The sequence below is a fragment of the Ranitomeya imitator genome, chromosome 4, assembly GCF_032444005.1.
Source record: "Ranitomeya imitator isolate aRanImi1 chromosome 4, aRanImi1.pri, whole genome shotgun sequence".
Classification (NCBI taxonomy): Eukaryota; Metazoa; Chordata; class Amphibia; order Anura; family Dendrobatidae; genus Ranitomeya; species Ranitomeya imitator.
This window is the reverse complement of record NC_091285.1, coordinates 629148691-629220779: the sequence shown is the minus strand read 5'-3', so window position 1 is coordinate 629220779 and position 72089 is coordinate 629148691. Positions and strand designations below refer to the sequence as shown.

The window sequence follows — 72089 nt, the reverse complement described above, 5'->3', positions numbered from 1 at the left end:
GCAAAGCTTTGTTTGGCGGGAACATCCATCTCTTCACACCATAAATACACTTCTTGTTCTGTTAAAGTCTCCATAGTAAATACTCCTATGTTAGTTCTAGATCTCAGCAGTGCCTCCACTGTAACACCCCTTTAGGGCTACCACGGTACACTGGGTGTCATGGGGGGGTCTAACCTCTCCAGGGCGCAGTGCCTCCACCCGAATCTTGATTGGAGTTCCCTCTCTGGAACTGCAGAAGGACTATTATCTTCTGCCAGGGGCTGATTCGGGAAGCCCCTGCCACTCTCAGTACACACTCACAGGGATCAGGAGTAAAACAGTTTAACAGGTTTATTGCTATGCAGCATAAATTAGATGGATTTAAAAGAATAACATGAAATACAAATAACTGTGCTCTGTCAAGGTCATATACACATCTCACTCTAATTCTACTTCAACCCTGCAAGTATAACGTAGTAGGGTTTTTTGTTTGTTTCTTCTAGTTTAACTCAGTCCAAACGTTGGGGCCCAGTTGCCGCGGATGCAGGCGCGCAAATTAAAACAGTTGGTGCACTTAGACGAATATAACTGGCAATAGTCTGAGCTGTAATGTAGTCACTGTAAATAACGCTGGTAGGACCACAAGTCTCAGAAAGTCACTCACGGCACGTCTCTAACGGTCGGATGGTTCTCTGGACACCAGCTGGGGTCGGCCGGATTCAGTCCTTTATACAGTGGGAGCGCAGGCAGAAATCTCCAAGTTCTTGATGCAACTTGCTCCAGAGGGTAACACAAAGTCGCACTCTCTCCAGCAACACGAGTATATCCGGGAGGACAGCAACCCTGCAGCATGGGGCCAGGCAAGTCCCCCGTGCTCCGTCTCTCCCAACAAGATACCAAGCTCTTTTCTTCCTGTGTCTTCTTAGTTTCACTTTCTCCCCAGCTCCTGCCTCCAAGTCCCTCCTCCTCCAATCCAAGCTGTGTCATCTGACTCAAACAAGGATCCCTGGGAATTGTAGTCCAGGGGTCCTTGGGAATTGTAGTCCACTGCAGCTCAGAGGAAAATCTGCTAATGTCTGTAGGTCCTGGTATAACAGCAGCTGCAAAGCTCTTCTTAGTGTCTGTAAATCCCAGTATACCAGTAGCTGCCCTAACAGTTCCCAGTGCAGGTGTTACAAGTACAGACACAGAGGGCTAATAACTGCATAAAGTGTATGAGAACATGATACGAGGAACCCGATTATGGTTTAAGTTTTTTGAATGGGCCACACAGGGATAGTTGGGTTAATGTGTAGAGGCGGTAGGCCAGTCTGAACAAATGCGTTTTTAGGGCACACTTAAAGCTATGGGGATTGGGGATTAATCGTATTAACCTGGGTAGTGCATTCCAAAGAATCGGTGCAGCACGTGAAAAGTCTTGGAGATGGGAGTGGGAGGTTCTGATTATTGAGGATGCTAACCTCAGGTCATTAGCAGAATGGAGAGCACGGGTAGGGTGGTAGATTGAGACCAGGGAAGAGATGTAGGGTGGTGCTGAGCCATGGAGCACTTTGTGGATGAGGGTAATAAGTTTGTACTGGATTCTGAAGTGGATGGGTAACCAGTGTAATGACTGGCACAAGGTAGAGGCATCGATGTAACGGTTGGTGAGGAATATGATTCTGGCTGCAGCATTCAGGACAGATTGGAGCGGGGAGAGTTTGGTAAGAGGGAGGACGATTAGTAGAGTTACAATAGTCCAGACAAGAATGAATAAGTGAAACAGTAAGAGTTTTTGCAGAGTGGAAAGTAAGAAAAGGGCGAATTCTAGAAATGTTTTTGAGATGCAGGTAAGAAGAGCGAGCCAGTGATCGGATGTGGGGGATGAATGAAAGCTCGGAATCAAGGATGACCCCCAAGGCAGCGTGCATGTTGCTTGGGAGTAATGGTGGAATCACACATGGAGCTAGCAATGTCGGGCAAAGGTAGGTTAGTAGAGGGAGAGAACACGAGGAGTTCAGTTTTTGACAGGTTCAGTTTCAAATAGAGGGAGGACATGATGTTAGAGACAGCGGTAAGACAATCACTGGTGTTTTCTAAAAAGGCAGGCGTGATATCAGGAGGTGTATAATTGGGTGTCATCAGCATAGAGATGGTACTGGAACCCAAATCTACTGATTGTTTGTCCAATAGGGGCAATATACAAAGAGAAGAGGAGGGCACCTAGGACTGATTCTTGAGGATCAGCTTTAGCTTGGCTGGTTGTGAAAAACGGGAGGACCCACACATTTTTTCAAATTATTCATTTCAATCATTTTAAAAAATTGCGTGGGACCCCTCTATTGTTGATAACCAGGCATGATAAAGCTGACAGCTGAGGGCTGCAGCCCACACAGATTCGATGATGTTGAGATAAGGGCTCTGTGGGAGCGATAGCCTTACTTCTAGGACTCCATGTTCTTCCTTACATTGAAGATAGTTCTTAATGAAACTAGCTATATGTTTGGGGTTGTTGTCCGGCTGCAGAATAAATTTGGAACCTGATGCCTCACTGATTGTATTGCATGATGGATAAGTATCTGCCTTCTATTTCTCAGCATTGAGGATACCATTAATCCTGACCAATTCTCCAACTTCATTTGATGAAATAAAGTCCCAAACCTGCAAGAAGCCTCCACCATGCTTTATTGTTGCCTGTAGACACTCATTTTTGTGCTGCTCTCCAGGACTTTAGCAAACAACTTGTATTTTGTTTTAGCCAAATCTTTCACATTTTGACTCATAAGTACATAGCATTTGCTGCCATTTTTCTCTACCCTCTTCTGTTTTTGTGCATAGTTGAGTCACTTGTCCTTGTTTCCATGTGGAGGGTATGTTTTTTAGTGTCGTTTCTCCATGAAGACTACTTCTAGCCCGAGTTTTCTGCACAATAGATAGGTACACAGGTTGCTGCCAGTTCTCAGCTGATGGCACAGTTGGACATTACCAATTTTGAAGAGAAGTAAGCTTGTGTCTTTCATCATGGCCTCGGCCAACCTCTGTGTTTACAGTCCTCAGTGCTGCCCATTTCTTGATACCCCAGTATTGTTTGAAACCTTTGCGTTGAAGAGACCTTGATGATGCAGTACAACTACCTTCTGTCTTGTTGCTGTGCTCAGTCTTGTCATAGTGTATGACCTGTGACATAAAACTGTCTTCAACAACCTCACCTTTGCAGCATAGTTTGGCTGTCACTCTCCCACCTATATACACCCTACACAGCGTTTTTTTTTTGCAGTTAATAACTTTTTCATCCTACATATGAAAATGATGGACATTATCACGTGTTGTATAATCAGTTACTCATACACCTGACTATAATCCTACAACATCTTTGACTTTGTGAAAGTGTAAGTAAAGGAATTATCGTTGTGATACTATTTTGAAGACAATTATTTTGATCTAGCTTTCTCTTCTATTCATTCACTTTGCATTTTTTAAAATGAAAATACCGGTAGTTTATTTTTTAAAATGGTTTTATTTTTTAAAGTACCGGTAATTCTTACTTTGCAGAATTTTTTCCACACCAGTTTAAAACTTTTCTACAGTACTGTATGTCCAGCAATGTACATGAACTTCACTAGCAAAAGTTAAAAAAAAATCTAAATTATACCAGATATGTTGTATGCTCCCAACACCACCCCAAAGTTTACAATTCATGGGCCTCATTCAGTTTTTGTTAGAATTCTGGTATAAAACCGTTAGAAATTTTGCAAAATATTTGTGCAAAGGGTAGTTGCAGTCCCGCCAACATTTTGGAAAACAAGGAGCACTTAGATGGGAAGGGGCATGGTAAAGTTCGGATAACATATTTTTTTTTAATAAAATGGTGGTGCGTTTTATAGTCCGCTTTTATGGGGGCGGTTTTGGTGGAGCAGACAGGGTCACTGCTGCAGGAAGCTGGTGGTGGCAGGAGTGGGGCGATGCTGCAGGCCACGGGTTTGGAGGAGTGGGTGTTCTGCGATGTGAGGCCCTGTGCTTTTACAAAATGTCGGCGTAGTCCCCAAACTTCCGATTGTTTTCACTGCGGTGGACTTCAGGAAAATGGCCGCATGTGCAAATTCAGATCTCACTGTGAAATCAATGGGAAGTGCGGGGACTCCGCTGGCATTTTCTGATAGCCCCGAGCCCGCTGCAGCCTCGCACCACAGAACACCCCTTGCTCCAAGACCAGGGCAGCAGCATCGCCCCACTCCTGCCGCCACCGTCTGCTTCCTGCAGCACCGACCCTGCCTCCTCGGACCCCTCTCCACCGCCACCACCTCCCAGGTAAGATGCCGTAAAAGCGGACAATAAAACGCACCACCATTTTATTACAAAAAAAAATTTCCTCCCCAAAATTTGTGGTGCATCTTATAACCCACAAAATATGGTATATATAATTTGGCACCTCTTATTTTTCATCATATATATATTTTTAATATTCAGCGGGTGTATCTGTAATGACCATTGCTGCATTAGCTACAATATTGTTATATTAAGTGACCAATTGGTTTATTTCTGCATTTTATGTCCAGTGTACCCTTACTTTGGCAGGCATCAGAGGTTAGATAATAACTAGCTCTATTATGGGTATGCCGTGGTTTGTGTTGTGTATTTAGGCTTTTGGCTGTTTTAATTGTATCTCGTCTGTTTTCTGTCTTGATATTTGTCAATAAAGTGTATTTTTTAGGTGATCCCTTGCTTGGCATGCTTCTTTTTCTCCTACATTATATTTCTTGCAGTGGGGCATGGCTGCTTAAATATGCTCCAAATATATGAAAGGGAATCTGTCAGAAGTTTTTTTTCTATGTAATCTAAGCTCAGCATGATGTAGGGGCTGAGAGTCTGATACCAGTTGTCACTTACTGCGCTGGGTGTTGTTGTTTCAATACAATCAGTGTTTTATCAGCAGGAGATTATCACTACATTACTAGGTGTCTTGTGTTGCCTGATCCATACACACCTCCAGCACTGACTAGCAGCTTTCTGTCAATGTACGGCGCGCACTGTAAGCTGCCAATCAGTGGGGTGGACGGGGTTATACACAGCTCAGCATTCAGAGCTCTGCAGCAGAGAAAACTATTAGTGATGAGCAGGTGTTATCTGAGTATCTCGGGTGTGCTCAAATAATATGTTCGTGTCACTGCGACTGATGATTTGCGCAAACCACATGCTGAGATTCCCTGTTAGGCAATCCCCACATGTGTTGTGGCTGTCGAACAGCAGCGAAGCATGCAGCCGCGGGGACTCGAACACGTTAATCGAGCACACCGAAGACACTCTAACAGTACTCGAGCATGCTTGCTCATCACTACTGACGATCACAACTATTGTACCGAGTAAACTAACTAATTCATCTCTGGAATCAGGGTCTCTGCCCCTACATCATGTTGCTGTCAGATTACATAGCAAAAACCTGCTGATAGATTCCCTTTAAGAGATGCGCCTGGAGTGCACAATGCCAGTCTTCATTAACCTGTTCCTAGTTGTCTGCTCTCACACTAGAGACGGTCACTTGAATTATCAGCAGGTTTTTCTGAATATAGGAGGAAACCAGAGGACCCAGCAGATCCCTAATCAGTAGACTATACAAACGTCTGGCCGATCTTCTTAGATTTGTACCCCAAAACATATTTTTTTATGTTGCTTTACAATGTATGAGATAGCAGTTTTCTTTTTTAAATATTGTGGATAATACGACAGCGTGCTGTGGAATGCTGCCCGTCATGCACAACAGACGTCTGTCAATGTGAAAATGAATTATCACAAATCTTCATATGCAAACTTGTTTATGGACACATACAGGCTCCCTTCTATTGAGCACCCTCTAGTGGAGACGCTAAAGATCTACACTACAGTTTAGGTGAATAAACTGCACTATGTATAATATATCTATATCTATATCTATCTATATATATATATATATATATATATATAAGACCACAGCAGCACATGTACATGAATCGGCCATGTGAAAACACAGACAAATATACATTTCACAAAAATATTTTTTCAGAAACATTTTTTCAAAATTTTTTTTTTCATAAAACTTACAGTTAAAATGGAGATTCTTAGCACATAAATTGGCCAATTCATGTGTGCCCATCAACCATGGCAAGGTGATCTCCCTCTGATGGGTCCTACTCTACTGTACATGCCACTCTTGGGCCACCAGCCTACAACTTCGGACAAACATGTCACTCTGGGCTAGACCTACAATTTATGGGCAGGTAGAGTTGATTACCGCCACCTGCAAGGTCAATGGGGGGAGTGCAAGATAAGTCTGAATGTTGCCACATCCATACAAATAGAGGAAAAAAAACAAATCAGCACTCCCAATGTGAACACGTGCAAGCTGCAAACTGCAACACACGGATTAAAAAGACCACAGCAGCACATGTACATGAATCGGCCATGTGAAAACACAGACAAATATACATTTCACAAAAAAAATTTTCATAAAAAATTTTTCAAAAAATTTGTAGTTTTTTGTGCTGACCGCAAAGTTACCTTTCCTATCCTCTGTCTGTTCAGTAAGTCGGGCCTCACTTTGCTAAATCTATTTCATCTCTGTGTTTGTAATTTTCATCTTAACTCACAGTCATTATATGTGGGGGCTGCCTTTTCCTTTGGGGAATTTCTCTGAGGCAAGGTAGGCTTTATTTTTCTATCTTTAGGGCTAGCTAGTTCCTTAGGCTGTGACGAGGCGCCTAGGGAGTGTCAGGAGCGCTCCACGGCTATTTCTAGTGTGTGTGATAGGATTAGGGATTGCGGTCAGCAGAGTTCCCACGTCTCAGAGCTTGTCCTGTATTATTAGTAACTATCAGGTCATTCCGTGTGCTCTTAACCACCAGGTCCATTATTGTCCTCACCACCAGGTCATAACAGGTGAGATGAGCCATGCACACAGGATGGGGGTAGATGAGCCATGCATAGAGGATGGGAGGGGGGGGAGATGAGCCATGCACACAGGATGGGAGGGGGGAGAGATGAGCCATGCATATGGGATGGTGGGGGGGTGAGATGAGCCATGCATACAGGATGGGAGGGGGTGAGATGAGCCATGCACACAGGATGGAAGGGGGGGTGAGATGAGCCATGCATACAGGAGGGGAGGGGGGTGAGATGAGCCATGTGGGGTCATTATACAGTATTGAGCATCATGCGGGGTCATCATACAGTATTGAGCATCATGTGTGGCCATTATACAGTATGGAGCACTGTGTGGCCATTTTACAGTATGGAGCATCATGTGTGGCCATTATACAGCACTGTGTGGTCATTATATAGTATGGAGCACTGTGGGGCCATTATACAGTATGGAGCATCATGTGTGACCATTATACAGTATTGAGCATCATGTGTGGCCATTATACAGTATAGAGCACTGTGTGGTCATTATATAGTATGGAGCACTGTGGGGCCATTATACAGTATGGAGCATCATGTGTGGCCATTATACAGTATGGAGCATCATGTGCGGTCATTATACAGTATAGAGCACTGTGTGGCCATTATACAGTATTGAGAATCATGTGGGGCCACTATACAATATGGAGCACTGTGTGGCCATTATACTGTACGCAGCATTATGTGGGGCCATTATACAATATTGAGCATCATGTGGGGGCGTTATACAGTATGGAGCACTGTGTGGCCATTTTTTTTGTTCTAATTATTGTTTATGAAACAGTGTGATCAGCAGTACTAAATGGGTGTGGTTGGGGTGTGGATATGGGTGTGACTAGTTGTGAAATGGGTGTGGTCAGAGGCATGGCCTAAAATTTGCCGCTGCACGCTACACACGCCGCAAACTTTGTCCCTCTTTCCCTTCTTCAAAAGTTGGGAGGTATGATACCGCATTTGCTAGATCACGGCAAGTGCCGCAAATGTCCGCAAATCCCATAGGGAATGAATGAGGCCGAACGCAGTGTTGCCGTAAGTGATCCGTTACGCGGCAGATGCGGAAAAACTGCCAGATCTGCTGCAAAATGCTACTTTCACATCAGCGATTTTTGACAAAGTCACTGCCGATCGTGTCATACTCAATAATGGGGGAGGCAGCACTAAAAGAGCCTAGGGCAGCAGAAACTCTAAATACAGCCCTGCTTTGGGTCATTGTTGTGTTGGAAGGTGAACCGCCGTCACAGTCTCAAATCACAAACTGATTTGGCTCAAGAATATCCCCGTATATCGCACCACCCACCTTCCCTGTGACCACCATATTTCACTGTGGGAATGGTGTTCTTGGGGTGATGAGCTTTATTGGTTTGGTGCCAGACAGATCATTTACATTTGTGACCAGAGAGTTCAATTGTGGTCTCTTCTGACCACAGCACCTTCCTCCATACATTTGAGGAGTCTCCCACGTCTTTTCGTAAACTCAACACAAGCCTTACAATTTTTGTAAGTAAAGGCTTTGTTTCTGCCCAATCTTCTATAAAGGTCACCTCTATGGAGTGTACGGCTTATTGTGGTCATGTGTAAGGATACTTCAGTCTCTGCTTTGGAACTCAGTACCTCCTTCAGGTTACCTTTGAGCTATGTGCTGCCTCTCTAATGGCCTCCTTGCCAAGGCTGAAGTTTTGGTGGGCAGCCCTCTCTTGGCAGGTTTGTTGTGGTACCATGTTAATTACAATTGATGATATTGGATTTGATAGTGCTCCGGAGGACCAGAGATTGGGATGTAAACTTGACTTGGACTTCTGAACAACTTTGTCCCTGACAAAGTTTGGAGATCTCCTTGGTCTTCATGGTGTTGTTTGGTTAGTGGTGCATTCTGTTTAATGGTTTTGTAGGCGTGTATATATACTGACAGAATTTGTGACACTTAGATTGCACACAGGTTGACTTTTTGAGGGGCTTCATAGCAAACGGGGTGAATATATATACCAATTTTTAGTTATTTGATTTCAAATTTAAAATGATGCCTATATTTTTCTCACTTCACCAACTTAAAGGGAACCTGTCACCCCGAAAATCGCGGGTGAGGTAAGCCCACCGCCATCAGGGGCTTATCTACAGCATTCTGTAATGCTGTAGATAAGCCCACGATGTTACCTGAAAAAGGAGAAAAAGACGTTAGATTATACTCACCCAGGGGCGGTCCCGCTGCTGGTCAGGTCGGATGGGCGTCTCCGGTCCGCTGCGGCGCCTCCCATCTTCATTACAAGACGTCCTCTGTTCTGATCTTCAGCCACGGCTCCGGCGCAGGTGTACTTTGCTCTGCCCTGTTGAGGGCAAAGTACTGCAGTGCGCAGGCGCCGGGCCTCTGACCTTTCCGGCGCCTGCGCACTGCAGTACTATCCTCTGCCCTCAAGAGGGCAGAGCAAAGTACGCCTGCGCCGGAGCCGTGGCTGAAGATCAGAAGAGGACGTCTTGTAATGAAGATGGGAGGCGCCGCAGCGGACCGGAGACGCCCATCCGACCTGACCAGCAGCGGGACCGCCCCTGGGTGAGTATAATATAACGTCTTTTTCTCCTTTTTCAGGTGACATCGGGGGCTTATCTACAGCATTACAGAATGCTGCAGATAAGCCCCTGATGCCGGTGGGCTTACCTCACCCACGATTTTCGGGGTGACAGGTTCCCTTTAAACTATTTAGTGTTGATGCATCACACACAAATCTGACAAAATAGGTAATTAGCCAAGAGGGATGGGGTGAATATTTTCACAAGCCACTGTATGGCAAACAGTATACTCATATATGGCTTATTCACCCGAATGAGTGTTTCACAAACTCTACAGGCTTCCTTTAGAGACCAAGCAGGAGACGCACAGAGGGGTTGCTGCAGCTTTTTAGTATTTTTTTCCCTTCCCAGGACTGATTCACAGCAGTGCTTAGTCCTGTTGTATATCATCCTCCATGCTACAGCGATCTCCCCCGACCCTTCAGACTGCCAACCCTTTTCTACACCATACACAGATTGTCGGCTAATGTTGATTTCAGATATATGGAGGCCTTACATGTGACTAGTAAGCAGATTTAAAATGCCTCCATCTCTTTCCTCGGTGGGTCTAGTGGTAAGGCTACTGACAAGCGGTGGGATATTATCCCTGTGAACGTGTGAAAAATAGCCTTAAATTCACCTGTGAAGGAGCTATGAGGAAATTAAACACTCGCACAAATTTCCAGTTGCTCACAAGAAGGGATCCACACCTTTTTAATATATCAGGAATAAACGAATATCCGACAAGCCATTTAAGAAAATACCTCATCAGCACTCTGCCAGCACTTTAGGTGCTGGAACTTCATTTCCCTCACTTCCCAGCATGCATTACTCCTACCATTGTTCAAGGGCTTGCCTGTTCTGAACTAGAAACCTGCCAGTTAGGCTTGACACAGTAGACCAGAAGCAAAGAGACAAAGACCCATCCCCACTTTCTGAAAAGACCAAAAAAAAACAACCCTACTTCCTGCAGAGAGCCAAAGGCCTGCCGTCCACATCTCTGCTATAAAAGACTGATTACTCTTGACAACAGGCAGTAGCTCTCAAGTTTGTTAGAAGGGCAATACCTCTTGGCCGTGATTTTCCAGGGGTAGGACATCATCAATTTTAAATAAAGTGATTTACAGATGGTCTGGTTATCACTAGTGATGAGTGAACGTGCCTGGATAAGGTGTTATCGGAGCATGCTCGTTTGCGAAGTCCCTTCTGCGTGCTCTAAAAATATGTTCAAGTCCCTGCAGCTGCATGTCTCACAACTGTTAGATGCAACACTTGCCAGTTTGTTAGGTAATCCCCGCATGTGTTGCAGCTGTCAAACTGCAGACATGCAGGTGCAGGGACTCAAACATTTTCTCCTTTGCCTCATTGGGGGACACAGGACCATGGGTGTATGCTGCTGCCACTAGGAGGCTGATACTAAGTGAATATAACAAAATTAACTCCTCCTTCTGTGCAGCTTACACCTACCACTGGCTCCAGCTGAACCAGTTCATGCTTAGTGTCCGTAGGAGGCACATGGGTCTGCTATTAAGACCACATTTTTTTCTATTTTTTTTTTACCTTTTACTATTTTTTCCAAAGATTACATGGGCAACGCTTCTCTTCAGGGTTCCAATCTCCCCCAACCAACAGCAGGAAGGAACGTGGAGTGTTGCCTCCACGTACCCCCTCCTGCACCTTTCAAGCCATGGCTGAGCTATTTTAGGCCGCTTTCACACGTCAGTGGCTCCGGTACGTAAGGTGACAGTTTCCTCACGTACCGGAGACACTGACTCACGTAGAGACATTATAATCAATGTGTCTCTGCACATGTCAGCTTGTTTTCACGGACCGTGTGTCTGTTTGAAAAACACGGAGACATGTCAGTGTTCGTGGGAGCGCACGTATTACACGGACCCATTAAAGTCAATGGGTCCGTGTAAAATACGTACCGCACACGGATGTTGTCCGTGTGCAGTCCGTGTGCTGTGCAGGAGACAGCGCTACAGTAAGCGCTGTCCCCCCAGCGTGGTGCTGAAGCCGCCATTCATTTCTTCTCTCCAGCAGTGTTCGCTGGAGAGAAGATATGAAAAATCTTTTTTTTTTGGGGGGGTGGGGGTTGGGGGGGGGGTTTAAAAAAAATCCCTGTTCCCAATCCCCTCCCACCCCCTGTGCGCCCCCCCCCCCATCCCCCCCCCCCCCCCCCCCCCGCTGTTAATAAAATACTTACCCGGCTCCCTCGCTGCTTCCTCTCCCGGCCGCAGCTTCTCCTGTATGAGCGGTCACGTGGTGCCCATTACAGTGATGAAATATGCGGCTCCACCTCCCATAGGGGTCCAAGGAGGCTCCTCATCGGCGGCATTCTGCCGCCCCCACAGTCTGAGATAATCCCGTTCTCTGATCCGGCTGTCAATTTGTCGTCGTCGAATCCCAAGGTGTACAGTGACGCTGCGACTCTGACGACAGTGTCGCTCGTACCCTGTTGTGAATCTGTGATCCCTTCTAAGTTTAAGCCCTGATGACCGCTGAGGCGCCGCTGACACTTCTGCATCAGTGAATCGCCAGCAGTGGTGATTAGGGTTGAGCGAAACGGGTCGTTCATTTTCAAAAGTCGCCGACTTTTGGCAAAGTCGGGTTTCATGAAACCCGATCCGACCCCTGTGCGGGGTCGGCCATGCGGTACGCGACTTTCGCGCCAAAGTCGCGTTTCAATGACGTGAAAAGCGCCATTTCTCAGCCAATGAAGGTAAACGCAGAGTGTGGGCAGCGTGATGACATAGGTCCTGGTCCCCACCATCTTAGAGAAGGGCATTGCAGTGATTGGCTTGCTGTCTGCGGCGTCACAGGGGCTATAAAGGGGCGTTCCCGCCGACCGCCATCTTACTGCTGCTGATCTGAGCTTAGGGAGAGGTTGCTGCCGCTTCGTCAGAAGCAGGGATAGCGTTAGGCAGGGTCCATTAACCACAAAACCGCTTGTGCTGTAGCGATTTGCACTGTCCAACACCACCTTCGGTGTGCAGGGATAGTGGAAGCTACATTTTTTTTTTTTTCTCAGCGCTGAAGCTCATTGGGCTGCCCTAGAAGGCTCTCTGATAGCTGCATTGCTGTGTGTACGCCGCTGTGCAAACCAACTGCTTTTTTCAAAGCACAAATCCTCTTGTTCCTTCCTTTCTGCACAGCTATCTTGTTTGTTTGTCCACACTTTTTATTTAATTTGTGCATCAGTCCACTCCTTATTGCTGCCTGCCATACCTGGCTGAGATTACTGCAGGGAGATAGTAATTGAAGGACAGTTCCTTTTTTTTTTTTTTTTTTTTTGTGGGAGATTAAGATTGGCATTTCTGCTAGAGTGCCATCCCTGTCTGTGCCATCTCTCACTCAGTGGGCCATAGAAAGCCTATTTATTTTTTTGCTTGATTTGGGTTCTAAAATCTACCTGAAAAAATCACTACATCAATCAGTGGGAGAAAAATATTGGCCTCAGGGCTTGTGTGCCACTCCTGACTCCTGTGTGCATCATCACTCACTCAGTGGGCCATAGAAAGCCTATTTTTTTTTTTTGCTTTATTTGGGTTCTAAATTCTACCTGAAAAAATCAATAAATCAATCAGTGGGAGATTAATATTGGCCTTTGGGCTTGTGTGCCAGTCCTAAGCGTGCCATCTCTCTCTCTCAGATAGTGGGCCATAGAAAGCCTATTTATTATTTTTTTTATTGGGTTTATAAATTTTCCTTGAAAAAAAAAAAAATAGTGGGAGATTAATATTGGCCTCTGGGCTTGTGTGCCAGTCCTGAGCGTGCCATCTCTCTCACAAATAGTGGGCCATAGAAAGCCTTTTTTTTTTTTTTTTTGGTTTTATAAATTCTCCCTGAAAAAAAAAAGGGAGATTAATATTGGCCTTTGGGCTTGTGTGCCAGTCCTAAGCGTGCCATCTCTCTCTCAGATAGTGGGCCATAGAAAGCCTATTTATTATTTTTTTTATTGAGTTTATAAATTTTCCCTGAAAAAAAGAAAAAAAGTGGGAGATTAATATTGGCCTTTGGGCTTGTGTGCCAGTCCTAAGCGTGCCATCTCTCTCTCTCAGATAGTGAGCCATAGAAAGCCTATTTATTTTTTTGGTTGATTTGGGTTCTAAATTCTACCTGAAAAAATCAATCAATCAATCAGTGGGAGATAAATATTGGCCTCTGGGCTTGTGTGCCACTCCTGACTCCTGTGTGCGTCATCTCTCACTCAGTGGGCCATAGAAAGCCTATTTTTTGTTTTATTTGTTTTCTAAATTCTCCCTGAAAAAATCATTTTATTTTATTTGGTTTCTAAATTCTTCCTGAAAAAATCATTTTATTCTATTATTTTTTTTTCTAAAGTCTCCCTGAAAAAAAAAAAAAAATCAGTGGGAGATTAATATTGCCCTTTCTGCTTGTGTGCCAGTCTTGACTCCTGGGTGTGCCATCTCTCTCTCTCTCTCCAATTGTGGGCCATAGAAAGCCTATTATTTTTGTAGCTTGATTTGGGTTCCAAAATCAACCTGAAAAAATCACTACATCAATCATTGGGAGAAAAATATTGGCCTCTGGGCTTGTGTGCCACTCCTGACTCCTGTGCGCGTCATCTCTCACTCAGTGGGCCATAGAAAGCCTATTTTTTGTTTTTTTTGTTTTCTAAATTCTCCCTGAAGAAATCATTTTATTTTATTTGGTTTCTAAATTCTTCCTGAAAAAATCATTTTATTTTATTTTGTTTCTAAAGTCTCCCTGAAAAAAAAAAATAAAAATAAAAAAAATCAGTGGGAGATTAATATTTACATTTGTGCTTCAGTGACAGTCCTGCGTGTGTGGCATCTCTCTCATTTGGTGCCACCAAAAACAGAGTGTGTAACATTGTGCCTGATTTTCGTTGTGGTCTCACCCACCTGTAAAGGGGTAGCTAAATCATACTGAAGTTATAGCTCACCGTGTAAGTTGTGTGACAGCAACAAATACCGTTAGTTTGGTAACGTTTTTAAAACAATGAGGAAGTCTGGTGGAAGAGGTCGTGGCCGGGGGCGTTCATTGTCAGCTGGTAATGAGGGTAGTGGTAGTGGTGGAGCATCAGGTGGTCGTGGGAAAAAAAATATTGCACCTAAGTCTGGAGCTGTGGAGCCATGTTCGTCGCCTGGCTACACAAGGCCTCAAACGCTCCCTTTTCTGGGAGTAGGAAAACCGCTTTTAAAGCCGGAGCAGCAAGAGCAAGTTTTGGCTTATCTTGCTCACTCAGCCTCTAGCTCTTTTGCCTCCTCTCGTGAAACTGGTAAATGTAAAAGCAGCGCGTCGTTAGTGGATGTTCACGGTCAGGGACAAGTCGCTTCCTTGTCCTCTTCAGCAAAAACAACAACAGAGAAGAATGCAGCAGGCGACACAACGGGTTACTCCATGGAGCTCTTTACACATACCGTCCCTGGCTTAGAAAGTGAAGCAGTTAACAGTCCATGCCCATTACAAGTTGAATCTGACATGGAGTGCACTGATGCACAGCCACAGCCAGACTACTATGCTGGTCCTTTGACTCAGACCACAACATTGCCCTCACAGGGTAATGATCAAGAATCAGACCCTGATGAGACTATGTTGCCCCATCACGAACGCTATACCACCGACCAACACGGTGACACAGACGAAGTTGCACACGAGCTACAAGAAGAGGTAATAGATGACCCAGTTCTTGACCCCGATTGGCAGCCATTGGGGGAACAGGGTGCAGGCGGCAGCAGTTCTGAAGCGGAGGAGGAGGGGCCGCAGCAGGCATCAACATCGCAACAGGTTCCATCTGCCGGGCCCGTATCTTGCCCAAAACGCGTGGCAAAGCCAAAACCTGTTGGAGGACAGCGTGGCCATCCGTTTAAAGCTCAGTCTGCAATGCCTGAAAAGGTATCCGATGCTAGAAAGAGTGCAGTCTGGCATTTTTTTAAACAACATCCAATTGATCAGCGCAAAGTCATCTGTCAAAAATGTTCAACTACCTTAAGCAGAGGGCAGAATCTGAAAAGTCTCAATACAAGTTGCATGCATAGACAGTTAACCACCATGCATTTGCAAGCTTGGACTAACTACCAAACGTCCCTTAAGGTTGTAGCACCCTCGGCCAATGAAGCTAGTCATCAACGCAACATCCCTTCCGGCAGTGTAGGGCCACCATTTTCCGCACCACCTGCAGTATCTGTGCAGGTTTCTTAGCCAGGCCAAAGCAGTCAGGGTCAGGGAATCACCAGTTTCGTAGTAGGAAACACTGCATCTAGGGCACCGGCGGCAACAATACCATCTCCCACCGTCTCTCAGTCTGCCATGTCCACCGGCACCCCCGCTAGTTCCACGATCTCCAGCTCTCCAGTCCAGCTCACCCTACATGAGACTATGGTTAGAAAAAGGAAGTACTTAGCCTCGCATCCGCGTACACAGGGTTTGAACGCCCACATAGCTAGACTAATCTCGTTAGAGATGATGCCCTACCGGTTAGTTGAAAGCGAAGCTTTCAAAGCCCTGATGGACTACGCTGTACCACGCTACGAGCTACCCAGTCGACACTTTTTTTCCAGAAAAGCCATCCCAGCCCTCCACCAGCATGTTAAAGAGCGCATCGTCCATGCACTCAGGCAATCTGTGAGCACAAAGGTGCACCTGACAACAGATGCATGGACCAGTAGGCATGGCCAGGGACGTTACGTGTCCATCACGGCACACTGGGTGAATGTTGTGGATGCAGGGTCCACAGGGGACAGCAATTTTGGGACAGTTCTGCCTAGCCCACGGTCTAGGAAACAGTTGGCTGTAGGCGTTCGCACCCCCTCCTCCTCCTCCTCGTCCTCCTTCAGAAGCGAGAGCTCGTCCACAGACCGCAGTCGCACAACCACTCCATCCGCAGCTGCCACTGTTGCACACCAGGTCTCCCATTATGGGGCAGCTACTGGCAAACGTCAGCAGGCTGTATTGGCTATGAAGTGTTTGGGCGACAACAGACACACCGCAGAAGTTCTGTCCGAGTTCTTGCAGAAAGAAACGCAGTCGTGGCTGGGCGCTGTAGATCTTGAGGCAGGCAAGGTAGTGAGTGATAACGGAAGGAATTTCATGGCTGCCATCTCCCTTTCCCAACTGAAACACATTCCTTGCCTGGCTCACACCTTAAACCTGGTGGTGCAGTGCTTCCTGAAAAGTTATCCGGGGTTATCCGACCTGCTCCTCAAAGTGCGTGGACTTTGCTCACATATCCGCCGTTCGCCCGTACACTCCAGCCGTATGCAGACCTATCAGCGTTCTTTGAACCTTCCCCAGCATCGCCTAATCATAGACGTTGCAACAAGGTGGAACTCAACACTGCACATGCTTCAGAGACTGTGCGAACAGAGGCGGGCTGTTATGTTTTTGTGGGAGGATACACATACACGGGCAGGCAGTAGGATGGCAGACATGGAGTTGTCAGGTGTGCAGTGGTCGAAGATTCAAGACATGTGTCAAGTCCTTCAGTGTTTTGAGGAATGCACACGGCTGGTTAGTGCAGACAACGCCATAATAAGCATGAGCATCCCCCTAATGCGTCTGCTGATGCAAAGTTTGACGCACATAAAGGATCAGGCGTCTGCAGCTGAGGAAGAGGAAAGCCTTGATGACAGTCAGCCATTGTCTGGCCAGGGCAGTGTACAGGACGAGGTAGCGGGCGAAGAGGAGGAGGAGGACGAGGAGGATGATGGGGATGATTATATTTTTAATGAGGAAGCTTTTCCGGGGCCACTGGAAATTGGTGGCGCGGCAAGGCCGGGTTCTGGTTTTTTGAGGGACACAAGTGACGTGGATTTGCCTGAAACTGCCCCTCAACCAAGCACAACCGCAGATTTGAGAACTGGAACTTTGGCCCACATGGCGGATTATGCCTTACGTATCCTCAAAAGGGACACACGCATTACTAAAATGATGAACGATGACGATTACTGGTTGGCCTGCCTCCTTGATCCTCGCTATAAAGGCAAATTGCAAAATATAATGCCACATGAGAACTTGGAACTAATATTAGCAACCAAACAATCAACTCTTGTTGACCATTGCTTCTGGCATTCCCTGCACACAGCGCCCGTGATCGTTCTCACACGAGCTGCAGGGGGCAGCAGACCAGAGGTGTTAGAGGTGCACAAATTAGAAGTGGCATTGGCCAGAGGGGTTTTCTGACCAGGTTGTGGAGTGATTTTGCTATGACCGCAGACAGGACAGGTACTGCAGCATCAATTCAAAGTGACAGGAGACAACATTTGTCCAGTATGGTTACAAACTATTTTTCATCCCTTATCGACGTTCTCCCTCAACCGTCATTCCCATTTGATTACTGGGCATCCAAATTAGACACCTGGCCAGAATTGGCAGAATATGCATTGCAGGAGCTTGCTTGCCCGGCAGCTAGTGTCCTATCAGAAAGAGTATTCAGTGCTGCAGGTTCAATACTAACAGAAAAAAGGACTCGTCTGGCTACCCAAAATGTAGATGATCTAACCTTCATTAAAATGAACCACAACTGGATTTCGAAATCTTTTGCCCCACCTTGCCCGGCTGACACCTAGCCTTCCTATGAAAAGGTCTTGCCTGTGGACTATTATGAATGACTTTTCCAATATCGTAATTTGCTGCACCTGATTGTCCATCATACAACATGTTTACACCTCCCTAAATGGCCAAACTCCCCACACGGGGCCGTGGTATCGCCACTTGGCGCCAGCACCCGTGAGAGTGCTGTTTTTTTTCTGAAGAGGTGGGTGTGCCCGCTTTTGGTCGACGGCACTGCCACTGGGTCCCTCATAGTACAATAAAGTGTCTCTGGCGGTGGTGGTGCGCACCCAACGTCAGACACACCGTTGTAATATGAGGGGCCCTGGGCCTGTACCGCCGGCCACAAGACAGTTCCCCCCCCCCCAGCTCAAACAGTGCTCTACCACTTGCAAAATTATCTCTCACAGCTCCACCAATGTTTAGTCTATGCGCTGACATCCTTCAATGACTGGCACTGACAATACCATTGTATTGACATTTTTGTTATGTTAGGCCTTCGAAGCCTGTCTGCGGTCCCTCCTTCCACTAGGCCTCCACTGACCATTGTACTGCTGCCCGTGTACCCCTGGAACCAATTTTAAATTGCCAACAGCCCAATTTTGTTATGTTAGGCCTTCGAAGCCTGTCTGCAGTCCCTTCTTTCTACTACTACTACACTGACCAGACCACTGCTGCCCGTGTACCCCTGGAACCAATGTTAAATTGCCTGCACCCCTATTTTTGTTATGTTAGGCCTTCGAAGCCTGTCTGCGGTCCCTCCTTCCACTAGTCCTCCACTGACCATTGTACTGCTGCCCGTGTACCCCTGGAACCAATTGTAAATTGCCAACAGCCCAATTTTGTTATGTTAGGCCTTCGAAGCCTGTCTGCAGTCCCTTCTTTCTACTACTACTACACTGACCAGACCACTGCTGCCCGTGTACCCCTGGAACCAATGTTAAATTGTCTGCACCCCTATTTTTGTTATGTTAGGCCTTCGAAGCCTGTCTGCGGTCCCTCCTTCCACTAGTCCTCCACTGACCATTGTACTGCTGCCCGTGTACCCCTGGAACCAATTTTAAATTGCCAACAGCCCAATTTTGTTATGTTAGGCCTTCGAAGCCTGTCTGCAGTCCCTTCTTTTTACTACTACTACACTGGCCAGACCACTGCTGCCCGTGTACCCATGGAACCAATGTTAAATTGCCTGCACCCCTATTTTTGTTATGTTAGGCCTTCGAAGCCTGTCTGCGGTCCCTCCTTCCACTAGGCCTCCACTGACCATTGTACTGCTGCCCGTGTACCCCTGGAACCAATTTTAAATTGCCAACAGCCCAATTTTGTTATGTTAGGCCTTCGAAGCCTGTCTGCAGTCCCTTCTTTCTACTACTACTACACTGACCAGACCACTGCTGCCCGTGTACCCCTGGAACCAATGTTAAATTGCCTGCACCCCTATTTTTGTTATGTTAGGCCTTCGAAGCCTGTCTGCGGTCCCTCCTTCCACTAGTCCTCCACTGACCATTGTACTGCTGCCCGTGTACCCCTGGAACCAATTTTAAATTGCCAACAGCCCAATTTTGTTATGTTAGGCCTTCGAAGCCTGTCTGCAGTCCCTTCTTTCTACTACTACTACACTGACCAGACCACTGCTGCCCGTGTACCCCTGGAACCAATGTTAAATTGCCTGCACCCCTATTTTTGTTATGTTAGGCCTTCGAAGCCTGTCTGCGGTCCCTCCTTCCACTAGTCCTCCACTGGCCATTGTACTGCTGCCCGTGTACCCCTGGAACCAATTGTAAATTGCCAACAGCCCTATTTTTTTATGTTAGGCCTTCGAAGCCTGTCTGCGGTCCCTCCTTCCACTTGGCCTCCACTGACCATTGTACTGCTGCCCGTGTACCCCTGGAACCAATGTAAAAGTGCCTACAGCCTGTCCAATTTGTTATGTTAGGCCTTCGAAGCCTGTCTGCGGTCCCTTCTTTCTACTACAACTACACTGACCAGACCACTGCCGCCCGTGTACCCCTGTAACCTATTTTAAAGTGCATACAGCCAATTTTTATTCTCTATTTTACAATTATAAAGCCCAGATGGACTACGCTGTACCACGGTAAGAGCTACCCAGTCGTCACTTCTTTTGCGAGAAAAGCCATCCCAGCACTACAGCATCATGTAAAAATCTGCATTGTCCATGCTCTCTGGCTATCTAATAGTAGAAAGGTGCACCTGACAACAGATGCATGGACCAGTAGGCATGTCCACGAAAGGTTAGATGTCCATTACGGCGCACTGGGTTAATGTTGTGGATGCATGGTCCACAGGGGACAGCCTACAAAGTCTGTCTGCAGTCCCAAATATAAATTGCCCTCCGCTTACCACACCAATGCTGCCTGTGTACCCCTGGAGCATTTCATAAACTCCATTGACCAAAATTTGGGGTTTACAGCCTACTACCAGTGTCTGCCGCTCCAAGGTGTTCCCCGGGTTGCCTTTTCTGAGCTTTGATCTTCAGGCTCTTCTTAAGTAGTTGTTGAAAACAACACTGCATTCGGCCTACAAGTTGGGTCTGGGGTGTAGAGATGGTGTGTTTCACTCCAAGGTGTTCCCCAGGTTTCCTCGCCATTGCTGCGATCTTAATGCTCTCGTTTAGTAGTTGTTGGAAACTACAGTGCATTAGGCCTACAAATTGGGTATGGGGTGTAGAGAGATGGTGTGTTCCACTCCAAGGTGTTCCCCAGGTTTCCTCGCCATTGCTGCGATCTTAATGCTCTCGTTTAGTAGTTGTTGGAAACTACAGTGCATTAGGCCTACAAATTGGGTATGGGGTGTAGAGAGATGGTGTGTTCCACTCCAAGGTGTTCCCCAGGTTTCCTCGCCATTGCTTCGATCTTCCTGCTCTCGTTTAGTAGTTGTTGGAAACTACAGTGCATTAGGCCTACAAATTGGGTATGGGGTGTAGAGAGACGGTGTGTTACACTCCAAGGTGTTCCCCAGGTTTCCTCTCCATTGCTTCGATCTTCCTGCTCTCGTTTAGTAGTTGTTGGAAACTACAGTGCATTAGGCCTACAAATTGGGTATGGGGTGTAGAGAGATGGTGTGTTCCACTCCAAGGTGTTCCCCAGGTTTCCTCGCCATTGCTGCGATCTTAATGCTCTCGTTTAGTAGTTGTTGGAAACTACACTGCATTAGGCCTACAAATTGAGTATGGGGTGTAGAGAGACGGTGTGTTACACTCCAAGGTGTTGCCCAGGTTTCCTCTCCATTGCTTCGATCTTCCTGCTCTCGTTTAGTAGTTGTTGGAAACTACAGTGCATTAGGCCTACAAATTGGGTATGGGGTGTAGAGAGATGGTGTGTTCCACTCCAAGGTGTTCCCCAGGTTTCCTCGCCATTGCTGCGATCTTAATGCTCTCGTTTAGTAGTTGTTGGAAACTACAGTGCATTAGGCCTACAAATTGGGTATGGGGTGTAGAGAGATGGTGTGTTCCACTCCAAGGTGTTCCCCAGGTTTCCTCGCCATTGCTTCGATCTTCCTGCTCTCGTTTAGTAGTTGTTGGAAACTACACTGCATTAGGCCTACAAATTGGGTATGGGGTGTAGAGAGACGGTGTGTTACACTCCAAGGTGTTCCCCAGGTTTCCTCTCCATTGCTTCGATCTTCCTGCTCTCGTTTAGTAGTTGTTGGAAACTACAGTGCATTAGGCCTACAAATTGGGTATGGGGTGTAGAGAGATGGTGTGTTCCACTCCAAGGTGTTCCCCAGGTTTCCTCGCCATTGCTTCGATCTTAATGCTCTCGTTTAGTAGTTGTTGGAAACTACGCTGCATTAGGCCTACAAATTGGGTATGGGGTGTAGAGAGATGGTGTGTTACACTCCAAGGTGTTCCCCAGGTTTCATCCACATTGCTTCGGTCTTCCGACTCTCGTTTAGTAGTTGTTGGAAACTACAGTGCATTAGGCCTACAAATTGGGTATGGGGTGTAGAGAGATGGTGTGTTCCACTCCAAGGTGTTCCCCAGGTTTCCTCGCCATTGCTGCGATCTTAATGCTCTCGTTTAGTAGTTGTTGGAAACTACAGTGCATTAGGCCTACAAATTGGGTATGGGGTGTAGAGAGATGGTGTGTTCCACTCCAAGGTGTTCCCCAGGTTTCCTCGCCATTGCTTCGATCTTCCTGCTCTCGTTTAGTAGTTGTTGGAAACTACACTGCATTAGGCCTACAAATTGGGTATGGGGTGTAGAGAGATGGTGTGTTACACTACAAGGTGTTCTCAAGGTTGCCTTTCCTGAGCTTCTATGTTCAGGCTCTCATTAAATTGTGGTTGAATGGAACAACTGCATTTGGCGTACTAGTTGGGTTGGGGCCTACTATCGGTGTCTGCCACTCCTTGCTGTTCTCCTGGTTTCCTGTCCTGAAATTCCATTTTCAGGCTCTCGTTAAGTAGTTGTTAATGTTAGACTGCATTTGGCCTACTAGTTGGGTTGGGGCCTACTATCGGTGTCTGCCACTCCTTGCTGTTCTCCTCCACTGAACAAAGCTGTGCTGCCTGTTTACTGCGGTTGCCAATTTTGAACTGCATTTCGACTACTTACTGATTTGGGCCTACTCTCTGTGTCAGCCTCTCATTCCAGTTGTCCTCCACTGCAATGCCCCCTGGTTAGTCCTGTGTTACCAATTTTGAACTGCATTTAGCCCACTTTATTCTTTGGGCCTATATCTGTGTTTCCTCCTCATCCTGCCCATTGCCCAGCCAGTGATAGATGAGTCTGCTGGTACATTGACCCATAACGCTAAATTCCCCGTGCACGCTACACAGCAAGATTGTGACCCTGCTGAAAGTCAGGTTCCTCTTCCCGCATACCATACCACCTTACACGGGGACAAAGAGGAAGGTGCAGATGAAAGTGCAGGTTCCTTCATCAGGTGGGGGGAGGGATACTAGTTGGCGACGTCACTGGCACAGGGCCTCTCATAGTACGCAAAAGTGTTGCTGCCGGTGGGAGGCGCCCCCGCCGTGCAAACACACCGCTGTACTTTGAGGGGCCCTGTGCCAGTGCCAACGAGTGGGCCCCCCCTGCTTGCTCAGGATCACAGCACTTGCAAAGTTGAAATACTTTCCTCTCCCTGCTCCACTGCCGTGACGCGTTCCAGATTTCCTGGGCCCACTAATTACTTGAACCAGCCCTACCCCCCACAACTTTAGCCAAATGACCCCCAATTTCAAATGCCTTCCAATTATTATAAGCTAAATTACGATTGACAAGCTTCAGTAAAAAGAATGGATGTTTTTGCCATTAAAATGGGCAGTGTAGGTGTTTTCCTGGCCTCCACTCACTGCCGACTATGCTCCCCCATTGACTTGCATTGGGTTTCGTGTTTCGGGCGATATCCGACTTTTCGCGATAATCGGCCGATTCCACTCGACTAGACTCTAAGATAGTCGGGTTTCGCGAAACACGACTCGACTCTAAAAAGGTCAAGGTCGCTCAACCCTAGTGGTGATGTCACTCTTCACACAGATGCAGCAGGGCAAGCGAAGCACAGGCTGCTGCGTTGTGGTGTTAAGGTGGTGTGCTCCAGCTCCAGACCGCGGGGACCGGCCGGGTAATGGAGCTGAAGACACCTACTGAACTTAGAATCAGATGTTTGATATTTAAGGGGGCTGGTTGGGTTGGTCGGCTATATGGAGCCTGCAGCCAGGATTGGGAGAGAGCAGGGGACAGGGGCAACGGTAGTAAATTGTGTGTGTGTATATATAGAGGTGAGAGGTGCTGTGTGTGTTGTGCGTGTGTGTATATAGGCGAGAGGTGCTGTTTGTGTGTGTGTTGTGCATGTGTGTATATAGGTGAGAGGTGCTGTGTGTGTGTGTTGTGCGTGTGTATAAAGGAGAGGTGCTGTGTGTGTTGTGCGTGTGTGTATATAGGTGAAAGGTGCTGTGTGTTGTGCGTGTGTGTATATAGGTGAGAGGTGCTGTGTGTGTTGTGCGTGTGTGTATATATATAGTGGCATGTAAAAGTTTGGGCACCCCTAGTCAAAATTAGTTATTGTGAACAGTTAAGCATGTTGAAGATTAAATCATCTCTAAAAGGCCTAAAGTTTAAGATGACACATTTCCTTTGTATTTTTGTAAAAAACATATTTTTTCATCTTTACATTTTAAAAATTACAAAAAGGAAAATGAGCTCATGCAAAAGTTTGGGCATCCTGCATGGTTAGTACCTAGTAGCCCCCCTTTTAAAACTATTACAGCTTGCGAACGCTTTTTGTAGCCATACAAGGGTCTTTCAATTCTTGTTTGAGGGAATTTTTTCCATTCTACCTTGAAAAATTCTTGCAGTTCTGTGTGATTCCTGGGTCGTCTTGCATGCACTGCTATTTTGAGGTCTAGTGACAGATTTTCAGTGATGTTCAGATCAGGGGACTGTGAGAGCCATTGTAAAACCTTCAGCTTGCACCTTTTGACGTAGTCTGATGTGGCTTTTGACATGTGTTTAGGATCATCATCCATTTGTAGAAGCCAGGCTCTTTTCAAATTCAGCTTTTTTACATATTTGCATCAAGAATTTGTTGAAATTTAATTGAATCCATTCTTCCCTCTGCCTGTGAAATATTCCCCATCCCATTGGCTTCAAGACAACTCCAAAACATGATTGATCCACTCCCATGGTTGGCGAGATGTTCTTTTTCTGAAATACTGTCTTTTTTTTCTCCACACATACCTTTGATCATTGTGGCCAAAGAGTTCTATTTTAACTGTTCACAATAACAGTAATTTTGACCAGGGGTGCCCAAACTTTTACATGCCACTGTGGGTGAGAGGTGCTGTGTGTGTGCATGCGTAGGGCTGCGGGCGAATGTGCAGACGTAAATGGTTTTGTGTGTGTGTGTGTGTGTACGGGGAGGAGAGGGCAATGATGGGGCTGACGGGAAGAGGGCAATAATTGGGATGGAGGGGGAGGAGGAAATGATGGATGTGGTGGAAAGGGCAATAATGAGGGGGGGAAGAAATGTTGGTTGTGGTAGAATGGACAAGGATTGTGGTGGTGGAAAGCACACTGATATTGGAGGGGGACAAAATGATGGAAGTGCAGGAATGGGCAAGTATGGTGATGGCGGCGGAAAGGACAATGATGGTGGTGGAAAGGGAAATGATGGGGATGGTGAGGGAAGAGAAAATGATGGATATGGTGGAAAAGGCAAAGAAAAATGATGGAGGTGGTGGAGAGGGCAGTGATCGGGATGGTGGGGGAAGAGAAAATGATCGATATGTTGGAAAAGGCAAAGGAGGAAATGATGGAGGTTGTGGAATGGGAAATTATGGGGTGGTGGGGGAGAAAGCAATGATGGTGGTGGTGAAGGCAAAGATGGAGGTGGTGAAGAGAGCAATGATGGGGTGGGGTAGAGGAAAATAATGGGCATGTATGAGGAAACACTACTGGGGAATAGGGGGCATGTATGAGGAAACAGTATAGGGAAATTGGGGGCATGTATGAGGAAACACTACTGGGGAATAGGGGGCATGTATGAGGAAACAGTACTGGGGAATGGGGGGCATATGAGGAAACAGTATGGGGGATGGGTGCAGACAGTATGAGGAGCGAACGGGGGAATGTATGTGGACACAGTATGAGTAGCGATGTGAAAAATGTATGTGGACAGAGTATCGGGAGTGAGGGTGATGGGATGTGTGCAGACACAGTATGAGCAGGCAGTATAGAAAGTGAGGGGGTAAATATGAGGAGACATTATGGTGAACAGGGGAATGTGAGAGGAGACAGTATGAGGAGGGAGGGGAAGTGTGAGGAGACAGTATGGGGGGAGAAAAGTGAGTGGGCACAGAATAGAAACAGTAGTGGGGGCGTAGCATGGGGGGACAGTGTAAGGGCACAGCCAGAAGGGGACAGTATACCAAGGAGGGGGAGTGTGATGAGAGTACAGTATAAATACTGAGCCCTATAGGGGGACACAGTATGAGAGGACATTGTGAAGAGGGGGCCGGTATGGAAAGGAGAGGTCAGTGTGAAGAGCATGTACCAAAGGAGAATGACTCCAGAGACGACGTCATCTATAAGGTACCTAGATGTAAATGTTATTTGTGATACTAAGGCTGCCGTCACACTAGCAGTATTTGGTCAGTATTTTACATCAGTATGTGTAAGCCAAAACCAGGAGTGGAACAAATAGAGGAAAAGTAGAATAGAAACATATGCATCACTTCTGCATTTATCACCCACTCCTGGTTTTGGCTTACAAATACTGATGTAAAATACTGACCAAATACTGCTAGTGTGACGGCAGCCTTTTATTTATGTTAGGAGCATTAAAGGGGATGTCCAGGTTTGTAATGAGTCTGCAGTCATTCTTTGTGACTGCAGACTTATGAGTTCTCAGAGTGCACACTGCACGCTGTCAGGATTCTCTCGTGCTGTCGATTTACATACATGCGGTCACGTGCTGACTAAACATGTGTGGCCTCACTCAATCAAAATGAACTGAGCGAGGCCGGGCACGTCTAGTCGGAATGTGGTCGGAAGCACACAAATCACATACTTGTATTGACATGACGGTCCACCAGCAAGGGAGAATCCTAAAAGTGTGCAGTGCATTCGTTGTGAAAATTCAGAAGACTGCGATGTCAGGATTCAGCTCTGCAGGTTCCAGTAGTCGTCACATGGACACTTCACTCATATTTTCATACTTATGGTCCTGTCATAACGAGCTTGTTTTTCACTGAATACTGAGAGCATTAGGGAGAGAGGCTCATCGGTACATGACTAAGTGTGTAAATTGCGCATGTCCGGGGGCCAAAATGAATTCTTGCCCCAGGTGCCAGAAACCCTAGATACGCCTCTGCCCCCTTCTGAGCCAGGCTTACAGCCGGACAACTGTCCTGTCCCATCCTAGGGGAGTGCACCCTTAGGATGTCCAGAGGCTCTGATGGTGTCTGAGCAGCACCCACTGTATCACCACTGATAGAGCAGCAGTGATGGAAGGAGGTGGATGGTCCCTCTCCACCTCCCTAAGGGATGGTGGATTGAGGGTTCCTGCACCGTCCATACTGTAGCCCCCTGACCTGCAGGCAGAGTGATAGCTCTGCATTTCTTCTGCTCTGGCGAACAGGCGAGTACCTAGGTCAGAGGGGCTCCCACAGACCAAGTCATGGTTCCCGGGGTGCGTTCCCGGGCGGCGCCGGAAATTTAGTCCCCGGCTTCAGCCTGTACTAGTCCACAAGCCGGTAGCTCCATCCATTCGCTCACATCATGTCGGCGGCTCCGCCCACCCACTTGGGGCTTCTCATTCAGAGCGAGAGTGCCTTCTCCGATCCCAGTGGGCATCTTTGCTCACCGGCTGCCCTTCTGGGAACCCTTTCCTGCAGGACGTTTGATCAGAGAGAAGCTGTGTCACAGGTGGGAAGAGTAAATTCCTCCCCCAGTGGAAAGTTAAGCATCCCTTTCACCACCCACAAGTCTCGTTTCCGGTCCTTTCGCAACAACCCGGTTGGTCCACCACAACCAACTCTTCTGGATCGGGGTGCTCCCCTCATGGGGACAAAGATCCCCAGGTTTCGTATTAGACCAACCAGTCATGGAAGATCCAACCTAAGCAGTTCAGATCTAAAGGATCAAAGTTCCGTAGATTCTCGCCCAAATTACTAGTGGCTTTACCTGGTCGACACCAGTGGAGCAGGCGGCCGTCTACTCAAGTTTCGTCATGCCTGGCTCTCTGTCGTTCACAACGAATTGCCCTCCAGCAAGGTTCTTCCCATCTCGAGAAAGATGTAACAGTGAGGCCCATACTGGACCTAAAACTCCTAAAAAATTTGTCAAGGTTCGGCTCTTCAAGGATGGAGCCAGAAGTTCCTGCACTTCGCTGTCCATGAGGAACATTTCCAGTTCACAGCCTTGTCCTTCGGCCTCACTACCTCCCCCAGAGTGTTCATAAAGGTCATGGCGGACGTCATGTCCAATTTACACTTTCAAAGCATGGTCTTGTTGCTTTACCTAAATGACCTTCTAATCAAGGGCCCGTCTTTTCCAGGTCTGTGTGGAGTGTGTGCGTATCATTATGGATACACTTTCTCACCTGGGCAGGATGATAAACTTAAGCAAGTCTTCCCCCATCCCAGCAGATATCCTTTTTAGGCATGACTCTGGACACTTCTTGAGGGTTGGTGATTCTCCCTCGAGACAAAGTCCTAGGCCTTCAATAGGGAGCCAGGGCACTTTGTCGTCCTTACCCTCACCCCATCCGCTTCAACATGGGGGACCTGGGCAAGACAGTGGCAGTATGGAAGCTGTTCCCTTCGCCCAGCTGGTGGGTCGCCCCATCTGAATATAGTTAGACGCCACGGCTGTGGCGTATATCAATTATCATGGAACCTTCTGCAGCAGAGCGGCAAGTCGTGAGGTGGAACACATTCTCCACTGGTTCGTGATGTCACACTCCATCATCTCAGCGGTTCACATCCTGAGAGTAGAAAGCTGGGAGCCAGACTTCCTCAGCCGTCAGGGTCTTGTTGCGGGAAAGTGGTCAAAGATTTGCCATCGCTGGTGGACTCGATGGGGACCTGAGTGAGTCATGGCTAAACGCCAAAGTTCCCGGGCTCATAGCCGGCCCCGGGACCCAGAGGTCATTGGGGTGGATACACCTTCCGTTCATGGCATCAGATTCGTCCTGTTACTTCCAAGGGTCATTGGGACGATCAAAGCGGCAGGGATTCCGGCGATCCCTGTCTGTGGATCGGCCTCGCCGGGCATGGTATGCGGAGTTGGCTAAGCTAAATCGTCTCCTGGCGGCCACTGGATTGACCAGATTGGTTCTCCCAGGGCCCAATCTGCCACCTGGGCCCTGTGCTTGCCGGTCTGGCCATTGGATCCTGGGTCCTAATCTGAGTGGGGTTCTCCCGGGAGGTGGTTTCCTCTGTTTCACGTTTGGAAACCTATATCGGGGCGCATTTATCGGAGCACATTTTTCACACCTGGAAAGCGTTTTTCACAGGGTGTAGGGATCGCAGTCGTTCTCTCCCTGCCTTCTCCGTTCTGACCTTATTGGTTTTGCTTCACTTCTGGATTGTAGCTAAGCTACATGTGTAGACTTTCTTTCAGGGGGCATCTCACGTGGTGCCCCCCTACAAAGGGCCGTTGGACGTCAGGGACCCTATCTTGGTCCTGGGTGTTCCGCAGGAGGCTCTGTTTGAGCAGCTGCAGGACATCTCTAACTCTCCTTTCCTGGAAGGTCGTCATCCTGGTTGCGGTAACTTCGATGAGGAGGAGATCGGAGCTAGCCGCTCTTCCGGTCGAGTTCCTTTTCTTTTTTTTCACCAGTACAGGGTGGTTCTCCAATCATCTCCGTCCTTTTTACCCAAGGTGGTCTCTTCCCTTAACGAGGACATCGTCCTGCCCTCATTTTGACCGGCACCAATACCCCTTTTGAGAGGGCTCTCCACACTCTAGATCTCATGAGGGCTTTCAGTAGATACATCTCCCAAACGGAGTTCTTCCGCAAGAAGGATGCCGTATTTGTTCTTCCAGAGGTTCACAGGAAGAGACTAGCCATGCCCAAATCCACAATAGCCAGCTGGATACGCTTGGCTATTCAGGAGTCTTACTGCGTCAGAGGCAGGCCTATTCCAGTGGGATTAGGGCACACTCCATTTGTTCAGTGAATGTTTCCTGGACCATTCAGAACCAGGCGTTGGTGGTTCAGTCTGCACACCCTCTTGAAGCACTACAACATTCGCACTCAGCCTTTAGCAGATGCCAGTCTAGGAAGACAGATCTTTCAGATGGCGGTGACGCATCTCTGGGAAGTTGGTGCGTGAGGTTGTCTGTCCTGTCGGTTCCCACCCATGGACTGCTTTGGGACGTCCCATGGTCCTGTGTCCCCCAATGAGGCGAAGAAGAAATAGGGATTTTTGGGTACTTACCATAAAATCCCTTTCTCCGAGCCACTCATTGGGGGACACAGCACCCACTCTATTGGCCTTATGGCTATGTTTGTTTGTTCTTTGGTTTGACATGTATCCATATTTGATGATTTTGATCTCCTACTGCTTTGTCACTGAACTGATTCGGTTGGAGCCAGTGGTAGGTGTATACTGCAGAGGAGGAGTTAATTTTGTTAGAGTCAGTCTCCTAGTGACAGCAGCATACACCCATGGTCCTGTGTCCCCAATGAGTGGCTCGGAGAAAAGGATTTTACGGTGAGTACACAAAAATTCCTGTATTAGACCACACGAAGACACTTGGTTAGCACCCGAGCATGCTCCGATATCTGAGCATGTCCGCTCACTACTGACTATCAAGTTGATAGAAAGTGCATGGACCATTTTGGCATAAACCTGCCTGCATTGCTAAGCCAGTGCTTCATCCGGGTTGGAATAAAACATGAACAGAACTGCTTTCAAACATCTACAAATGTGTTATCATCTTCAATATTTGGTACAGAAAGGTTCGCCAATCTTTATTAAAATACAAGGTTTATCAGAAATAAATTTGAAAAAAAATAATTCAATCGCTGGAGATCAGAAAAAAAACAAAACAAAAAAACAACCCAAAATGAAACACTGAAATACGTTAATAACTTATCTATACAGCATGAGAATTAAACCGTCCACACGATAAGGGTCCTCAGGGGAACTAGATCCATCGGTTGAAGACTTTCTTCTTTTTGGATAAGACAAGGTGGTGAGAGCAGTAAGATCTTAGGCATCGAGGACATGACAAAAATCATTTGTGGAGTGCAGGTTTTCGGATGGATGTGCAGAATTATTCTCCGCATTTCATGATTTAACTTCAGAATGAGTTCTCCAGGAAAAAAGAAAAAAAAAAAAAAAAGAAAAAAAATCCATCTGGCAAATACTACAAGGTTAACCACAGTTAAGACAATGTCCGGGATAATTGAGGAACAGGGGTTAAAATAACTTTACACTAAACAAGTGCGCGAGTGTTACGGGAAGAAGCGGACTGACAGTTAGCCCATTTCCTCCCAGGGAGATAACAGTTAGTATAGCATTAGTACATTACAGGTTACCAGGTCACGCACATCACTCTGCAGCTTGGTGACGGGTTAGGACACAGAACGGCGGCGGCGATACTTGGTATCACCTAGAGATCACAGGAATGTTTGCACTGGAACAGATTATGGCCAGCCCCCCTCAGATTATGGTCAGCACAATCCTCTGGAGGGGGGCTGTCACTTCATACTGGGGGCCACAGAAAACACGTCTGCAGTCAAAAGTGAATGTATATTAATGTGGAGGAGAAAAAAAAAAAAAAAGACCCGCTACCCCCAATAAATGAGGGTAAAAAAAAATTGACCTGAGGACAGTAACCACCTATACTGCCCCCTGCTGGGGATGGGAAAGGCTGAGTGGTAGCTGATTTGGTGCGTCAGCCCTGATATTTAGTGTTTGTTCATTGTCTTTTCATCCAGTCTCCATCACTGTCCGCCAATCACATGATTCCGCAGCATGAATTCTGCTTCCGTGCCTTAAATGGAAAGAGCAGAGGTTACAAATAGTCATAAAAAAGTCAGTCATCAATTCAATCAAATGCAGGAAAACATCAATATTACATTAACCCCTCAATCACCAGAAACTTGCAATTCTGTAGTAAGGGTGTGCTCACATCTGCATATAAAATCGGAGAGTGCAATTAGAGAGTGAAAAATGTCTGAAACGCAATGGAAGTCAATGGGTGCAAGGGAAAAAAAAAAAATATTGCATGACACACAGACCAGGTGTGCTGTGCACTTTCCACGGCCCTTTTCCAGCCCGTTATTATCAGTAGGGTTCTATAGGACTAGACCGCTCTCCCGGCTGCCATGGGACCATTAGGATTGATAAACTTCCTGAACGTGACTGATATCTTCTAATGGGCGAGATCGCTCTATTTATGTTCCTTCTTCCAATGTTATGCGGTGTAGGGTTGTCTCGCTCCCTAATAGTGTTTATCTGCACCAATCTAGTATATAATTGTCTAGGGGTCACTTCCGTCTTTCTTTCTGTCACGGATATTCACTGGTCGCGGCCTCTGTCTGCCATGGAAATACAAGTCGCTGATTGATCGTGTCAAAACGCCCACGACCATTGCCACGACCAAACAGCGACGGGCACAGTCCGGCGGCAAAATGGTCGCTCCTTCCCCCCGCAGTCAGTGCCCGCTCCATACTCCCCTCCAGTTAGCGCTCACACAGGGTTAATGGTAGAGCTAATGGACCGCGTTATGCCGCGGTGTAGCGCACTCCTTTAACGCTGCTATTAACCCTGTGTGACCAACTTTTTTACTATTGATGCTGCCTATGCAAGGAGATCTTGTGAGGATTGGAGGTTGCGTGCAGGAAAGTACCGGGAGACGAGGTCACAGATGTATGGAGGAGACAGGTTGTGGATGGCTTTGTACGTCATGGTTAGGGTTTTGTACTGGAGTCTCTGGGCAATGGTGAGCCAGTGAAGGGTTGACAGAAAGGAGAGGCTGGGGAATAGCGGGGGGACAGGTGGATTAGTCGGGCAGCAGCGTTTATAATAGCTTGGAGGGGTGCGAGAGTGTTAGAGGGGAGGCCACAGAGCAGGAGGTTGCAGTAGTCAAGGCGAGAGATGATGAGGGCACGGACTAGGGTTTTTGCAGATTCTTGGTTTAGGAATGTACGGATCCGTGAAATATTTTTGAGCTGAAGGCGGCAGGAAGTGGAGAGGGCTTGGATATATGGTTTGAAGGAGAGATCAGCGTCAAGGATTACCCCGAGGCAGCGAGCTTGTGGGACTGGGGAGAGTGGGCAGCCGTTAACTGTAATGGATAGGTTCACTGGGGGGGGGAGTCACGTGAGATGGGGGAAAGATGATGAATTCTGTTTTGTCCATATTAAGTTTTAGAAATCTAGTGGAGAAGAAGGATGAAATAGCAGACAGACATTGAGGGATTCTGGTTAGTAGGGAGGTGATATCTGGTCCAGAGATGTAGATCTGTGTGTCATCAGCATAGAGGTGATACTGAAAGCTGTGAGATTCTGAGCTGTCCCAGGCCAAAGGTGTGAGGTGAGGAGGTGGTGTGTGAGTGGGAGACACTGAATGTCCGGTCTGTTAGGTATGATGAGATCCAGGTTAGGGCCAAGTCTGTGATGCCAAGGGATGAGAGGTCTGTAAAAATAGGGAATGGCCCACTGTGTCAAAGGCAGAGGACAGGTCCAGGAGGAGGAGGATAGAGTAGTGTCGCTTGCTTTTGGCGGTTAATAGGTTTTTATAAAAAAAAAAAAAAGAAAAAACATTTTTTTTGCCGATTTATTAAAATGTACAAAAAAAAAAAAGAAATACTGGCACAACATTTTCCTCATGGTTTTGGTACATGTTTAGGTTCCCAAAAGGTCGTAAAGACTTCTGGGTTGACAAGGACAACCGCTATGCTATTATTTCACTGGCTAAGAGTTAATCTGTCGGCTGGGTTGGATCCCCTCTGATCATACAGTGATGACATATCGAAGCGATATGACATTTAACAAGAAGTGAACGGACTCCCAATTTTTTATTTACAGTATTTTCCTTACTTATATTGTGCCATCAGTGTATTGTATATACTGCCATCATTGGGGTTCACAATCTATTATTCCTATCACTATGTCTTTGGAGTGTGGGAGTAAACTGGAGAACCCGGAGGAAACCTACATAAATACAGGGAGAACATGCAACTCCTTGCAGACCCAGGACTCCAGCGCTGTAAAGCCACAGTGCTAACCACTGAGCCACCGTGCTGCCTAATGAAGCAGGAATAAACACTGTCAGGTTTCCGTCCAGATTACAGCCAATTGCACTTTATGATCTGATTGGAAATCGGCCCTTCTAATGAGGAGGAATTGTACTAAGTAGATCAATGCATGACTTCTGGTGTGCGATACTCACCGTTTTATAGAAGGCCTTGGACTGTGTTCCTAGCACTTCTGATTTACTGACCAAGTCATCCAGTTTCTCTCCGCGCTGCAGTAAGGACTCCATTGTGTTATGCTGAAAATGACAAGAGAAGTAGATTACATACAAGCAAGCAAAAACAGATATTGTATCATGGTAATTCCCTGTGCTGTGTTCTCCTGGCTGCTCTCGCTCCATGTAGTTGGGTTATAGGGGTTATCAAGCTCATCTACAGGCAGCCTGAAATATTTATTTTTGTGAAAGTGCTTACAGTAAGGTGTTACATTAGTAGCCATTAATGGGGTCTCATTTTAGTTGGCATTTTATCCCAATGGTCCTTTTCCATGTTCCCTGTTGGGGTCTATAACAAACGAAGATGAACCCGGCAATGGTCTCCACTCATTGTATGTGTTCTGCCCTATGCAGTTGAATGAGATGGCGGCACAGCGTGGTGTAAGGAAATCTCATTCGGTGGTTCTTATACTATAAGGACAGCTTTACTAAAACTCGGGCAAGTCACTTTCAGAAATTGGCGCACTAGAGCATGCTGAGATCATTTTCCTCAGGAATGAAAAATCAGTGTTTACTAGTACACACATTACTAAGGCTACTTTCACACTGGCGTTTTTTTCCAGACGTCGCAATGCGTTGTTTATGGCAAAAAACGCATCCTGCAAAGTTGTTTGCAGGTTCCGCTTTTGCCCCATAGATAAACATTAGCAACGCATTGCGACGCTTTGCCACACGTCGCAACCGTCTTGCGACGGTTGCGCAGTGTTGTGGCGGACTGCCGGGAGCAAAAAACGTTGCGACGGGGAGATTCCGACGCTAGTGTGAAAGTAGCCTAAGTCAGTGTGCCGCCTGTCGAGCAAACGGACCCGGATGCTGAACATTTACACACTCACTTTAACCCCTTCCCGACCTTTGACGCCACGTAGGCGTCATGAAAGTCGGTGCCAATCCGACCCATGACGCCTATGTGGCGTCATGGAAAGATCGCGTCCCTGCAGATCGGGTGAAAGGGTTAACTCCCATTTCACCCGATCTGCAGGGACAGGGGGAGTGGTAGTTTAGCCCAGGGGGGGTGGCTTCACCCCCCCGTGGCTACGATCGCTCTGATTGGCTGTTGAAAGTGAAACTGCCAATCAGAGCGATTTGTAATATTTCACCTATTATAACTGGTGAAATTTTACAATCCAGCCATGGCCGATGCTGCAATATCATCGGCCATGGCTGGAAACAATAATGTGCCCCCACCCCACCCCACCGATCGCCCCCCCAGCCCTCCGATCTGGCCGGTACACTGCTCCGGCTCCCCTCCGTCCTGTGCTCCGGCTCCCCCCGTGCTTTTGTCCGCTCCCCCCGTGCTCCAATCACCCCCCCTGCACTCCGATCCACCCCCCCCCCCGTGCTCCGTTCAACCCCCACCCCCCCGTGCTCCGTTCCACCCACCCCCCGTGCTCCGTTCCACACCCCCCCCCCCCCCCCCGTGCTCCGATCCACCCCCCCATGCTCCCCTTTGTCACCCCCATAGGTAGGGACAATAAAAAATAAAGATTTTTTTTTTTCCCACTAATGTTAGAATAGGGTTAGGGGTATGGTTAGGGGTAGGGTTAGGGGTAGGGTTAGGGCTAGGGTTAGGGCTAGGGTTAGGGCTAGGGTTAGGGCTAGGGTTAGGGCTAGGGTTAGGGTAGGGTTAGGGCTAGGGTTAGGGCTAGGGTTAGGGCTAGGGTTAGGGCTAGGGTTAGGGCTAGGGTTAGGGCTAGGGTTAGGGCTAGGGTTTCGGTATGTGCACACGTATTCTGGTCCTCTGCAGATTTTTCTGCTGCGGATTTGATAAATCCGCAGTGCTAAACCGCTGCGTATTTATGGCGGATTTACCGCGTTTTTTCTGCGCATTTCACTGCGGTTTTACAACTGCGATTTTCTATTTGAGCAGTTGTAAAACTGCTGCGGAATCCGCACAAAGAAGTGACATGCTGCGGAATGTAAACCGCTGCGTTTCCGTGCAGTTTTTCCGCAGCATGTGTACAGCGATTTTTGTTTCCCATAGGTTTACATTGAACTGTAAACTCATGGGAAACTGTTGCGGATCCACAGCGTTTTCCGCAGCGTGTGCACATACCTTTAGAATTAGGCTATGTGCACACGGTGCGGATTGGCCGCTGAGGATCCGCAGCAATGTTCCATCAGGTTTACAGTACCATGTAAACATATGGAAACCAAATCCGCTGTGCCCATGGTGCGGAAAATACCGCGCGGAAACGCTGCGTTGTATTTTCCGCAGCATGTCAATTCTTTGTGCGGATTCCGCAGCGTTTTACACCTGTTCCTCAATAGGAATCCGCAGGTGAAATCCGCACAAAAAATACTGGAAATCCACGGAAAATCCGCAGGTAAAACGCAGTGCCTTTTACCAGCGGATTTTTCAAAAATGATGCACGAATCCGCAACGTGGGCACATAGCCTTAGGGTTAGGGTTGGAATTAGGGTTGTGGTTAGGGGTGTGATTAGGGTTATGGCTACAGTTGGGATTAGAGTTAGGGGTGTGTTGGAGGTAGAATTGAGGGGTTACCACTGTTTAGGCACATCAGGGGTCTCCAAACGCAACATGGCGCCACCATTGATTCCAGCCAATCTCGTATTCAAAAAGTCAAATGGTGCTCCCTCCCTTCCGAGCCCCGACGTGTGCCCAAACAGTGGTTTACCCCCACATATGGGGTACCAGCATACTCAGGATAAACTGCGCAACAATTACTGGGGTCCAATTTCTCCTGTTACCCTTGTGAAAATAAAAAAATGCTTGCTAAAACATCATTTTTGAGGAAAGAAAAATGATTTTTTATTTTCACGGCTCTGCGTTGTAAACAACTGTGAAGCACTTGGGGGTTCAAAGTGCTCACCACATATCTAGATAAGTTCCTTGGGGGGTCTAGTTTCTAAAATGGGGTCACTTGTGGGGGGTTTCTACTGTTTAGGCACACCAGGGGCTCTGCAAACGCAACGTGACGCCCGCAGACCATTCCATCAAAGTCTGCCTTTCAAAAGTCACTATTTCCCTTCTGAGCCCCGACGTGTGCCCAAACAGTGGTTTACCTCCACACATGGGGTATCAGCGTACTCAGGAGAAACTGGACAACAACTTTTGGGGTCCAATTTCTCCTGTAACCCTTGGGAAAATAAAAAATTCTGGACTAAATAATTATTTTTGAGGAAAGAAAACGTATTTATTATTTTCACGGCTCTGCATTATAAACTTCTATGAAGCACTTGGGGGTTCAAAGTGCTCACCACACATCTAGATAAGTTCCTTTCGGGGTCTAGTTTCCAAAATGGGGTCACTTGTGGGGGGTTTCTACTGTTAAGCCACATCAGGGGCTCTGCAAACGCAACGTGACGCCCACAGAGCATTCCATCAAAGTCTGCATTTCAAAACGTCACTACTTCACTTCCGAGCCCCGACATGTGCCCAAACAGTGGTTTACCCCCACATATGGGGTATCAGCGTACTCAGGAGAAATTGGACAACAACTTTTGGGGTCAAATTTCTCCTGTTACCCTTGGGAAAATAGGAAATTCCAGGCTAAAAAATCATTTTTGAGGAAAGAAAAATTATTTTTTATTTTCATGGCTCTGCGTTATAAACTTCTGTGAAGCACCTGGGGGTTTAAAGTGCTCACTAGGCATCTAAGTAAGTTCCTTGGGGGGTCTAGTTTCCAAAATGGGGTCACTTGTGGGGGAGCGCCAATGTTTAGGCACACAGGAGCTCTCCAAACGCGACATGGTGTCCGCTAACGATGGAGATAATTTTTCATTCAAAAAGTCAAATGGCGCTCCTTCCCTTCCGAGCCTTACCATGTGCCCAAACAGTGGTTTACCCCCACATATGAGGTATCAGTGTACTCAGGAGAAATTGCCCAACAAATTTTAGGATCCATTTTATCCTGTTGCCCATGTGAAAATGAAAAAATTGAGGCTAAAAGAATTTTTTTGTGAAAAAAAAGTACTTTTTTATTTTTACGGATCAATTTGTGAAGCACCTGGGGGTTCAAAGTGCTCACTATGCATCTAGATAAGTTCCTTGGGGCGTCTAGTTTCCAAAATGGGGTCACTTGTGGGGGAGCTCCAATTTTTAGGCACACGGGGGCTCTCCAAACGTGACATGGTGTCCGCTAAAGAGTGGAGCCAATTTTTGATTCAAAAAGTCAAGTGGCGCTCCTTCCCTTCCAAGCCCTGCCGTGCGCCCAAACAGTGGTTTACCCCCACATATGAGGTATCAGCGTACTCAGGACAAATTGGACAACAACTTTCGTGGTTCAGTTTCTCCTTTTACCATTGGGAAAATAAAAAAATTGTTGCTAAAAGATAATTTTTGTGACTAAAAAGTTAAATGTTCATTTTTTCCTTCCATGTTGCTTCTGCTGCTGTGAAGCACCTGAAGGGTTAATAAACTTCTTGAATGTGGTTTTGAGTACCTTGAGGGGTGCAGTTTTTAGAATGGTGTCACTTTTGGGTATTTTCAGCCATATAGACCCCTCAAACTGACTTCAAATGTGAGGTGGTCCCTAAAAAAAATGGTTTTGTAAATTTCGTTGTAAAAATGAGAAATCGCTGGTCAAATTTTAACCCTTATAACTTCCTAGCAAAAAAAAATTTTGTTTCCAAAATTGTGCTGATGTAAAGTAAACATGTGGGAAATGTTATTTATTAACTATTTTGTGTCACATAACTCTCTGGTTTAACAGAATAAAAATTCAAAATGTGAAAATTGCGAAATTTTCAAAATTTTCGCCAAATTTCCGTTTTTATCACAAATAAACGCAGAATTTATTGACCTAAATTTACCACTAACATGAAGCCCAATATGTCACGAAAAAACAATCTCAGAACCGCTAGGATCCGTTGAAGCGTTCCTGAGTTATTACCTCATAAAGGGACACTGGTCAGAATTGCAAAAAACGGCAAGGTCTTTAAGGTCAAAATAGGCTGGGTCATGAAGGGGTTAACAAGCCCTTAAACAGGAACATGTTAACTGCGGTATCAGATCTGCAGACGTATTACAGAGCTGATCAGCTTGATATACATTTTTGTGGGAAAAGTTTCAGTAAAATGTGCATTTTATTCACTGAAATCCCTGGAGTTTGAATGTATGAGTCCAATAGGCGGCCCTACTACTGATTGACAGCCTTCCTTGTATGACTGTGCATGTGGAAATAGCTGTCAATCACTAATAGACCCGCCCACTGGACTCTTCTACAAACACCAGGGAGCTCAGTGTATAAAATACAAGTCATCCTACATCTTGTCCCATAAACCTATATATCATCCGCTCAGCTTCCCCTCTATATCATGGCTGCAGATTGATCTGCAGGTACAAAGTGAAAGTGAAGAATAGATTATTATTTACTCACCAGGATGATTTTGGTTTCATCCAGCTCAGCTTGTACTTTACTCATTGGATCAGCATCTCGAGGGTTCTGTGAATATAAATATAGATGAAACTTTCCAACCACATCCTCTGTCTATGGCTACAGTTCATCCAGTCAGCGTCAGATTTGGGAATTTTGTAGATTGCAGCTGAAAAATAAGATTGCTCTGGACATAATAATGCTCTTATGGGAGGGGGCCATCCTTTACATAACACGGAGACAAGAACAGCACAGCCTGCCATGCTGATCAGGCGGGTGCAGAACTGGTAACCAGACCGGCTGCGGGTGTATGCGAGCCAATAATGGGGTACCACAAACAATACTGGTACCTTAATAAAACATTATGTAGTTTGCTACTGACAGAACATTAAAAAAAAAAAAAAAAAAACAGTAATATTTTCCAGCACATGCAGCGACTGCTCAGCTGATTGTCCTCCTGATAATTTAATAGACACTTTGAACTGTGCGCCTATAAGATGAAAACAACACACCCAGCAGAAACAGAAGCGACAGCTGCTGCGCCTCCTCTTCCTTAGAAACCGATGCATTTCTGCACAGTACACAGTACTCACTACTGAGCATGTACATAAAGTGCAGTACAGATTCATCTCCGCTCCGACCCCACAGCACCTGACACTACTGAGCATGTACATAAAGTGCAGCGCAGATTCAGCTCAGCTCTGACTCCACAGCACCAGTCACTACTGAGCATGTATATAAACTCCTGGAGCAGCACATCCACGCTGAACTTTCCTCCCACCTCTCATCTAAAGGTACCGTCACACTCAGCGACGCTGCAGCGATATAGACAACAAGCCGACCTAAACTAGATCTCTGGAGCGTCGCTGTTTAGGTCGCTGTAGAGACGTCAAACACAGCAACTCCAGAACGATGCAGGAGCGATCCAGTGATGTAACGGCAACTCACTTCTCGTTCTCGCTGGTTGTTAGCTCCATGTCAAACAGCCGGAGTGTACCGATCCGACACACACATCTAGGGGCCCTTTGCTCGTTGCTGGCGTCATTGCTTTTGATGTCAAACATGACGATACACGCCGACCTGACGACCAAATAAAGTTCTGGACTTCTATCTCCGACCAGCGATGGGACAGCGGGATCCAGATCGCTGCTGCGTGTCAAACACAACGAGATCGCTATCCAGGATGCTGCAACGTCACGGATTGTTGTCGTGACGGTACCTTAACTTGCTCTTTGACCATCTACAATCTGGTTTCCTCCCCCATCACTCAACTGAGACAGCCCTGATCAAAATCAATAACGACCTACTTACAGCCAAAGATAACGGACAATACTCTGTACTCCTCCTCCTAGACCCGTCCTCTGCTTTCGACACAGTTGACGACTACCTCCTACTACAGATCCTCTCCTCCTTTAGCATCAAAGACCTCGCCCTATCCTGGATCTCCTCATACCTTTCCAACCGCACATTCAGCGTCTTCCACTCCCACACTACCTCCTCATCCCACCCTTTCTCTGTTGGAGTCACCCAAGGCTCTATTCTAGGACCTTTACTCTTCTCAATCTATACACTTGGCTTGGGACAACTCAAAGTCTCATGGATTCCAGTACCACCTTTATGCGGATGACGCTCAGATCTACCTTTCTGGACCAGACGTCACCTCCCTGCTGTCCAGAATCCCAGAGTCTCTATCAGCCAATATCCTCCTTCTCCTCCCGCTTCGACAAACTCAATGTGGACAAATCTGAACTCATCATCTTTCCTCCATCTCATAGATCTTCCTTACCTGACCTATCTATCGCAGTAAAGGACATCACGCTTTCCCCCACACCAGAAGTCCGCTGCCTCGGAGTAACCCTTGACTCTGCCCTTTCCTTCAAACCGCACATCCAAGCTCTTTCCACCTCCTGTCGTCTCCAGCTCAAAAATATCTCCATAATCCGTCATTTCGTCAATCTACTAAAATTCTTGTGCATGCCCTCATCATCTCCTACCTTGACTACTGCAACATCCTTTTCTGTGGCCTCCCTGCTAACACCCTTGCACCTCTCCAGTCCATCCTTAACTCTGCTGCCCGACTAATTCATCTCTCTCCTCGCTACTCCTCCGCTTCCCCCTCTGCAAATCTCTTCACTGGCTCCCATTCCCTCAGCGTATCCAGTTCAAATTACTAATACTAACCTACAAAGCCATCCACAACCTGTCTCCTCCATATATCTCTGAACTAATCTCCCGATATCTTCCCTCATGTAATCTCCGGTCTTCCCAAGACCTCCTTCTCTCCTCCACACTTATTCGCTCCTCACCCAACCGCCTCCAAGACTTCCCCAGAATATCCCCCATCCTCTGGAATTCTCTGCCCCAACATGTCCGACTATCAACCACATTCGGATCCTTCAGACAGAACCTGAAAACCCACCTCTTCAGGAAAGCCTACAGCCTGCAATGACCCTGCTGCCTCCTCACCAACACCGGAGCTACCGCCTCACCAACACCGGAGCTACAGCCTCACCAACACCGGAGCTCGTGCAACCCTCAACCTACTGTCTCCATCCCCACCATCCTGTAGAACGTAAGCCCGCAAGGGCAGGGTCCTCGCCCCTCTGTATCAGTCTGTCATTGTTAGTTTGCTTACGTAAGTGATATCTGTAACTTGTATGCAACCCCTTCTCATGTACAGCACCATGGAATCAATGGTGCTATATAAATAATAATAATATCTTGCAGAAAGCCGTGACCTACCTTTTTATGTGATGGAGCTGCATGTCCTCACAATAGTTATAAAGGGGGTTGATTGCCTCTAATCTCTTTTTTTTGCCAACTATAATACATATAATGTACATAATAATATGTGGCATGACTAGCTAATGTGATGTCAGACCATTAATACTTTTTATGGGAATACTTTATTTCGTCGTCAGGTCGGCGTGTATCGTCAGGTTTGACAGCAAAAGCAACAATGCCAGCAATGTTTTACATGGAGCTAACAACCAGCGAGAACGATAAGTGAGTCGCCGTTACGTCACTGGATCGCTCCTGCATCGTTCTGGAGCTGCTGTGTTTGATGTCTCTACAGCGACCTAAACAGCGACGCTCCAGCGATCGGCTCGTTGTCTATATCGCTGCAGCGTCGCTGAGTGTGACGGTACCTTTAGATGAGAGGTGGGAGGAAAGTTCAGCGTGGACGTGCTGCTCCAGGAGTTTGGAAGCGAATGAGAGCAGCGATATTGGGCGATAGCTGGACATAGCTGTTGGGTCAAGGGTTGGCTTTCTAAGGAGAGGCGTGATTGTGGCATGCTTGAAAGCAGAAGGGAAGGTGCCAGAAATTAGTGATAGTTTGAAGAGGTGGGTTAGGGTTGGGAAAAGTGTGGTGGTGAGGTTGGGGAGGAGGTGGGATGGGATGGGGTCAAGCGCACAGGTGGTGAGGTGCAATTTGGAGAGAGAAAATTAAGCTCCCCTTCAGTGATGTTCGATAGGGAGGTTATGGGGTTTGGGCATTAGTCTGGTATACAAAGTGGTTGTGGTGGTTGAACAATGAAGACTTGCCTTGTTTGGTCGATCTTATTTTTAATGTGTGTGGCAAAGTCCTCAGCAGAGATGAGGGAGGTTGAAGGGGGCATGTCCTGCTGCTGCCAACGTTGCAATGCCACAATGACAGAAGCAAATAATGAAAGGAACCTTGAAGTACATTAGAAGGCCGACATTACTTACTTGGTACTTGGCAAGGTAAGAGTCCAAAGCATTGTACTGAATAGTGGAGGGGGAGCCAGACGGCCAGTCTATTCTATCCACCTGGGTGGCGAACTCCTCAAGAACCTGAAGTAAAACAGACAGTGAGAATTGTAAGGGACGAATCAAAAGGCCCCCAAGAGGAAACACAGAAGCAGAGAGTCAAACATGGCTGCCGTGCCGTTACTCTGGACCGGCGGATAACATAGTACTGTATCGATTGGCTAGGGCTTAGAGCAGCCAGTATGGACCAATGGCATGTAAAGCCTCCCCCCCCCCCCAAAAAAAAAGGGTATTAACGATAAAGTCATATTTAAACACCGCATTTAACGATTCAATGATCAGGGATTATTTTTGTGCTGGTTTTTCCTCCCCTTTTTCCAAAACTCATAACTTTTTTCTTTTTGCGGCTATATAGTCATATGACTGCTTGTTCTTTGGGGATTGTTTTCCTTTGTCAGGACGAATTGTGGTTTTAAATGACATCATTTGTCTTAGGTGTGGTAATACCAATAAGACAGCCAGCCTACAATCAGGGATTGGCAGCTTGGCACACCAGAGCAAATAAACAACCTGCAGCAGTGTTCACACGGAGAATGCACAGCATCTGGATCATAGCCTATTAGTAACGCCCTGTGGCGGGCTGACCAGCGCTAACTGTAATGCGTCCCGTGTGAACAGAGGCCACAGTCTACAAAGACAAAAACACACCAAAATATGTAAGGTATTACCGTATATACTCGGGTATAAGCCGACCCCTCTAATCTTGCAACAAAAAACTGGGAAAACTTATTGCCTCGAGTATAAGCCTAGGGTGGAAAATGCAGCAGCTACTGGTAAATGTCAAAAGTAAAAATAGATACCAATAAAAGTAAAATTAATTGAGACATCAGTTTCAGATGATTGCGATGCCGCAGCTGTTGCATGTCTTGCATAATTCTCCAGTCTGGCTCCCATTGAACAGATTCCACAAGATAAAATCATTAATTGGCGAGTTGGTGTGGGGTAAGAAGAGCCCGAGAATTAAGGTACCTTCACACATAACGATTTCGTTAACGATATCGTTGCTTTTTGTGATGTAACAACGATATCGTTAACGAAATCGTTATGCGTGACAGCGACCAACGATCAGGCCCCTGCTGGGAGATCGTTGGTCGCTGGGAATGATCAGGACCTTTTTTTTGGTCGCTGATCACCCGCTGAATTGGCGTGTGTGACGCCGACCCAGCGATGTGTTCACTGGTAACCAGGGTAAATATCGGGTTACTAAGCGCAGGGCCGCGCTTAGTAACCCGATATTTACCCAGGTTACCATTGTAAAAGTAAAAAAAAAAAAAAAAAAAAAAAAAAAACAGTACATACTCACATTCCGATGTCTGTCACGTCCCCTGGCGTCAGCTTCCCGCAGTGACTGTGTCAACGCCGGCCGGCCGTAAAGCAGAGCACAGCGGTGACGTCACCGCTGTGCTCTGCTCTACGGCCGGCCCGCGCTGACACAGTCAGTGTGGGAAGCTGACGCCAGGGGACGTGACAGACATCGGAATGTGAGTATGTACTGTTTTTTTTTTTTTGCTTTTTTTTTTTTAACTTTTACAATGGTAACCGGGGTAAATATCGGGTTACTAAGCACAGCCCTGCACTTAGTAACCCGATGTTTACCCTGGTTACCCGGGGACTTCGGCATCGTTGAAGACAGTTTCATTGATGCCAAAGTCATTCCCCTGATCGTTGGTCGCTGGAGAGAGCTGTCTGTGTGACAGCTCCTCAGCGACCACACAACGACTTACAAACGATCACGGCCAGGTCGTATCGCTGGTCGTGATCGTTGGTAAGTCGTTCAGTGTAACGGTACCTTTAGACAAGAAATACTACAGAGGCCAAAAGATGAAGGAGGACTTGCCCTTCCTAACCCATGGATATATTTTTTGTCTGCGCAGAGCCAACATCTTCGGGGATGGGGACAAGGGCTTGAAAAGGGTCTATTCAAGAAACTGGGGTTAAAATACCATACCATAATTTAATTCACAAGTTATGGCAGACTATTAAACGAATCAGGGGAGTAGAGTGGTTTTTTTAAGGAATTTTCACCCATCTGGGATAATATATATTTTCAGGAATTTTACAATATGGAGGGTATGGGAGCGTGGAAGGACAAGGCAATTGGGCTGATAGGCCAATTGATGTGTGGAGGGAATCTTAAATCATATGATAGGCTGCAGGAAGAATTTCAACTCAAAAGACTTCATACTTTTCAATATAGATGGGTTCAGCATGGATTCCAGGCACAGAGAAGGAGCGGGCCTATAGTGATACAGACAGATCTCACACTGGATTTCATACTTAATAATAGTGGAACTAAGGGGGCAATATCAGAAGTATACAGAGATCTGTTACATACCTTTCTGGTAGATCACCCTATTAAGGCCAGAAGGAAGTGGGAGGCAGATTTGGGTGAGAGAGAGGATGACAGGTGGGAGTCCATTTTAGAGTATGTACCCAAGTTATCTATGAGTGAACCCGGGAGACTGTCACAATTGTATGTGGGCTGAGATCCAATTCTGAGTGCCCTAGATGTTCACAGTCCCAGGCGGGTATATTACATATGCTCTGGCTTTGTCCCAGACTGTCGGCATACTGGGTTGTAGTGCTGAATCGAATTGAAGTGATCTATGGGTGTTCAATTCCTAGAGATCCTCTGGTTTGTGTACTTGGGTATGGGGAGGAAATACTAGCTGACAATACGACTAAAATTGCAATTGCACGACTATTATTTATAGCGAGGAAGTTGATTGCAAGGTACTGGATTAGGGAGGAACAGACAAGATTTCATTACTCAAACGAACCATATTGTCCAGCTTGAGAAAGGCATATACACTAAGAGAAACAGGTTGGGATTTTTCCAGAAATTGTGGCAGCCATGGCTGGATGGGAATAATTGATGTTATTTGTATGAACTACCTGACTGTATAATTTCTACGATTGGTTTTATTTCAGCTAATACGGACAGATTACTATATGCCTTGGACTTGGTCTCCCGGAGGCAGGGGGGAGGGGTACTTTTGTTAAATTTAAAAGAATATTGTCATGTGAGTGGTTGTTAACCTTGTTTGTTTAATAAAAATTTATCTGATTCAAAAAAAAATTGAGACAGTAGGTTACCGTATTTTTCGGACTATAAGACGCACCGGACCATAAGACGCACCCCAAATTTGGGGTGAAAATTGCAGAAAAAAAGATTTTTTATAACATGGGGGTCCGTCTTATTGTCCGAATTTACAGTATCTTATGGCGGTGGCAGAGCAGGGTCACAGGAGGCAAGGTGGGGTGATGCTGGGATGAGGAGGTGCTGGGATGAGAAGGTGCTGGGATGAGAAGGTGCTGGGATGAGAAGGTGCTGGGATGAGAAGGTGCTGGGATCAGGAGGTGCTGGGATCAGGAGGTGCTGGGATCAGGAGGTGCTGGGATCAGGAGGTGCTGGGATCAGGAGGTGCTGGGATCAGGAGGTGCTGGGATGAGAAGGTGCTGGGATCAGGAGGTGCTGGGATCAGGAGGTGCTGGGATCAGGAGGTGCTGGGATCAGGAGGTGCTAGGTTCAGGAGGTGCTGGGATCAGGAGGTGCTGGGATCAGGAGGTGCTGGGATCAGGAGGTGCTGGGATCAGGAGGTGCTGGGATCAGGAGGTGCAGTGAGAGGTATGGCGTGAGAGGGGTCCCTGGCGTACCATGCAGGCTTACCTAGGTGGCAGAGGTGCGGTGGCAGAGGTCCGGTGGCAGAGGTGCGGTGGCGGTGGTGTGGCAGCAGAGGAGGCGCAGGAAGCGGGGTCCCTTTCCCCGGTATGGTGATGCAGCAGGCCCGGTATGCAGCAGAGCCGGGTGAATCCTCTTGTTATCGGTGGGCGCGGCCATCTTCCTGAGGCCGCGCGTGTGCAGATGAAGCGCTCTGCTCCCGGGGCTTCAGGAAAATGGCCGCGGGAGGCCGCGCGTGCGCAGATGGAGATCGCGGCGGCCATTTTCCTGAAGCCCCAGGAAGCAGAGCGCTCCATCTGCGCACGCGCGGCCTCCGGAAAATGGCCGCCACCACCGATAACAAGAGGATTCACCCGGCTCTGCTGCATACCGGGCCTGCTGCATCACCATACCGGGGAAAGGGACCCCGCTTACTGCGCCTCCTCTGCCGCCACACCCCCGCAACCGCACCTCTGCCACCGGACCTCTGCCACCGCACCTCTGCCACCTAGGTAAGCCTGCATTGCGACTATTAGACGCACCCCCCATTTTCCCCCCTTTTTTGGGGGGGAAAAAGTGCGTCTTTTAGTCCGAAAAATACGGTAAGTGTTTTTAAATATCCATAATGAATCAGGAGCCCCATATAATGCTCCATACAGTTCATTATGGCCCCACAAGATGCTCCATATTAAAATATGCCCCATATAATGCTCCATACTGTTCTTTACGGCCCCATAAGATGCTCCATATACAAATATGCCCCATATAATACTCCATGCAGTTCTTTATGGCCCCATAGATGCCCCATATAATGCTCCATGCAGTTCTTTATGGCCCCATAGATGCTCCATGCAGTTATGGCCCCATAGATGCCCCATATAATGCTCCATGCAGTTCATAATGGCCCCATAGATGCCCCATATAATGCTCCATGCAGTTCATAATGGCCCCATAGATGCCCCATATAATGCTCCATGCAGTTCATAATGGCCCCATATAATGCTCCATGCAGTTCATAATGGCCCCATAGATGCCCCATATAATGTTCCATGCAGTTCATAATGGCCCCATAGATGCCCCATATAATGCTCCATGCAGTTCTTTATGGCCCCATAGATGCCCCATATAATGCTCCATGCAGTTCTTTATGGCCCCATATAATGCTCCATGCAGTTCTTTATGGCCCCATATAATGCACCATGCAGTTCTTTATGGCCCCATATAATGCTCCATGCAGTTCTTTATGGCCCCATAGATGCCCCATATAATGCTCCATGCAGTTCTTTATGGCCCCATATAATGCTCCATGCAGTTCTTTATGGCCCCATATAATGCTCCATGCAGTTCTTTATGGCCCCATATAATGCTCCATGCAGTTCTTTATGGCCCCATAGATGCCCCATATAATGCTCCATGCAGTTCTTTATGGCCCCATATAATGCTCCATGCAGTTCTTTATGGCCCCATATAATGCTCCATGCAGTTCTTTATGGCCCCATATAATGCTCCATGCAGTTCTTTATGGCCCCATATAATGCTCCATGCAGTTCTTTATGGCCCCATATAATGCTCCATGCAGTTCTTTATGGCCCCATAGATGCCCCATATAATGCTCCATGCAGTTCTTTATGGCCCCATATAATGCTCCATGCAGTTCTTTATGGCCCCATATAATGCTCCATGCAGTTCTTTATGGCCCCATATAGTGCTCCATGCAGTTTATTATGGCCCCATAGGTGCTCCATATAACATTGTGCCACATGTAATGCTGCACTAAAAAAAAAACAAAAAAAAAAAAGGACATACTCACCTCTCTTGCTGCTCCTCAGCGTCCCGTCTCTCCGCACTGACTGCAGAGGGCGGCGTGCACACTAATACGTCATCGCACCCTCTGACCTGAACAGTCAGTGCGGAGGAAACGGAAGACGGAGCGTCGGTAGAACGAGGGAAGGTAAATATGAAATACTCACCTGCTCCCGGTGCTCCTGAAGCGGTCCCTGTATGTCCCACGGTCTCCGGGCGTGACAGCTTCTTCCTGTAGTGAGCGGTCACATGGTACTGCTCATTACAGTAATGAATATGCGGCTCCACCCCTATGGGAGAGGAGTCCATATTCATTACCTTAATGAGCGGTACCAGTGACCGCTGAACAGGGGAAGACGCTGCCGTGACCGAAGACCGTGGGACATGCAGGGACCGCGTCAGGCACACCGGGAGCAGGTGAGTATTTGATAGTCGTCGCTCCTCCGCCGACCATGACTAGAGTATAAGCCGAGAGGGGAACGTTCAGCCCATTTCTTTGGGCTGAAAATCTCGGCTTATACTCGAGTATATACGGTAGTTAATATAATGGCCACAATACGTAAGCTGGCAACCCACGTCAAGAACCCATGTCAAGGGTCCTTCTGTTTTTTTTCTAAAATAGTGGAGGTTTTTTTCCTCCTTTTGTGGTTTTTGCTGTCAGAGAAGGACTGGCATGTGTGAGGACCCTTGCCTCATTTGTATGGGTGCAGTTGGGCCCAGATGGCTTTGTAGACTGTGGCCTCTGTTCACACAGGACGGTTACTAAAATTCAAAGCTTTGGACGAAAAAAAAAATAAAATGTTGACATTTCTATTGGTGGAGCTGTACGAGGGCTTATTTTTCATTTATGACATTTTCATCCTTTTTATTTCATTTTTTTTTAATTACTTTTTGTTTCAATTTGGAAAAGAGAGGGGGATTCATACATTTCGATTTTTTTTTACTTCTAAAATATATTTTTTTCTTAATTTTTCTTCATTTTACTATATTTTTAGTCCTTTCTAGGGATCTAGAACCTGAAATCATTTCATCTAAAAACTGCAAGGCAACGGTATTGTAGTATGTACAGTAAAAGAAATATTTTATGGCTTGGAATTATGAGAATACACAGATGGCGGCAGAGGGGGAATGCGGAATACTGCAATGGCTACCCATCATCCCATGATGAGGAAAAGGAATGTTAGGCACATAGTCGTGTTACACTATCATGCTACCTAATTATAGAGGTCAGATGTTGACAGTGACATTTAAGTAGTTAAAAGCAGTGATGGGGGGTAGCTCAGATTGCTGCGGTTAGTGGCAGCTGCTGGCTGTATAACACTGCCGGCATCCTCCTGTATGAAGCAGGCTCAGCTCGTTTTGAAGGGGATAAACACAATGAGTACTAGAATGTAAAATCATCACATAAGCTCATATCCCCCCAAAAATATAAATACATTAACATGTGTCGGCTCTTGGGACTTGTCTGTGTAAGTTAAAAGGATTGTACAGACTTGACACAGAAGTCCGTAGTCATTAGGTGACTGCAGACTTCTGAATTATGACAGCATGCGCTGTGCACAATATCAGGATTCCCCGGTATTGCCAATGCAGGTGAGTGATTACTTGACCGCATGTATGTGATTTCTACAGTTATGGTCATGTCCTGATTAGACCTGTTCTGCTTCTCTCAATAGAAGAGCATCGAGAGAAGCTGGAAATGTCTAGTCTTCAAGAGACCGCAGGTATACAAACTGCATTCGTGTGCTCATGTGTCTGCCCACTTGCACAAGCAACACAGGGGAATCCTGACAGCGTGCGCACTGTACACGATGCTACGATTCAGAAGTTTGCATTCACAGAGGGACTGCAGACTTGTGTCAAGCCTACAAAAACCCCTTTAATGCTTGGAGAAATAATTCTACATAATATTTTCTAAAAAGTAAGTTTTATGTCACTCCTGGAAACGTATGAATACACTGACAACTGATATTACTATTCCCTTTGTCATTGGCACATGTCCCTACAGACACCGTTCAGTGACAACAACGAGATTGCATCGGGACACACCTTACTGAAAGCAGGGCATGGTCATCAACCACTTTTCCAGCAGAAAAACAGATTAATAGAAAATACAGTCTTTTTTAGGACAAGGTGCAACAGAACTCTTATTTAAGGAGAGAAGAAAAAACAAAAAAACATCCTCAAAAGAAAAATTTGGTAAAATAAAAATGAATCCTATTCCCCCTTACCTTTTCCAGAAGAGTAAAGCAGACTCTCTGCGGGTACTCTGCATCAGCGATCACCACCCCCGCCAGGGAGTCATTCCGCACATACACGTGACAGAGGTACTCTGTATGAAGACACGGATTACAGGAGATATTAAAACCATCGCTATTCATAGGATTACAAAGCGTCTTCTATCACACGGAGTCTTCCTCGAAAGGGAAGCACAGAATGACTGTTCAAACCAAGCACAGGCGCTCGGTGCACCACAAAACTGTCAAACATTTCAATTCACCTTCCCACCTGCTGGTTTTGCCTCCATCTCCTCCCTTCTATAGCGCCAGAGCTGTCAGACAAAAAGAGGATAGGGATTAAGAAAAAACAAGCGGGTGAGAAGGTGCGCTTAAATGTTTGCTCCGCCATGATGCTCCGAGCGCCTGTACTTTGACGTTTCGAACTTTCTGTGCGGACAGAGTTCCTTTAACATGTAAAAGGTTATGTAAATGACCGCTGCTAACTCCAATTGGAGCTTAGATTTTCATGTGACCCCTAGTGAGGAGCAAACGTGTTCGGATAAGATGTTATCTGAGCATGCTAAGGTGCTAACCAAGTATCTTTGGAGTGCTCGAATCATAAGTTCGAGTCCCTGCGGCTGCATGTCTCATGGCTGTTAGACAGTCGCAACATATGCAGGGATTGCCTAACAAACAGGGAATCCCTGCATGTGTTGCGACTTTCGAGTATGGGGAAGACACTTAACACACAGACAAGCTTGGATAACGCCTTATTGGCGCACATTCGCTCGACACTTGTGCCCACTACTGGGACTAACTACAAAGCAGGGACCAATCACAGGCAGTATTGCGATGTGCCACAGCACCACCACGTGAAGACCTCCCCGGCCGATTACTTCCCAGACTCTCACCTTGCTCCTTCACTGATGAGCGGCTCCCCTTGTCTGATCGCTCCACAATCAGCTGGCTGGTAAATGTCATAAATTCTTGTATACTGCAAACATTGAGGAAGAGAAATTATTATCACAATGTACCATGGCCCCTGGCAAACAACACGCTTATCTTCAGAGGAATGGCACAACGTGCTCACGTGCCACAGGAGGATGTAGAAGGAGATTATTAATAAATGCCCTCTGTCTAGTGTACAAGAAAAAGGTTAAGTAAGGACTGCCTGAGCCCACAGGCGGTGAGGTATTAGTACAATATTCCTGGTCTGTTTTCCCTTAGCTGCACCGTCACCTGAAAAACCTTACGTAGAGACAAAGCACCAAATACACCCAAATCGGCATCCTACGGTCCTGCACGGTGGCAATTACATGTGTATATTGAAGTATTGGGAGAGAATAGGAAGAAAAACTCCAGCTCCTGCTAAAAAAAATAAATCTTTAGACTATTCCACAAGAAGATTAATAACTAAATCCATGGGTGAGAAGTACAAAGCGACGCGTTTCAAACTCACACAAACATTTCGTCAAAGCTTTTACAAAGAATGTTTGTACGTTGGAAACGCGTCGCTTTGTACATATCACCCGTGGATTCAGTTTTTAATCTTCATGTGGAATAAAGTCTAAAGAATTTAACAGGACCTGGAATTCTTCTTCATGTTTTCTCCACTTGTGACACGAAAGGTGAGATCGTGTTTTCCCGCACATACTGGGCTATTATTGGTGAGCCGATAATCTTTCTCGTTTGGTCTATAACAAAGTATTTGCCAATTTGAAGCAGCAGTAGTGCAGCCTCAGACTATTAGCCTTTAACGTCAAGCAATTATATGTCATCAAAGTGACAAATCATCGTCTTTCCAGAGGCTGCAGTTACAGACTCCCTATAAATGCTATGAAAGGAAACCTGTCAAACTTCTAGGCCCCAATACAATTTATATGTCTGGGTAGTTCTTTAAAAAAAAACAAAAAAAAAACAAATGGATCCCTTTATGACACCAAAGCATCACACTGTATATAGTGCTTTGGCGAATGATGACGCACTTACAGCTCCTCAGCCGCACGCTGCATATATAGTGCTTTGGGTCATGATGACGCACTTACAGCTCCTCAGCCGCACGCTGCATATATAGTGCTTTGGGTCATGCTGATGCACTTACAGCTCCTCAGCCTCATGCTGCATATATAGTGCTTTGTGTCATGATGACGCACTTACAGCTCCTCAGCCTCATGTTGCATATATAGTGCTTTGGGGCATGAGATGGACTTACAGCTCCTCAGCCTCATGCTGCATATATAGTGCTTTGGGGCATGAGACGGACTTACAGCTCCTCAGCCTCATGCTGCATATATAGTGCTTTGTGTCATGATGACGCACTTACAGCTCCTCAGCCTCATGTTGCATATATAGTGCTTTGGGGCATGAGATGGACTTACAGCTCCTCAGCCTCATGCTGCATATATAGTGCTTTGGGGCATGAGACGGACTTACAGCTCCTCAGCCTCATGCTGCATATATAGTGATTTGGCGAATGACGACGCACTTACAGCTCCTCAGCCTCGCGCTGTATTCCCTGTCTGTCACTACTATCCACTGGTTAATTGATGGGTCATTGGCTTCCATGTCTGGCAGGGAATAAAGGGTGAGGCTGGAGAGCTGTAAATGCGTTATCATGCCCCAACACACTTCAACATACATACAGAACTTCAGAATGAGTTTCTCCTGCTGGATTATCTCTTTTGGGTCATAAAGGGATCAACTTGCTTAACTTTTAAATGGCTACACAGTCATATAAATAGGTAAAGATGTTCCTGACTGGTTCTTTATAAATTACATACAACAGCACATGGATGAAATCTGCGTTGCTTACAGGTTCTGTCCATTTTTAACGTATAGGAGAAACTTGGAAAATCTTTTTTTTTTATACTGGATATGAGAAAAGGGAGATTTTTGCGTTTTCACCGTAAAATCTCTTTCTCTTAGCCTCTAATTGGGGGACACAGGACCATTGGTGTTATGCTGCTGTCCACTAGGAGGCGAGACTATGCATAATCTGAAAAAGACTAACCGTGGCTCCTCCTCTGCAGTATACACCCCTGGACGGCATCAGCCTTCTTCAGTTTTGTGCAAAAACATTAGGAGGAACGCAACATGAATAACATAACCATGCCTATAAGAAGGCAACTATGTACAAGCTCAAGAAAACAATATGAGAACTCAACAGTAACAACGGCCTCGAAAGGGCAACAGGGTGGGAGCTGTGTCCCCCAATTAGAGGCTAAGAGAAAGAGATTTTACGGTAAGTACACAAAAATTTCCTTTACTCTGTCGCCTCATTGTGGGACACAGGACCATGGGACGTCCCAAAGCAGTCCCTGGGTGGGAAGCAATGGACGAATATTGTGCAGACAGGCCGCTACACTTGGGGCACCACCGCCTGCAGAACACATCTACCCAGGCTCGCGTCCGCTGAGGACTGGGTATGAACTCTGTAGTGTTTAGTAAACGTGTGTAGGCTAATCCAAGTGGCCGCCTTACACACTTGTGCCGAAGCCTGGTGCCGAGTGGCCCAGGAGGCCCCTAACGCCCGTGTAGAGTGTGCCGTAATACCGTCTGGAAGTGGAGAATTTTTAAGGCGGTAGGCCTCTTGTATAGAGGATTTGATCCACCTGGCAAGGGTAGCTTTGGAAGCTGACAGACCCTTGCGGCCGCCTTCCAGAAGAAGGAAAAGAGAATCAGACCTCCGGAAGGACGCAGTCCTAGACACATATACACGCAATGCCCTGACAAGGTCAAGCGTATGCAGAGCCTTCTCCACTCTATGAACCGGGAGCGGTCAAAGGAAAGGCAGAGAAATTTCCTCATTGAGGTGGAAGTTGGACACAACCTTCGGAAGATAGGATACCATACGGAGGACTACCTTGTCCTGGCGAAAAGCCAGAAAGGGCCGTCTGCAGGAGAGTGCTGTCAGTTCAGACACCCTGCGTAGTGAGGGGATTGCCACCAGGAAAACCACCTTCTGGGATAGAAGGCGGAGCGGGACCTACTTAGGGGGCTCGAAGGGTGGTTCCTGCAATGCTGTCAGGACCAGGTTGAGGTCCCACGTTTCTAGAGGTCGTCTGTAGGGGGAAACCAATCGGGAAAACCCCTGAAGAAATGTCCTTACTTGCTGCTTGGTATCAATGCGCCTTTGAAAAAGCACTGAGAGGGCGGAGACCTGGCTCTTAAGCGAGCCCAGGGACAGCCTGGCCTCCAGACCCGATTGGAGAAAACCAAGTAGTTTGGGGAGGGAATAAGGGAATGGGGTCTGGCCACGAGATTCGCACCAGGTAAAGAAAGCTTTCCAGGTACGGTAATAAATCTTGGCAGAGGCTGGCTTCCGTGCCCTGATCATGGTTCTAATGACGACCGGCGAGAGCCCTGCCTGGGTTAGAACCCAGGTGTCAAGGACCACGCCGTCAAATTGAGGGCCCCTGAGTTCTGGTGGTAGAACGGGCCTTGTGATAGAAGATCCGGGCGGTCGGGGAGGCGCCAGGGGGCGTCTGCTGTAAGTTGTACGATGTCGGCGTACCATGTACGTCTGGGCCAGTCCGGTGCGATTAGGATGGTTGGAACTCCCTCTTGCTTGATCTTCCTCACCACTCTGGATATCAGGGGGAGAGGTGGAAAAATGTACAGAAGCTGGAACTGGGTCCAGTCCTGAACCAGAGAGTCTGCTCCGAGCAACCGCGGATCGTGTGTTCTGGCCATGACGTTGGAGACCTTGGCATTGAAGTGGGATGCCATTAGGTCCACATCCGGGGTCCCCCAGCGATGGCAGATCTGGCGAAAAATTTTGAGATGGAGAGACCACTCTTCCGAGTCTATGTGGGCCGCCGAGAGAACCGACCCTGTGTCCTCCGCCCAGTGGAGGATGTGTGACACTTCTCACATCACCTGGGTGCTGCGGGTCCCCCCTTGGTGGTTCACATATGGCACGGCCGTGGCATTGTCCGACTGTATTCTGATGTGAGAAGCTGCCAATAAGTGATGGAAGGCCCTCAATGCCAGGAGGATGGCACGAATTTCCAGGACGTTGATGGGCATGGTCGCTTCCACTGGGGACCACTTGCCCTGTGCCCTGTGGTGTAGGTGCACCGCACCCCAACCCGTCAGGCTCGCATCAGTGGTCAGAACCCTCCATTGACCTGTGAGAAAGGATTTCCCCTTTGCTAGCGAGGTTGGCTTGAGCCACCAGTGCACGGACCTCTTGGTTGACGACGTTAGCTGGAACCCCCTGTCGAGAGAAGAGGGATTCCTGTCCCAGGACTTGAGAATGGCTAGTTGGAAAGGTCTGAGGTGAAACTGGGCAAATGGGACCGCTTCTATTGCTGCCCCCATCCTGCCGAGGACTCTCATGGCAAACCAGAGAGATCAAGGGGGTTTGCTGCGGAGGGTTGGTGATGACTTTTGTAGGTTGACTAACCAGCCCATGCGACTCAGAGTGTCGATTGTGATTGAGATGCTAAGCTCGCAGTCCTTGAAGGTGGGAGCCTTGATGAGTCGATCGTCCAAGTATGGAACGACTACTATGCCTCTGGAGTGCAGGACGTCCATGGTGGCTGCCATGACTTTGGTAAACACTCTGGGAGCCGTGGCGAGTCCGAACGGGAGAGCCACAAACTGGTAGTGGTCCTGGTCGATTGCGAACCTGAGAAATCTCTGATGGGCAGGTGCAATCGGTATATGCAGGTATGCGTCTTGTATGTCTATGAAGGCAAGATATTCTCCCTTCTCCATGGACGCAATGATGGACCGAAGGGACTCCATGCGGAAGTGACAAACCCGTACATATTTGTTGAGCTGTTTTAGGTCCAGTATGGGCCGTACGCTGCCTCCTTTCTTGGGGACTACGAATAGATAGGAGTAGAACCCTCGGAAGCGCTCGGCCGTGGGGACCGGTACTAGGACTCCTGCTTGAAAAAGCGAGGAGACTGCTTGTTGGAAGGCACGAGCCTTGGCTGGTGGTTTTGGGGGGACAGAGGAAGAATCGGTCCGGTGGGTTGGAGGTGAACTTTATATTGTATCCGGAAGACACTAGTTCCCTGACCCACCTGTCTTCTGTAATAGGCAGCGAGACTTGATGAAAGAGCAAACGTCGGCCGCCTAAAAAGTCGGCCGCCTACGGGTGTGGTGTCTTCTGGACTCCGTGAGTCATGATGAGGAGAAAGTCTGAGATTTTCTTCCTCTGGGCTTAGACTGGCCTGCTTTTGACTGCCAGGTCTTTTCCGACCTTTGCGTCGATCGTGAGTTGCCCCTGCGTGGGGAACAGTTACGATTTTGTGCTGGACGCAAGACGGACCATCCCGAGGAGTTCCAAAAGGATCGGAATCGAGGTTGCTTACGCTTCTTGTAAATGCGTTTAGGTTTCAGTTGGGGAAGAGAGGTACTCTTACCCCCGGTGGCGTTGGATATCATGTCCAACTGTTCCCCGAAAAGTCGTCCACTGAGGTAGGGGAGGTGCGTGAGGGAATTCTTTGAGGCTGCGTCCGCTTTCCATTCCCGCAGCCAGAGGATACGACGAATTGTGATGGCATTTGATGCTATCCCCGCTACACCCCTTGCTGAATCCAGAGCTGCATGAAGCATGTAATCTGCTACAACTGCTATTTGAACCGCTTGGTCCGACAGCTCATGAGCGGATGCTTGGAGGCCAGCTTGTAAATTTTTGGTCCAGGCCAAAATGGCCTTGGCAGCCCAAACTGAAGCGAATGTGGGAGCCAGGGATGCCCCTGCAGCCTCGAAAATTGAACGAGCCATGCGTTCTACCTGCCGGTCTGCTGCGTCCCTGAGGGTTGAGCTATCAGGCAGTGAAAGGAGGGTCTGTGCTGCTAGTCTGGAGACTGGGAGATCCACTTTGGGTGGGTCTGTCCATTCCTTGGTGTCCTTCTGCGGGAAGGGGTACCTCGCCTCCAGATATTTGCAATTAGCGAATTTTTTCTCAGGCTGTGAGCTGCTTTTTAAAGGATCGCCTTAAACTCTGGGTGGTTAGAGAAAACCTTAGGCGGCTTCAGAGGTCCTTCAAAGGAAATCTTGTGTTCTGGGGCCTCTGGTGGTGGATCAGAAATGTCCAGCACCCGATGGATGGAAGAGATTATGTCCTCAATTAGTGCTGTATTGCTAGGGGGGATTGGGATCAGGGACCCCTCCGTTTCCTTGTCTGAGTCGGAGTCACAGATGCCTTCCGAATCCTGTGTATCACTGAGGCGTCCCCTGCTGGGTGAGCTGGGGCGGAGGCCTTCTCTGGTCGGGGATTGCGGAGATCTTCATTGTCTACCCCTGGAAGGGGACGGTCTAGATAACCTGGAACTACGGTGTCCCTCCCTAGAAGGGGATGACCTGTGCTATGGGATGACGTAGGTGGGCTGACCTATGGGTCCGCTTGCGTCCTGACCTAGACATGGATGTGCCAGGGTCGTCCTTTTCCTGAGTAAAGCTCTCCCTTTGCTGGGTAACGGTCATAGCCGAGGCATGACTCTGCAGAGCCTGAAGCAATGTGGAGGTTAGGATCTATAGACTGCATCATAGATTGCGACATCTGAGTGACCCATTCCGGCGTGGCAGACACCGAAGCATTGGCGGGGACTTCTTGGGGCTCTGACGCAGTAGTCTGGATGCAGTCCTGGCAGTGCGGGTACGTGCTGCCACTGCGGAGAGCGGTCCCCCAGGCTGTGCAGAATGCATAATAGCAGTCCTGCCTGGTTCTCTTGGACCTTGAGCCCGGCATAGTGCACAGAGTGCAGAAGGGCTGGCTATGCAGACGACCCTACAGTGGTAGCTATGCAGAGGAACCTATAGGGGAGCCTAATAGGGAATATGGATTCACAGCCGAGTAAAAAACCCTAGCTGTGATCTTACCCCACCAGTTTGCCCCTAGGTTCAGCGCTGAAGATCCACAGTCCTGTGCCCCCCGGAGACTGGCTGGCCTGGTCCTGCTGACCGGGAGATGCAGGGTTAATCCTTGCTGCAGCAGAAAATGGCCGCCAAGACGAAGAGGAAGGGGGAGAAGGGGGCGGAGAGCTGAAAAAAAAAAAAAAAAGGTGGCAGAGCTGTGTAAAAACACGCCCTTTCTGTCTCGATCCGCCCCCTCTGTGACACTGTAGAGTGTCATTTGTCATCCAGGGGACGGGACAGGGGGCGGCGGGCTTCAGCTAGGCCGAAGCCGTGGCCTAAATTAGATGCCTGATGCCCAGAAAGGCTCCAGGACGGCGCGAAAGTCCGGGAGGGGGTCTGATCTGAAACTGACTCCCCCAGATTTAAAGGCAGGATAGCGGTGGGGCTATAAGCGGAAGGGGGGCACAGTGAGGGGTCCCCCTGAAGCAGTATAGGGCTGGTGCTGCCGCAGATACAGGAGCACAGGGAGCCCTGTCTCTATTGTGCCATGCCTGCCTGCACTCCCCCCGGCCCCGACAGGATCCCGCAGCTGGGCTGGGGTCCCTGGATGCAGGCGCAGTGTGCTGGCCCATTGCTGGGAGCTGCAGAGTGCTGCCTGTACAGGACCTACCTGAGGCATCTCAACCTAATGCCTCCAAAGGGGGATTAGGGAGGGTGCTGCTGTCACCATCAGGTGGCTTTATCCTCACCTCGACCTCAACCCAGAAACCAAAAGGAATTGGGGAAGGAGGGGGGTCTCGACTTCGAACCAGCACCCAAGGGACTGGGGAAGGAGCGACATGGGGAATAGCCATCTCGACTTCAACCGGGCACCCCGTAATAGGGGGCGGAGGAAGGAGCCATGCCGGGAGTCTCACAGGAGACCCACTTTTCTTCATCTGTAATCCGTCGGGGGGAAAAAAAACGGAGTAAAAAAAAATTTTATGCAACACTAAGCAAAAACTGGAGAAGGCTGATGCCGTCCAGGGGTGTATACTGCAGAGGAGGAGCCACAGTTAATCTTTTTCAGATCATGCATAGTGTCGCCTCCTAGTGGACAGCAGCATAACACCCATGGTCCTGTGTCCCCCAATGAGGCGACAGAGTAAACAGATGCAGTTAAGGCAGAAACAAACATGGACCAAAAATAGATAAGAATCGAATAAATAACGCTCAGCAGTTATTTATTTTTGGTTGCAAAAATAACATGTCTCAGTGAGGTTAAAAAAAAAAAACTTCCTGAAACGTTGCAGTAAGTTTGTGACTGATGTTTTTACGCTGGTCCTGGCCAATTCTGCTAAGGTTTTGAGAAGTGGGTAAAGCTTAGCTGGGAGTTGGTGCGGCCGAGCATGCCTAACAAAGAGCTGTGCGCCACCTAATGAATGTGTCGCATCTCACTCCAACTCTCCCTTCCCAAATCTCTGTCTATGAGACGGGATTAATAGATTTGGGCCGTAGGGGGGTTTTGTAGTTTGCAAAATTGTCTTAAACGTCAAGCAATTTTTGGGTGGCTTAATTTTTTTTACATTTATGGTGAGTTTTTCCCTATATATTTTCCAGTCCTACAACGAGGCCTATGAAAAACAAATGCACCAAATGTCAAGTAGTGCATAAAACCAGCCTAAATGAATTATCTAGGTGGGACACGCAGACAATCTTGCTGAAGTTGGCAGATTGTCTGGGGATCTGACTGCTGGAAATAGAAATACAGTGACCATTTATTCAAGGTGACCACCCATAATTGCCAGAAAGATGGGTCACCCAGCTGTCCTTAAACGAAATTCTCATCATTCTTGATGTTACAATTTCAAAGTTCATCAACAAATAACTCTGCAATTTCCTTTCTTGAGAACGGAGATTTTTTAAATTTTAATGTTTATTTCTGCCACCATTGCAGCCTGGTCTCTTGGGCGACAAGTGTGTGCCACATGCAGGTTCATTTCTGCACAGCTTGTCAGCGCTGCTCTAATTGCTGGACCTGGCCAGATTCAGCGCCCCAGCAAGCCTCTAAGATGCAGCTGCCGTCTGCTTGTAACATGGAAGAGAAAGCGCACAATTTGGGTCAACAGCTCAGCCACATCACCGGTCCAAAATGTTCATTATTCAGGAGCACACCAACCCTTGACAGACAGGAAGGGAAACTATGAGCTCCTGAAGAATGTTGTTGAGAAAAACCCTTTAACCCCTTAGTGACAGAGCCAATTTGGTACTTAATGACCGAGCCAATTTTTGCAATTCTGACCACTGTCACTTTATGAGGTTATAACTCTGGAACACTTCAACGGATCCCGCTGATTCTGAGATTGTTTTTTCGTGACATATTGTACTTCATGTTAGTGGTAACATTTCTTCGATATTACTTGCGATTATTTATGAAAAAAACGGAAATATGGCGAAAATTTTTAAAATTTTGCAATTTTCAAACTTTGTATTTTTATGCCCTTAAATCAGAGAGATATGTCATGAAAAATAGTTAATAAATAACATTTCCCACATGTCTACTTTACATCAGCACAATTTTGGAAACAAAATTTTTTTTTGTTAGGGAGTTATAAGGGTTAAAAGTTGACCAGCAATTTCTCATTTTTACAACACCATTTTTTTTTTAGGGACCACATCACATTTGAAGTCATTTTGAGGGGTCTATATGATAGGAAATAATGAAGTGTGACACCATTCTAAAAACTACACCCCTCAAGGTGCTCAAAACCACATTCAAGAAGTTTATTAACCCTTTACGTGCTTCACAGGAACTGAAACAATGTGGAAGGAAAAAATGAACATTTAACTTTTTTTTGAAAACATCTTAATTCAGAACCATTTTTTTTATTTTCACAAGTGTAAAAACAGAAATGTAACCATAAATTTTGTTATGCAATTTCTCCTGAATACGCCAATACCCCATATGTGGGGGTAAACCACTTTTTGGGCGCACCGCAGAACTTGGAAGTGAAGGAGCGCCGTTTGACTTTTTCAATGCAGAATTGGCTGGAATTGAGATCGGACGCCATGTCACGTTTAGAGAGCCCCTGATGTGCCTAAACAGTGGAAACCCCCCACAAGTGACACCATTTTGGAAACTAGACCCCTTAAGGAACTTATCTAGATGTGTGGTGAGCACTTTGAACCCCCAAGTGCTTCACAGAAGTTTATAACGTAGAGCCGTGAAAATAAAGAATCGCTTTTTTTTACACAAAAATGATCTTTTCGCCCACAAATTCTTATTTTCACAAGGGTAACAGGAGAAATTAGACCACAAAAGTTGTTGTGCGATTTCTCCTGAATACGTCGATACCCCATATGTGAGGGTAAACCACTGTTTGGGCGCACCGCAGAGCTTGGAAGTGAAGGAGCGCCGTTTTACTTTTTCAATGTTGAATTGGCTGGAATTGAGATTGGACGCCATGTCGCGTTTGGAGAGCCCCTGATGTGCCTAAACAGTGGAAACCCCCCACAAGTGACACCATTTTGGAAACTAGACCCCTTAAGGAACTTATCTAGATGTGTGGCGAGCACTTTGAACCCCCATGTGCTTCACAGAAGTTTATAACGTAGAGCCGTGAAAAGAAAAAAAAAAAAAAGAAAAAAAAAACACCCCTTTTTTTTTAAAAAAAAAAAGATCTTTTTGCCCACAAATTTTTATTTTCACAAGGGTAACAGGAGAAATTAGACCACTAAAGTTGTTGTGCAATTTCTCCTGAGTACGTCGATACCCAATATGTGGGGGTAAACAACTGTTAGGGCGCACCGCAGAGCTTGGAAGAGAAAGAGTGCCGTTTTACTTTTTCAATGTAGAATTGGCTGGAATTGAGATCGGACGCCATGTCGCGTTTGGAGAGCCCTGATGTGCCTAAACAGTAGAAATCCCCCACAAGTGACCCCATTTTGGAAACTAGACCCCTCATGGAACTTATATAGATGTGTGGTGAGAACCTTGAATGCCCAAGTGCTTCACAGAAGTTTATAATGCAGAGCCGTGAAAATAAAAAATATTTTTTTTTTCCACAAAAAAGATTTTTTAGCCACCAAATTTTTATTTTCACAAGGGTAACAAGAGAAATTGGACCCCAAAAGTTGTTGTCCAATTTGTCCTGAGTATGCTGGTACCCCATATGTGGGGGTAAACCACTGTTTGGGCGCACGGCAGAGCTCGGAAGGGAAGGAGCGCCTTTTTGGAATGCAGACTTTGATAGAATGGTCTGTGGGCATTATGTTGCGATTGCAGAGCCCCTGATGTACCTAAACTGTAGTAACCCCCCACAAGTGACCCCATTTTGGAAACTAGACCCCCCAAGGAACTTATCTAGATGTGTGGTGAGAACTTTGAATGCCCAAGTGCTTCACAGAAGTTTAGAATGCAGAGTCGTGAAAATAAAAAATCTTGTGGGAAAAAAAAAAATATATTGTAGCCCCCAAGTTTTTATTTTCACAAGGGTAACAGGAGAAATTGGACTGCAATAGTTGTTGTCCAATTTATCCCGAGTACGCTGATGCGCCATATGTGGGGGTAACCCACTGTTTGGGCGCACGGCAGAGCTCAGAAGGGAGGGAGCACCATTTGACTTTTTGAGCGCAAAATTGGCTGTCGTGTTTGGAGACCCCCTGATGTACCTAAACAGTGGAAACCCCCCAATTCTAGCTCCAACCCTAACCCCAACACACCCCTAATCCTAATCCCAACCTGATCCATAATCCTAATCACTAACCCTAACCATAATCACAACCCTTACCCCAAAACAACCCTAATGTCAACCCTAACCATAACCCTAATCAAAACCCTAAATCCAACACACCCCTAATCCTAATCTCAACCCTAGCCTCAAACCTAACCCTAATCCCAATACACCCCTAATCACAACCCTAACCTTAACCCTAATCCCAAACCTAACCCTAATCCCAAGCGTAACCCTAATGCCAACCCTAATCCAAACCCTAACCCTAATCCCAACTCTAACCCTAACTTTAGCCCCAACCCTAGCCCTAACTTTAGCCCCAACCCTAGCCCTAGGGCTACTTTCACACTTGCGTCGTTTGGCATTCCGTCGCAATCCGTCGTTTTGGACAAGAAACGGATCCTGCAAATGTGCCCGCAGGATGCGTTTTTTGCCCATAGACTTGTATTGCCGACGGATCGTGACGGATGGCCACACGTCGCGCCCGTCGTGCACTGGATCAGTTGTGTTTTGGCGGAGCGTCGGCACAAAAAAAGTTCAATGAAACGTTTTTTTTGTACGTCGCATCCGCCATTTCTGACTGCGCATGCGTGGCCGTAACTCCGCCACCTCCTCCCCAGGACATAGATTGGGCAGCGGATGTGTTGAAAAACTACAGCTGCTGCCCACGTTGTGCACAATTTTCACAACGTGCGTCGGTATGTCGGGCCGACGCATTGCGACGGCCCCGTACCGACGTAAGTGTGAAAGAAGCCTAACCCTAAGTTTAGCCCCAACCCTAACCCTAAATTTAGCCCCAACCCTAGCCCTAACCCTACCCCTAACCCTACCCCTAATTTTAGCCCCAACTGCTGTTCTCCTGCCGGCCGGCAGATGGAGACAGATGGCGGGCGCACTGGGCATGCGTCCGCCATGTTCTGCTGCCGGCGGCCAGGATGAGCAGCAAGAGGATCCAGGGACCTAGGTAAGTATGCTAGGGTCCCCGAATCCCCCTTTTTTTTCTGTCCTCTGATGTGCGATCACATCAGAGGACAGAGAATTACACTTTACTTTTTTTTTTTTTTTGCGGTCGCCGGTAAACAGTTAATTACCGGCGATCGCAAAACAGGGGTCGGTAATACCGACCCCGATCATGCTCTTTGGGGTCTCGGCTACCCCCGGCAGCCGAGACCCCAAAGATTCTCCCGGTGCCGGCCGGCGGGCGCACTGCGCATGCGCCCGCCATTTTGAAGATGGCGGCGCCCACCGGGAGACACGAGGAGCATCGGGGGAGCTAGGTGAGTATTGGGGGGCCACCTGGGACCCCTTTTCTCTGTCCTCCGATGTGCGATCACATCGGAGGACAGAGAAATTAAAAAGAGATCGCTTTTTTTTTTTTTTTTTGCGATCGCCGGTAAACGGTTAATTACCGGCGATCGCAAATGCGGGGTGGGTTAAAAAAACCCCGAATCATGTTCTCTGGGGTCTCGGCTACCCTCGGCAGCCGAGACCCCAGAGAAAATCGGCCTCTGGGGGGCACTATGGACTTTTCCCACAGCGCCGTTAATTAACGGCGCTGTGGTTTAAGTACCCTTAGCGGCCGCCGTTAAAAGGCGTATCGGCGGTCGCTAAGGGGTTAAAGAGGACTTGTTACCAGATCAGCAGTTTTTGCTCTTATTTTATTTCTGGTACCCCCTTTTTTGTTTTTTTATATCTGCCATATGGTTCCTTTGGTATGGGGCCTCTTTATTTAGTGCTACTTTTCATGGTCTTCACCAAAGAACGTGGCTCATAGAATAATAATTAGTGATGAGTGAGTGTGCTTGGATAAGGGGTTATCCGATCATGGTCGGGTATTAATAAAAGTGACTTCGGCCGGCTCAAAGAACGTGTTTAAGTCCTCACGGCTGTCAACAGCCGCAACACATGCAGGGATTTCCTAACAAACAGGGACTCCTGTCGTACAGCCCCGAGACATGCAAAAGCAGAGACTCGAACATACAACCCCTGGCAAAAATTATGGAATCACCGGCCTTGGAGGATGTTTATTCAGATGTTTAATTTTGTAGAAAAAAGCAGATCACAGACATGACACAAAACTAAAGTCATTTCAAATAGCAACTTTCTGGCTTTAAGAAACAATAAAAGAAATCAAGAACAAAAAATGTGGTAGTCAGTAATGGTTACTTTTTTAACCAAGCATAGGGGAAAGATTATGGAATCACTCAATTCTGAGGAAAAAAATTATGGAATCACTCTGTAAATTTTCATAACCAAAACTAACACCTGCATCAAATTAGATCTGCTCGTTAGTCTGCATCTAGAAAGGATTGATCACACCTTGGAGAGCTGTTGCACCAAGTGGACTGACATGAATCATGGCTCCAACATGAGAGATGTCAATTGAAACAAAGGAGAGGATTATCAAACTCTTAAAAGAGGGTAAATCATCACGCAATGTTGAAAAAGATGTTGGTTGTTCACAGTCAGCTGTGTCTAAAATCTGGACCAAATACAAACATGGGAAGGTTGTTAAAGGCAAACATACTGGTAGACCAAGGAAGACATCAAAGCGTCAAGACCGGAAACTTAAAGCTATATGTCTCCAAAACAGGAAATGCACAACAAAACAAATGAGGAACGAATGGGTGGAAACTGGAGTCAACGTCTGTGACTGAACTGTAAGAAATCGCCTAAAGGAAATGGGATTTACATACAGAAAAGCTCAACGAAAGCCATCAATAACACCTAAACAGAAAAAAGCAAGGTTACAATGGGCTAAGGAAAAGCAATCGTGGACTGTGGATGACTGGATAAGTCATATTCCGTGATGAATCTGCATTGGGCAAGGTGATGATTCTGGAACTTAGATTCCGGTGTCTGGTCACGTCCCCCGCCTTCAGCTTCCCGCACTGACTGAGCGCCGGCCGTAAAGCACAGCGGTGACGTCACCGCTGTAATCTGCTTTACGGCCGGCCGGCGCTCACAGTCAGTGCGGGAAGCTGACGCCGGGGGACGTGACCAGACACCGGAATGTAAGTATGTACTGTTTTTTTTTTTTTTTTTTACATTTACAATGGTAACCAGGGTAAACATCGGGTTACTAAGCGCGGCCCTGCGCTTAGTAACCCGATGTTTACCCTGGTTACCAGTGAAGACATCGCTGGATCGGCGTCACACACGCCAATTCAGCGATGTCAGCGGGAGATCCAGCGACGAAATAAAGTCCTGGACTTTCCCCAGCGACCAACGATCTCCCAGCAGGGGCCTGATTGTTGGTCGCTGTCACGCATAACGATTTTGTTAACGATATCGTTGCTAAGTCACAAAAAGCAATGATATTGTTAACGATATCGTTATGTGTGACGGTACCTTTACTCACAACTGCTTTATTCTGAACAAAGGGAATGGGGGAGGCCGCAGAACTTCTGTACAGCGAGTGTCACTCTGATTGGTTCTTTCCAACTTCATTTTCAACTTCACTTCCATATATGGTATTCAGTTGATTGTCCAATACCCAGCGACGTCTTCACATTCCAGTGTGCTGCTGATCAGGAAACGGACTCCATCTTGCTACACCATATCTGAACTGACTTATGTAAGGTTTAATAATTGATTTTATTAGCCATTTTCTCCTTCACAAATGCATCCCGCCATAGAGCAAAAACTGTGAAAACATTCCTTGAAAAAAAGACATAAGGTCAACGTCATGGCCTGCAAATAGTCCGGATCTCAATCCAATTGAAAATCTTTGGTGGAAGTTGAAGAAAATGGTCCATGACAAGAATCCAACCTGCAAAGCTGATCTGGCAACAGCAGTCAGAAAGTTGGAGCCAGATTGATGAATAGTACTGCTCGACACTCATAGTCCATGCTTCAGAAACTGTAAGCTGTAATAAAAGCCAGAGATGGTGCAACATAATACTAGTGATGTGTTGGAGTGTTTTTTTGTTTTTCTGATTCCATAATGTTTTCCTCAGAATTGAGTGACTCCATAATGTTTTCCCTGTGCTTGGTTAAAAAATGTAACCATTACTGACCACCACATTTTTAGTTCTTGATTTCTTTTAATGTTTCTTAAAGCCAGAAAGTTGCCATTTGAAGTTAATTTAGCTTTGTGCCATGTCTGTGATCTGCTTTTGTTTTCTACAAAATTAAACAACTGAATGAACATCCTCCAAGGCCGGTGATTCCATAATTTTTGCCGCCAGGGGTTGTATTATTTGAGCACGCTGAAGTCTATATTAGCACAAGAGCATGCTCAGATAACACTTTATCCAAGCACACTCACTCATCACTAGTAATAGTGCAGAGAGGACCACCTAGAGAATCCTCGAGCACTAAATAAATAAGACAGATATTAAAAAAGGAGAATCAGGGGAGCAGTAGGAGCAAAGTTAGAGTAAAAATTGCTCACTTATGTCCTGGCGACAGGTTTTCTTTAAAACGGTTTTTCAGTTACTACAAGTTATTGCCCATCGGCAGGATCGGTAGTTTGTTGGCGGTACGACCACCGCTCTCCAGAATGACGGGGTGGTCCCGATCCTCTCTCTATGGTACTGGTAGACAGCACAGCTCTCCCCGACAGTCTCAGGGTACAATAACGCTGACCGCAGAGCACGGACAGGCTGGGGGTCTCCTGCCCGAGCGTGACAGCAGAGCCGCTGTCTGGCCGAGCACTGCGGTCTCATCTTTATACAGCCGTCTGACTGCGCCCTGACACGGAGACCGACTCCAGAGGTCGTGTGCAGCAGGAAAGGCCGTCCCCCGGATGTCAGTGGGGTGCAGGGCCATTTTCTCTGGTCTGTGCACAACAATGCATTATGGGAATTGTAGTTCCCGCATGATGTGGAGATTGTACTGAAAACATAGCTAAGAGTCTGCACAGCACACACCAGCCTGAGGGGCGCCATGCTATGCTGGGGGTCTGCTCCATCATGCGCTGGGGGTCTGCTCCCTGGTGTCAGGCACATTACCTGGACCTCTGGAAGAAGCTGAAGGAGGACACATCGTAGGCACTTTTCAGCAGGTGGACCTTGTAGTCTCCCTTATACAGGACACTCAGGCTGTAAAGCTTCATGTTTCCTGCTCCTGTAGGGGGCACAATAACGCGTTACACACAGCCCAGTACAGACATGTCCCCGGGGCGCTCCGCAGCCTCCTCACCTGGGCTCCGCTCTCCTCCCCGCTCCCTCCGGCTCTCCTTGCGTCCCTCTCTAGTACAGTCCTACTTGCGGTTTCACTCCCGGCCACGGAAGCGGCCCTTCCCGTTACACGTCACAAAGCGGAAGTGCGTCCGATGCTAAACAGTTTCCGCCCGGAAATGTCGCAGTTCAGTTAGAGCCGCTGGAAGAGGGTTCCTAGGTAAGAAGAGACTGCGCTCAGGGTTGAGCCTAGAGTGTATGGGCTCCTTCCAGGTCCTGACTGCAGCCCATACACTCTAGCCGGCTCACTGGTGAAGATGCTAAACTGTATGGGCTCCTTCCTGGTTTCCTGACTGCAGCCCATACACTCTAGCCGCCTCAGTACTGAAGATGCTAGAGTGTATGGGCTCTTTCCAGGTCCTGACTGCAGCCCATACAGTGTAGCAGGCTCACTACTGAAGATGCTAGAGTGTATGGGCTGCAGTCAGGTATATATTCTTGAAGATAGCAGACTTTATGGGCGGCTGCCTGGCCCTGACTGCAGTAAATACATGACACTAGACTGTATGTGCTCCTTCAAGGTATAAATTATTAAAACCAGCAGAATATATGGGCTCCTGCCAGGTCCTGACTGCAGCCCATACAGTCTAGTCAGCTCACTGGTGAAGACACTAGACTGTATGGGCTCCTGTCAGGTATATAGTATGGTAGATACAGACTGTACGGGCTCTTGTCAGGTATGTATTATTGTAGATATAGACTGTACGGGCTCCTGTCAGGTATATATTATTGTAACATAGTTAGTAAGGCCGAAAAAAGACATTTGTCCATCCAGTTCAGCCTATATTCCATCATAATAAATCCCCAGATCTACGTCCTTCTACAGAACCTAATAATTGTATGATACAATATTGTTCTGCTCCAGGAAGACATCCAGGCCTCTCTTGAACCCCTCGACTGAGTTCGCCATCACCACCTCCTCAGGCAAGCAATTCCAGATTCTCACTGCCCTAACAGTAAAGAATCCTCTTCTATGTTGGTGGAAAAACCTTCTCTCCTCCAGCCGCAAAGAATGCCCCCTTGTGCCCGTCACCTTCCTTGGTATAAACAGATCCTCAGCGAGATATTTGTATTGTCCCCTTATATACTTATACATGGTTATTAGATCGCCCCTCAGTCGTCTTTTTTCTAGACTAAATAATCCTAATTTCGCTAATCTATCTGGGTATTGTAGTTCTCCCATCCCCTTTATTAATTTTGTTGCCCTCCTTTGTACTCTCTCTAGTTCCATTATATCCTTCCTGAGCACCGGTGCCCAAAACTGGACACAGTACTCCATGTGCGGTCTAACTAGGGATTTGTACAGAGGCAGTATAATGCTCTCATCATGTGTATCCAGACCTCTTTTAATGCACCCCATGATCCTGTTTGCCTTGGCAGCTGCTGCCTGGCACTGGCTGCTCCAGGTAAGTTTATCATTAACTAGGATCCCCAAGTCCTTCTCCCTGTCAGATTTACCCAGTGGTTTCCCGTTCAGTGTGTAATGGTGATATTGATTCCTTCTTCCCATGTGTATAACCTTACATTTATCATTGTTAAACCTCATCTGCCACCTTTCAGCCCAAATTTCCAACTTATCCAGATCCATCTGTAGCAGAATACTATCTTCTCTTGTATTAACTGCTTTACATAGTTTTGTATCATCTGCAAATATCGATATTTTATTGTGTAAACCTTCTACCAGATCATTAATGAATATGTTGAAGAGAACAGGTCCCAATACTGACCCCTGCGGTACCCCACTGGTCACAGCGACCCAGTTAGAGACTATACCATTTATAACCACCCTCTGCTTTCTATCACTAAGCCAGTTACTAACCCATTTACACACATTTTCCCCCAGACCAAGCATTCTCATTTTGTGCACCAACCTCTTGTGCGGCACGGTATCAAACGCTTTGGAAAAATCGAGATATACCACGTCCAATGACTCACCGTGGTCCAGCCTATAGCTTACCTCTTCATAAAAACTGATTAGATTGGTTTGACAGGAGCGATTTCTCATAAACCCATGCTGATATGGAGTTAAACAGTTATTCTCATTGAGATAATCCAGAATAACATCCCTCAGAAACCCTTCAAATATTTTACCAACAATAGAGGTTAGACTTACTGGCCTATAATTTCCAGGTTCACTTTTAGTGAATTGTAGATATAGACTGTACGGGCTCCTGTCAGGTATATATTATTGTAGATACAGACTGTACGGGCTCCTGTCAGGTATATAGTATGGTAGATATAGACTGTACGGGCTCCTGTCAGGTGTATATTATTGTAGATACAGACTGTACGGGCTCCTGTCAGGTATATAGTATTGTAGATATAGACTGTACGGGCTCCTGTCAGGTATATAGTATGGTAGATATAGACTGTACGGGCTCCTGTCAGGTATATAGTATGGCAGATACAGACTGTACGGGCTCCTGTCAGGTATATATTATTGTAGATATAGACTGTACGGACTCCTGTCAGGTATATATTATTGTAGATATAGACTGTACGGACTCCTGTCAGGTATATAGTATGGTAGATATAGACTGTACGGACTCCTGTCAGGTATATAGTATGGTAGATACAGACTGTACGGGCTCCTGTCAGGTATATATTATTGTAGATATAGACTGTACGGACTCCTGTCAGGTGTATATTATTGTAGATACAGACTGTACGGACTCCTGTCAGGTATATAGTATGGTAGATACAGACTGTACGGGCTCCTGTCAGGTATATATTATTGTAGATACAGACTGTACGGACTCCTGTCAGGTATATATTATTGTAGATATAGACTGTACGGGCTCCTGTCAGGTATATATTATTGTAGATACAGACTGTACGGACTCCTGTCAGGTATATATTATTGTAGATATAGACTGTACGGACTCCTGTCAGGTATATATTATTGTAGATACAGACTGTACGGACTCCTGTCAGGTATATAGTATTGTAGATACAGACTGTACGGACTCCTGTCAGGTATATATTATTGTAGATACAGTCTGTACGGACTCCTGTCAGGTATATAGTATTGTAGATATAGACTGTACGGACTCCTGTCAGGTATATATTACTGTAGATATAGACTGTCAGGTATATATTAATGATGGTATCAGAATGTATGGGCTCCTGTCAGGTATATATTAGTGATGGTATCAGAATGTATGGGCTCCTGTCAGGTATATATATTATTGATGGTATCAGAATGTATGGGCTCCTGTCAGGTATATATTATTATTGATATCAGAATGTACGGGCCCCTGTCAGGTATATATTATTGATGGTATCAGAATGTACGGGCCCCTGTCAGGTATATATTATTATTGATATCAGAATGTATGGGCTCCTGTCAGGTATATATTACTGATGATATCAGAATGTATGGGCCCCTGTCAGGTATATATTAATGATGGTATCAGAATGTATGGGCCCGTCAGGTATATATTAATGATGGTATCAGAATGTATGGGCCCCTGTCAGGTATATATTAATGATGTCAGAATGTATGGGCTCCTGTCAGGTATATATTAATGATGGTATCAGAATGTATGGGCCCCTGTCAGGTATATATTAATGATGGTATCAGAATGTATGGGCTCCTGTCAGGTATATATTATTGATGTCAGAATGTATGGGCCCCTGTCAGG

At 46.9% G+C, this 72089-nt stretch overlaps 1 protein-coding gene across 1 annotated transcript; it reads right to left on the bottom strand.

The window, feature by feature from the left end:
* Positions 1-30390: 30390 nt before the first annotated feature.
* On the bottom strand, positions 30391-68534 carry YKT6 (YKT6 v-SNARE homolog). Its single transcript, XM_069766700.1, has 8 exons — positions 68408-68534; positions 68218-68332; positions 51647-51729; positions 50748-50848; positions 42972-43076; positions 39264-39329; positions 33847-33948; positions 30391-31444 (listed from the first exon to the last, which is right to left on the bottom strand). Exons 2-8 carry the CDS (start codon positions 68319-68321, stop codon positions 31409-31411), a joined length of 597 nt encoding a protein of 198 aa, XP_069622801.1. The 5' UTR covers positions 68322-68332; positions 68408-68534; the 3' UTR covers positions 30391-31408.
* Between the last annotated feature and the right edge of the window lie 3555 nt (positions 68535-72089).

Bases quoted from the DNA above. Each gene is read 5' to 3' on its own strand.
- YKT6 (XM_069766700.1), bottom strand. From the start codon at position 68,321: ATGAAGCTTTACAGCCTGAGTGTCCTGTATAAGGGAGACTACAAGGTC. The intron at 43,077-50,747 runs GTAAGGGGGAAT...GTTTTACTTCAG, and splicing joins GCTTTACTCTTCTGGAAAAG to GTTCTTGAGGAGTTCGCCAC. The intron at 33,949-39,263 runs GTGAGTAAATAA...TGTCATTTTCAG, and splicing joins ATGAAACCAAAATCATCCTG to CATAACACAATGGAGTCCTT.